This window comes from Lutra lutra, chromosome 14, assembly GCF_902655055.1.
Source record: "Lutra lutra chromosome 14, mLutLut1.2, whole genome shotgun sequence".
Lineage (NCBI taxonomy): Eukaryota > Metazoa > Chordata > Mammalia > Carnivora > Mustelidae > Lutra > Lutra lutra.
In genome coordinates this window covers 60372798-60444886 of record NC_062291.1, presented here as the reverse complement: position 1 = coordinate 60444886, position 72089 = coordinate 60372798, and the positions used below count along the sequence as shown (strand labels likewise).

Here is a 72089-nt window from a genome sequence, read left to right as displayed (position 1 = left end):
TTTCTACCTCTCTGCCTCTGCCTACTTGTTTTCTACCTATAACCTTTCTTCTTTCAATCTTTCCTTGTTCTAATCTTCCTTTTCCTAAGTTTAGCTCATAGTGCCTCTTTTATAAAGTGTCCCTTTCCTTCCATGAAGTAAACTCCTTTGGAATCTGCACAATACTTAATAATATTATAGTACATATAGTATTTTGCCTTGTATTTTAGTTCTCTTCATGTTTAATATCTTCTATTTGGCCATTATCCTGTGGAGGGCAAGGATCATAAGTTACTCAATTTGCATATCTGCTACCATCACAATGGACTTAATAATATTTACCACAGTAGTCACTTATTAAATACTTGAGGGACAAAAGGATAAATGTAAGTTGTATTTCCTCTCTCTTTCTTTTGCTCTCTTATTGTTTCATCTTTGGTTGTGGGATTCTATGATTACTTACCTAGTTTGACATAAACCATGTGTAAAAGTATATATCCACCTTAGAATATTCATCCTATGTTTCTGCTGTTGCCATTAGCGGTAGTTGTTGTATTATAAGATCTGCTTAGAATGGGAAGGAGTGGAAGGTCTCAGTTGGGATACTTGTTTTGTAAATCCATGTCAACTTTGACAAGACCCTCCTCTTCCTCTCACCTTTTTCAAACATGAAAATCATTATAAAAGGAAAGTTAATGTTTTACCTTGGTAATAAGCATTTCTAGCAGAAATAATTTTAATCTAATAATATACTGTATATTAATTGAATTTAAAGAAAAAGTAATTTTAATCATTTGCATATACTAGTCAGCCTAACACACTGGAGAAACATAGGTATTAACTTTGTATGACTTATCTAAGAACAGTAGAAGGAAGAGGATTTAAAATCATGTTGTTTTCAAAAGACTTCTCAGGGTTCTGGTTTCTCTCTGCCAAAATGGAGCTTAGGGGGCGCCTGGGTGGCTCAGTGGGTTGAGCCTCTGCCTTCGGCTAAGGTCGTGATCCCAGGGTCCTGGGATCGAGCCCCACATCGGGCTCTCTGCTTGGCAGGGAGATTGCTTCCCTTCCTCTCTCTCTCTGCCTGCCTCTCTGCCTGCCTCTCTGCCTACTTGTGATCTCTCTCTGTCAAATAAATAAATAAAAATCTTTAAAAAAAAAAGACAAAATAGAGCTTAGAAGATCTAATTAACAGGATGTTATATGAAAACACTTAACTCTGTGGTTGGCATTTATTAGGGACTTCATAAATGGGAATATTTCCTTCCAGGTCTACAGTAAGTTTCTGAGAATAAATAAGGGTTGCCTTTTTATTTTTAATTTTTTTAATTTTTAAAAAGTAATTAATTTTTTTAAAGAGGGAGAGAGAATCCCAAGCAGGCTCCATGCTTAGAGTGTAGCCCGAGATGGGGCTTGATCTCACAACCCTGAGATCATGACCTGAGCTGAAATCAGAAGTTGGATGATTAACTGACTGAGCCACCTAAGCACCCCTAAGTGTTGACTTTTAGGATTGGGGTTTTTGTTTCTAGATTTTGTACATCCCTATAATTTTGAAACTTTATTCTTTGGATCTAACATCTGCTATACGAAAGTAAACTCTACTGTTCAGTTTTCAGAATGTCATTTCATAATTATGGAAGGAGATCTCACTTTAGAAAATGATAGAACCATGGGACGCCTGGGTGGCTCAGTTGGTTAAGCAGCTGCCTTCGGCTCAGGTCATGATCCCAGCGTCCTGGGATCGAGTCCCACATCGGGCTCCTTGTTCTGTGGGGAGCCTGCTTCTCCCTCTGCCTCTGCCTGCCACTCTGCCTGCCTGTGCTCGCTCTCTCTCTCTCTCTCTCTCTCTCTGACAAATAAATAAATAAAAAAAAAAATCTTTAAAAAAAAAAAAGAAAATGATAGAACCTTTTTTAGTATAGAGATAATGTATTTTGCTCATATTCCTTTAATATCTAGCAGTGAATCTTTTATGTAATAAATGATCAGTAATCATTTTTTTGGGTGCCTGGGTAGCTCAGTGAGTTAAAGCCTCTGCCTTTGGCTCAGGTCGATCCCAGGGTCTTGGGATCGAGCCCCACATCGGGCTCTCTGCTTGGTGGGAAGCCTGCTTCTTCCTCTCTCTCTGCCTGCCTCTCTGCATACTTGTGATCTCTGTCTGTCAAATAAGTAAAAATCTTTAAAAATAAATCATTTTTTCTCATTTATACAGATAGTACACATCCTAAATATGACTTCTGCAAAGATAATTTCTTTTTTGTTACCACCTGATGAAAGTCTTCATTCACTGCAGTCTCGTATTGAGCGTGAAACTGGAATAAATACTGGTTCTCAAGAGCTTCTTTCAGAGACGGGAATTTCTCTGGATCCTCGGAAACCAGCCTCTCAATGTGTTCTAGATGGAGTCGTAAGAGAATTCTGATATACCTAGAGTATAAGAAATCTGTTAGCATAGAGAGATTGCATGCCCTGCCTTTTTTTGATGCATAGTTGGAATCTCCTTGGGGGGGCGGGTGGGATGTACCTTACAATTCTTATTTTAATTTTATCCTACTCATTACTCTTATCATTGCTTTGCAAAGTGAACAAAATACGTTTTAAACTTTGTATGACTTTCTCTTTGGTGCCAGTTTTCTCCCCCCTTTGTTTCCCTCTTTTGTACTTAAAGCCTAGAACCTTGAAATTAGACCAGCACTCTCATAGATCCTGCCAGAGGATAGATGGATGGTAAAATATTGTGCTCATGACTCTTTTGTTGTTGTTGTTGTTTTACCTTTTTGAGGCAAATTTTATATATCGTGTAATTTACCCATTTCATGTGTACAATTCAGTGGTGCTTTTTTTGTTTAGTAAATTTGCCTAATTGTGCAGCCATTACTATAAATTTGTTTTAAGATTTCCATATCAATAAGATCCTTGATGTCCACTAACTCTTAATCTCCATTCTGTTCACTTCAGGCATCCACTAATTTACTTTCTATCTCAGTAATTTGCCTTTTCCAAATACTTCATATAAGTGGAATCATACAGTCTATAGCCTCTTGTGTCTGACTTCTTTAACTTAGTATTGTGTTTTGAAGGTTCATTTATGTCCTAGCATATATAAGAACTTCATTCCTTTTGATTACTAAATAGTATTCCCATTGTATGGATATATGTTGTTAAGACTTTTTGCTTTTGTCCTTTTGGGTCTTATGATTGTTTTTCAGTTTAGCCCATTCTACAGTTATTTATTTTTCCTAAGTAGTAATCTAGACCTTAAATTTGTAAGATGTATGCTAATAAACATTAATGTTACTCATTTGCATTTCACAATGAATTTCATAGGAAATGTGGTGTTTAAGTACTTAGAGAACCTAGTCTTTTCAAGGATTTTTTTAAATTGTTTCTTTTTCAGAGAGGCTGTGATAGCTATATGGTGTATTTGTTTGATAAAAGTAAGACTGTATATGAAGGACCATTTGCTTCCAGAAGTTTATCTGACTGTGTAAATTATATTGGTAAGTATAGCTCATATACTGACCGAGGTTTAAAGCTGAAGTACTATAATTTTGACTCAGTATGGTTAATAGAAATGGTCTTTTGGTGTTTCTGTTCTATATCTTATACTTTGGGTTCATAAGTGTGGTAAAAAATGAATTTATATAGTTTGGAAGGTGAAATTGTAGATTTCAAGTCACTTCTAGATCCCCTCATTTGGAAGAAGACTTACTTTCCACAGGATAGGGCTCTCATAGAAGAATGAGTCTCCACTATTAATTAAGCCTACTTTCTAGTTGTTCCTTAAGCATGTTCAAGTATTTTGTTTTATCATATGAATACTGCTTAATGTTCAAATGATTTCATTTATCCTGTGAAAATTATTCTTTTCTTTGGAAGAAATGATACATTTCTGTATACCCAAAACTAAAATCAAGCATAATATTAAAAAATCAAGAACAAGACTGGGCATAGGGCTAAAATTATGTAATCTTTCCTCTGTGTTACCTTTTTATTAGTTTTTTTTAACAATAGCTTTAAATTTACAGAAAATTGAGTAATAGTACAAAGTTTTCATGTTATTTGAGTAGATAGTACAAAGTTCTCATGTTATTCCCCTTTCCAACACATATCATTTCCCCAGTTGTTAACATCTTATATTGTATAGTACATTCGTTATGCATAAAGAACCAATAATATATAATTATTAACAAAGGCCCGTACTTTTTTCATTTTTTCCTTAGTTTTTATCTGGTGTCCTTATTCTGTTCCAGGATCTCACCCAGGATACCACATTACATTTAGTGGTCTTATCTCCTTGGGTTTTTCTTGGCCATGACAGTTTCCCAGACTTTTCCTTGTTTTTGATGACCTTGACAGCTTTGAGAAATACTGGTCAAGTATTTTTTAGGATACACCTCTGTTGCAGTTTGTCTGATTTTTTTTTTCCCCCTCATGATTAGAATAGGGTTAGGCTTTTGAGACATCACAGAAATAGTGTCATTTTCATCACATTTTATGAAGAGTATATACTTTGAATGTGATTTATGACTCTTGGTGATGACCTTGGGTCACCTGGCTAACGTAGTGTCTCTCAGATTTTTCCACCTTAAAGTTTATTCTCCCCTCTGACCCCTTCCATACTGTGAAGGAGGTCACTATGTAGAACCCAAGGAATTATGCTTCCCTTCCTTTAAGGATATAATACATAATTTCTTTGGAATTCTTTTGCATATGAGATTTGTCTCTTCTCTCCCATTTATTAATTTATTGTCATTTATTCTATCAATATGGATACATGGATATTTGTCTTATACTTTGGATTATAACCCAAGACTAACTAATTTTGTTCTTCAAATTGCTGCATTTTTGGTCCCTAGGAGCTATTTCATTTGGCTTTCTCTCCCTCTTTCACTTGTGCCATCAATTAGGGTTTTTTGATTTCTTTTTTTTTTTTAAGCACTTTTTTTCTGACACCAAAACAGGTTCCATGTCTGTCTTGTGTATTTCTTGTCCCAGTCCTAGGATCAGCCATTTCTCCAAGGAGCCCTGGTTCCTTTAATTGGAGAATAGTGTTAGAACCCAAAATCTGGACACCAGGAGTGCTTTTTGCTACTGGAGTATCATTTCTTAGACCTTTTTATTTTTTTTAAATATATGATTTGTTTGTGTGGGAGAAAGACTCCCCTCACCTAGACTCTTTTTCTTTAAAGTGTTTGGGTTATTTCGTTTGGTTTGTTTGTTTGTTTGTTTTGTCTGTTGTAGGAAGTCTCAGGATTAAGAATGGGTATATAAGAATAGAAGAAAGGTTATTTGAGACTATTAATTATTAGGGGAGGCAAAGATTTTTTCCAGATATATATAGTTTTATATTTTTTAAGGCTGCTTCAGATATTGTGGTTTTTCAGTATTAACCCAGTGTAGTATCATTTCTCTGAATGTTTTCATTGGAAAAGAATAATGGAGACTATAATTGCCACCTTAAAGTATAGGATGAATCTCTTTCAGCCTTGGAGAATTTCAGAATGTTAAAGTGCAACTTCATTGTACTTAACATATATCTGCCATAGTTTTATTTTTTTAATTAATGAAATAATTAATTTGAAAGTGAGAGGGAGAGAGCATGAGCAGGGGGAGGGGCAGGGGGAGTAGCAGACTCCCTGCTGAGTAGGGAGCTCAGTCTTCGGACTCTCAGATCATGACCTAAGCCAAAGGCAGACACCCAACCGACTGAGTCACGCAGGTGCCCCTGCCATGGTTTTAGAAAGTAGCATTCCCTTTACTAAGGGCAAGAGATAACCATCAATAAATAATTTTATATATCTGACATTGAAGAAGGCATTTTTTTTTTAAAGATTTTATTTATTTATTTAACAGATAGAGATCACAAGTAGGCTGAGAGGCAGGCAGAGAAAGAGAGAGGAGGAAGCAGGCTCCCTGCTGAGCAGAGAGCCCAAAGTGGGGCTCTATCCCAGGACCCTGGGATCATGACCTGAGCTGAAGGCAGAGGCTTATTTTTTTTTTTTTTAAGATTTTATTTATTTAACAGAGAGAGAGGAGGAAGCAGGCTCACTGCCTAGCAGAGAGCCCGAGGTGGGACTCGATCCCAGGATCCTGAGATCATGACCTGAGCTGAAGGCAGAGGCTTAACCCACTGAGCCACCCAGGCGCCTCAGAAGAAGGCATATTTTACTAAACTGCTGGTTACCCTGTATGTTTTCCTGAAGTTGGGTTGGTAGTCCAGGAGATGAAATTTATTATTCAGAGGCAGGAAAGACCATGGAAAGATTGTGGAGGACACGGGACTTCATTTAGAACTTGAAAGAAATAGGGGCACCTGGGTGGCTCAGATGGTTAAGCGTATGCCTTTGGCTCGGGTCACCATCTCAGGGTCCTGAGATCGAGCCCCACATCGGGCTCTCTGCCCAGTGGGGAATCTGCCTCTCCCTGTCCCTCTGCCTCTGCTGCTCCCCTTGCTCCTGCTCTCTCTAGCTCTCCCTCTCAAATGAATAAATAAAATATTAAAAAAAAAACTTGACAGAAATAAAGAATTTCGATTAATGGAGAAAAAAGGGAGTGTTCTCCGTTAAATGCAAGAAAAAAAAAGATATAGGAATAATTGCAAGCTTTGTGATTATGTAGTGATTATTTATTTTTATTTCCCCTCATACCTGGAATGAGGAATGGGTTTGTGTATTGCAGGTCAGTAAATGTATGTTGAACTGAATGAAATGGTAACAATTGATTCTTTCTAGCATCAGTTTCTAGAATCTAGAGGAATGATATTTGTATGGACAGGAAAATCAGAAAGAAAGATGGATAAACTCTAAAATTTTAAAAGTAACTTCCCTTCTCTTTTCCCCCATTTTTTTATATAAAGTACGGGACAGCAAAATACAGCTTCCAATTATACAGCTGCGTAAAGTATGGGCTGAAGCAGTACACTATGTGTCTGGGCTAAAAGAAGACTACAGCAGGCTCTTTCAGGGACAAAGAGCAGCAATGTAAGTGGATTCTGTTATTTATAGCAGTGTCATGTGCATTAATGCTCAATAATTAATCTTGCTGTTTTCATTAAACAGTATTCATGCAATACTGAAATATTGGGCTAATCTGAAGTGTAATTGTAATATTCTGACCAGACTTTTTAAGAATTCTTACTAATAGTCTGAAACCATCCGATTGCAATAGCTTGAGGGTAGTTCTGAAAGGTCCTAGTATAAGAAGATTGTTTTATCTTAGAATATCATAGACAGGGAGTTTTTAGAGACTAGATTCTAGAGATTAACTAATTCTCACGGATTGATAATAGAAATGTAGGCTTTTGACTTACAGCAAGTTAAGCTATTAAATTTTTGTCCACTGTTTCTGAAATACTGATTTTTTTTTTCTGTTATGGTTTAGGTTAAGTCTTCTTAGGTACAATGCTAACTTGACCAAAATGAAGAACACTTTGATCTCAGCATCTCAGCAACTGAAAGCTAAATTGGAGTTTTTCCACAAAAGCATTCAGCTTGACTTGGAAAGATACAGTGAGCAGATGACTTATGGGATATGTAAGTGTTTGGGTAACATGTTTGAAAGAAATGTTGCTATCTGCTGTCTACTATGTTGCCTTCTTGCCTCATAGCCCATTGTTTCACTTACACTCAGGTTAGAACAAGAGACAGGTTGCCTCAAGTCATCATAAACAGTGTTTGTATTAAATAGTAGCTCCTTTTAACCTTTAGATTAGCAACTTTACTTACCCACAATTGGACTGTAGTTGGACTAAAATTGTTTAGCTCCAGAAAAATTCAAAGCAATTTAAGAACTTTTGATTTTCAGGCCTCATTTTTAAAATAGATAAAATGTCTTGGGGTGCCTGGGTGGCATTATTGGTTAAGTGTCCACCTCTTGGTTTTGGCTCAGGTTATGTATGATCTCAGGGTCCTGAGATTGAGCCCCATAGTGAGCTTCGTGCTCAGCATGGAGTCTGCTGAAGACTCTGTCTCCCTCTCCTTCATCCCCTCTCCCCCGTCCCGTGCGTTCTCTTTCTCGCTCTCAAATAAATAAATAAATAAATATTAAAAAAAAATAGATATAAGGTCTGTATTGAGGTGACTCCTTAACCAGGGAAATCTTAAACTACTTATCTTTTTTTTTTTTTAAAGATTTTATTTGTTTATTTGACAGAGATCACAAGTAAGCAGAGAGTCAGGGGGGGGGGGGAAGCAGGCTCCCCACTGAGCAGAGACCCTGATTCAGGGCTCGATCCCAGGACCCTGGGGTCATGACCTGAGCCGAAGGCAGAGGCTTTAACCCACTGAGCCATCCAGGCGCCCCTTTAAACTACTTATCTTTCTGTAAATAATAACACAAATAATTCTAGGGGTTTTTCTTTAAAACTACCTACTGTCAAGTCCCCCCCCCCCCCTTTTTTTTTTAATATAGTACACAGCCTCTAGTTTTTCAATATTTGACTCTAAGCTCTCTCCCTTCATATGTATTAAGGAAATGTAAGATGCTGAAGGGGCCACCACCAATATTTCTGTTTTCTGTCATAAAACATATTCTTTCTTTGGGAAACAAATCCTGTCCATATACTTGTCTTGAGCAAGGTATGTGTAACTCAGAATAAATGATCAGCAGTGTCCAATTGAGTGAATCAGTTTACCCACTAGAGCTGGTTCTATGATTGATGTTTTATTTCTATTTGTGTATAATAAGTATTCTGGTGAGTGACAAAACACTATAATTTTTTCACCAGATTACCTCTGACTAGTCAATTGTGTATCTTATAGAAGGGTTAAAAAAGAATGACATAGACCTGTGTACCAATATTAAAAGATCACTTAGGTCTTTAATGGCAATGATGTTTTAAGTTGGGGGAAAAAAATCAAAGAAAGAAAAGCATGTAGAGATAGTTTCACTTGTGAGGGAAAAGGGTATGTGTCTATGTAACAAAAGATTAATGTAAGATCCTTAGAGTGGAGAGGAGGAAGAGAGACTTTTCTTTGTATATCCTTTTATAGTGTTTGATTTTAAAAAAAAATCATGTTCATGTATTTTTTTTTTTTCATTTTTAAGAGAAAACTATTTATATTGGTTTCTTAGGGGTGCCATAACAAGTTACTATAAATTGGCTGGCATAAAACCACAGAAATTTACTGTCTCACAGTTCCAAAGGCTGAAAATCCAAAATCAAGGTTTTGGCAGGGTCATGAGCCCCTTGAGAGCTATGGGGAAGAATACTTCCTTGCTTCTTCCTAGCTTCTCGTGGTTTGCCAACAGTCCTTGGCTCCTTGGATTACAGCTGTCTCACAGTAATCTCTGCCTCTGTTATCAACGTAGAGCTCTCCCTTCTTATGTCTGGGTCTCTGTATCTCTTCTCTTCTTATAAGGATATTAGTCATACTGGACTAATCAACCCTACTCCAAGGTGACCTCATCTTAATTTAGCTAATTGCATCTGTAGTGACCCTGTTTCCAAATAAACTCACATTCTGAGGTTCTGAATTAGGACTTCAGCATATCTTTTTGGGGGACAGTTCACCTATAATGTCATTTCTGATGTTGATATGGCAAGAAAGTAGATAGGTCAGTAATTAAAGGTATGGCTATTTCTGAGATAATCAATTAAGACTTTTTTTTTAGCCTCAGAAAAAATGTTAAAAGCATGGAAGGAAATGGAAGAAAAAGCTATCCATTATGCTGAGGTAAGATTACTAGTTCATCCTTTTTTTTTTTTTAAGATTTTATTTATTTATTTGACAGAGAGAGATCACAAGTAGACAGAGAGGCAGGCAGAGAGAGGGAGGGAAGCAGGCTCCCTGCTGAGCAGAGAGCCCAATGTGGCACTCGATCTCAGGACCCTGAGATCATGACCTGAGCCGAAGGCAGTGGGTTAACCACTGAGCCATCCAGGCGCCCTCACTAGTTCATTCTATACGCTTATTAATTCCTGAGGTCCCTCTTAGAAATTGTCTTTGGTTTTGGTATGTAGAATATTTTTCATGTTATTCATGAATATCAGACAAAAATCTAGTAGATGCTTTGTGTGTGTAGAGAGAAGTACCATAGTTGATTAAAAAAAAAAAAAAGGGGCTTTGGGCAAATGAGATAAAACTGAAACCTCACTAAACTTCAGTTTCCATATTATATTATGTGGACTTTTTAGTAGGTTTATGCAGATTAAATGGGAGTACATAATAAATGGTAGTTATTGCTGTTACTTTTATGAGTGGTTTATTTTTTTTTTAATTTTAATTTTTTATTACATTATGTCAGTGACCATACAGTACATCATTAGGTTTTGATGTAATGTTCCATGATTCATTGTTTGCATATAACACCCAGTGCTCTGTGCAATATGTGCCCTCCTTAATACTCATCACTGGGCTAACTCATCCCCCTGCCCCCATTCCCTCTAAAATCCTCAGTTTGTTTCCTGAAGTCCATAGTCTGTTATGGTTCATCTCCCCCTCCGATTTCCGCCACTTCATTTTTCCCTTCCTTTTCCTAATGTCCTCCATGCTGTTCCTTATGTTCCAGAAATAAGTGAAACTATATGATAATTGACTTTCTCTGCTTGACTTATTTCACTTAGCATAATTTCCTCTAGTTCCATCCATGTTGATGCAAAAGTTGGGGATTCATCCTTTCTGATGGCTGAGTAATATTCTATTTTATATATGGACCACATCTTTTTTATCCATTCATGTGTTGAAGGGCATTTCAGCTCTTTCCACAGTTTGGCTGTGGTGGACATTGCTGCTATGAACATTGGAGTGCATGTGGCCCTTCTTTTCATTACATCTGTATCTTTGGGGTAAACACCCAGTAGTACAATTGCTAGTCATAGGGTAGCTCTATTTTTAACTTTCTGAGGTACCTCCACACTGGTTTCCAAAGTGGCTATACTACCTTGCATTCCCACCAACAGTTTAATAGGGTTCCCCTTTCTCCACAACCTCTCCAACATTTATTGTTTCTTGCCTTGTCGATTTTTGCCATTCTGACTGCTGTAAGGTGGTATCTTAGTGTGGTTTTGATTTGAATTTCCCTGATGGCTAATGAAGGTGAACATTTTTCATGTGTCTGTTAGCCATTTGTATGTCTTCTTTGGAGAAGTATCTGTTCATGTCTTCTGCCCATTTTTGACTTGATTATTTGTTTTTTGGGTGTTGAATTTGAGAAATTCTTTATAGATCTTGGATATCAGCTTTTTGTCTGTAGTGTCATTTGCAAATATCTTCTCCCATTCCATGGGTTGCCTCTGTGTTGTTGACAGTTTCTTTTGCTGTGCAGAAGCTTTTTATCTTGATGAAGCCCTAAAATTCATTTTCACTTTTGTTTCCCTTGCCTTTGGAGACATGTCTTGAAAGAAGTTGCTGTGGTCAGTGTCGAGGTTACTGCCTATATTCTCCTCTAGGACTTTGATGGATCCCTGTCTCACAATGAGGTCTTTCATCCATTTAGAGTTTATCTTTGTGTATGGTGTAAGCAAATGGTCAAGTTTCATTCTTCTGTATATAGCTGTCCAATTTTCCCAGCACTGTTTATTGAAGAGACTGTTTTTTCTCCATTGGATGTTTTTTCCTGCTTTGTTAAAGATTAACTGACCATAGAGTTGAGGGTCCATATCTGGGTTTTTTATTCTGTTTCACTAATCTATGTGTTTGTTTTTGTGCCAATACCATGTTATCTTGGGGATCACAGCTTTGTAATATAGCTTGAAATCAGGCCCCTAGGTTTGTTTTTCTTTTTCAACAGTTCCTTGGCGATTTGGGATTTTATTGGTTCCATACAATTTTTAGGATTGTTTGTTCCAGTACTTTGAAAAATTCCATTGGTATTTTGATCAAAATGGTGTTGAAAGTATCGATTGCTCTGGGCAGCATAGACATTTTAACAATGTTTATTCTTCCAATCCATGAGCAGGGAATATTTTTCCATCGTTTTGTGTCTTCTTCAATTTCTTTCATAAGTGTTCTGTAGTTTGTGGAGTACAGATCCTTCACCTCTTTGGTTAGGTTTATTCTAAGTATCTTATGGTTTTTGGTGCTATTGTAAATGGAATCAATTCCCTAATTTTTCTTTCTACAGTTATATTGTTAGTGTATAGGAAAGCAGCTGATTTCTGTGCATTGATTTTGTATACTGCCACATTACTGAATTACTGTATGAGTTCTAGTAATTTAGGGGTGGATTCTTTTGGGTTTTCCACAGAAATATCGTATCATCTGTGAAGAGAGAGTCTGATTTCTCCCTCCCCTCACTCCCCACTTTTCCCCCTAACTTTATAAATCTTATTCTTGGATTTCATTTTGGCTGGTTTTCTTGGTGTGGTGGCTTCCAATCACTCCAAATTTTCCAAGGGTGCATCTTGCCTGGAAGGTGGTTGATATTTTCAACTCTGTATATTCCCTCAACCACCCCTCAACAGAATGACTAGGAGGAGGAACTCCCAACAAAGAAAAGAATCAGAGACAGTGGCTTCTCCCATGGACCTAAATGGATATGGATATAAGCAAGATATCAGAAGTAGATTTCAGGGTTACAGTTATGAAGACAATAGCTAGGTTGGGGAAAACCATTAAAGGCAACATAGATTCTTCAAGGGCAGAAATGATAGGTAATCAGGTTGAACTTAAAAATGCTATGAATGAGATGCAATCTAAACTAGATACTCTAACAGCTAGGGTAAATGAGGTAGAAGAAAGAATTAGTGATGTAGAAGACAAACTGATAGAAAGGAAGGAACAGGAGTCCTGGAACAAACACCTTAAAATCCATGAAAAGAGAATTAGAGCGATGCCATGAAATGTTCCAATGTCAGAATTATTGGGATCCCTGAGCGGGGAATGGGGAGAGATATATATTTGAGCAAATTGTAGCTGAGAACTTCCCTAATCTGGGGAATGAACAAGCATTCGTGTCCTAGAGGCAGAGAGGACACCTCCAAGATCAAGAAGAACAGACCAGTGCCCTGGCATGTAATAGTAAAACTCAACAAATCTCAGAATCAAGGAAACCATTTTTTTTTTTTCTTTAATTTGACAGAGATCACAAGTAGGCAGAGAGGCAGGTGGGGGGGGGGGGGCGGAGCAGGCTCCCTGCTGAGCAGAGAGCCTGATGCCGGGCTCGATCCCAGGACCCTGGGATCATGACCCGAGCCAAAGGCAGAGGCTTTAACCCACTGAGCCACCCAGGCACCCCTCAAGGAAACCATCTTAAGGGCAATTAAGGGGTAGAGATTCCTTACATACAGAATAACGTCAGACCTGTCCACAAAGACCTAGCAAGCCAGAAGGGGCTAGCAAGACATACTCAGGGTACTAAATGAGAAGAACATGCAGCCAAGAATACTTTATCTGGCAAGGCTGCCATTCAGAACGGATGAAGAGATACAGAGTGTCCAGGACTGGCAGAAACTGAAAGAATATATGGCCACTAAGCTAACCCTGCAAGAAATACTAAGAGGGGCTCTGTAAAAGGAGAAAGAGCCCTGAAGTGATACAGAACAGAAATTTACAGAGACAATCTATAGAAACAAGGACTTCACAGGCGACATAATGACAATAAAATCATATCTTTCAGTAATCACTCTCAATGTGAACGGCCTAAATGCTCCCATGAAACAGCACAGGGTTGAGGTTGAATAAAAAAGACAGGACCCATCTGTATGCTGTCTACAAGGGACTCAATTTGAGTGGTTTAGATAGGATAGCTATACATCCTGGTTACCTGAAATGGTCCCAGTTTATACCTGCCTTGCCATAATTACTCCCTTTTACTCTAAAAATTATGCTTGTTTGGATAATAAATTCTATATGTGGTCATGCTGGTTATAGTTCATTCTCTAGGAGGCATATTCCTTCCTCAGCTGTTAAATCTGTCCATGGTCCCACTAAATTGTTACTCTCCTAAATGCCAGTACTACCTGAAGGACATGGGTAAGGCAGTTGATATCCTTGGGTAGGAAACCTGTTATCTTTATCTTTCTGCACTCTTATTCAAGGCAGTTGGGCACAAGAGGCAGTGAAGATCATAAAGCTGAGATAACAGCAGTTTTGGCAGTCACTTTTTCTCTGTCTTGTTAGTGACACCTCTGTCTTTCTGCTTCTCAGGAGGAGAAAGCAAATGCTAGTAATTACTGTTGTCAGAAGAGAAACGAGAGAAGCATAGGTATTAAGTCTGTCCTTGTATGAAAGATTTTCAGAATCTGAAAGATAAAAAAGCTTGAACAAAGTCAGTGTTTTCATGTTAAATCATTTAGTTCTCCTGCTGTTGCAGCAAATCATTCTCTGAGTTCTTTCTGTTTGTGTGGTGATGAGCCTGTATTTCTTTTGTGTTTCATCAGATTTTAGGTGGGTGTCATTGGTTACCTGGAGGATCAGATCATGTCTCTACACACTGAAATCATGGAGCTGCAAAAGAGCCCTTATGGAAGACGTCAGGGAGATTTAATGGAATCTCTGTAAGTAAGGAAGTCTTGTGTTGCCGGTATGGATGTCTGTAATTTTTTTGTCTCATGTGGTACTTTCTGCGTGTATCTGGCAGAGTAAGCCTGTATTTTTCCTTTTCCATAGATTTTCTTTCTCCAAATATATTGCCATAATTTTATTTATTTATTTATTTATTTATTTATATTTATTTTAAAGATTTTATTTATTTATTTGACACAGAGAGAGACAGCTGAGAGGAGGAATGCAAGCAGGGGAAGTGGGAGAGGGAGAAGCAGGCTTTCCGCAGAGCAGGGAGCCCAGCGCAGGGCTTGATCCCAGGACTCTAGCTAGTAGCATGACCTGATCTGAAGGCAGACGCTTAATAACTGAGGCCACCCAAGTGCCCCATTGCCATAATATTTTAAAAGGAAGTTTTTCTTAGTCACAGAAATTTTGGAAATAACTTCAGGGATGACCTTTGCTTTTTTTTTTTTTTTTTTTAAAGACTTTATTATTGATTTGATAGAGATCACAAGTAGGCAGAGAGGCAGGCAGAGGCGGGAGGGGGAAGCGGCTCCCCGCTGAGCAGAGAGCCTGATGTGGGGCTCCATCCCAGGACCCTGGGATCATGACCTGAGCCGAAGGCAGAGGCTTTAACTCACTGAGCCACCCAGGTGCCCCGACCTTTGCTTTTTTAATCAAAGCATCGTTTCATGTGAGTGTTCAGAGGTTTTCAAGTATTCTAAGTTACAAACTGTTGCCCTACTTACCATAGTTCTAGCCCAAGTTATTGTCTGTTAAATGCCCTAAATGAGGTTAACTTCCTAAGTGTCTGGATAGAAATTTGAAAATTTTACCCTAATCACAGGCCTTCATTTTTGCCCATTTAAGTGTTTCTGATGCAGAGATGTTGTATATGTGACGGTGGATCAGGGCAAATATGAAGTGTATTAAACTTTGTGTTTTTATTAATTTTTAAAATTTTTATAAAAATATTTTACTTTTAAGTAATTTCTATCCCCCACTGTGGGGCTTGAACTCATGACACCAAGAGCAAGAGCTGCATGCTTTACTGACTGAGCCAGCCAGGTGCACCTGAACTTTGCATTTTTAGATCTTGCTTATTACCCAGTGAAATGCTGTGTAAAATGTTTGTTGGCAATATGTATTGCTTTAAAATAGGTTTATACTCTATTCAAATAATATTGTTCATTTCAAGTTGTTGATTATTAGTCATTGAGTTATCTTCACTTTTGGAAGCATGTTTTCTCTTTCGTAGGGAACAACGTGCCATTGATCTGTATAAGCAGTTAAAGCACAGACCTTCAGGTAAGACACTTAATCACTGTACACAAAGGCATTTTAGGAAACCATCACAAACTTAACAAATCCAGGGGATTGGATTTTTTAAAAAGCTGTAGAATAAATTCCAGTTTTGGTATTGCCATAGAGCTGTTTATGGTAAAACAGCTTTTAAGTTGGTGAGAATTTGAGAGATTAGGAAGGCAAAGTAACAAGAAAATTGAGATAGAAAACTTTCTAAAGGGAAGTGAAAGGAAGGAAATGAAAGAGAAAAAGGAACTCAAAGAAAGGGAAGAGGAAGCAAGAAAATGTGAGGAAAGATGGAAAAAATAAGTGCTGCTTAAGATTAGAGAAGTTGAGGGGTGCCTGGGTGGCTCAGTGGGTTAGGGCCTCTGCCTTCGGCTCAGGTCATGATCTCAGTATCCTGGGATCGAGCCCCGCATTGGGCTCTCTGCTCAGTGGAGAGCCTGCTTCCTCCTCTCTCTCTCTCTCTCTTGCTTGCCTCTCTGCCTACATGTGGTCTCTGTCTGTCAAATAAATAAATAAAAAATCTAAAACAAACAAAAAAAAAATTAGAGAAGTTGAAAAGAAGTTGGTACAGTGAGTTCAGGTGTGGAGTAATTAGAGGGAAGGCCCATGTTCTAGGCCAAGCAGCATACCTTGAAAGTGATGCCTTCATCTGCATCTGGTTACTGCTTATTTCATTTGCAAAACAATTCCTGTCAAACGTGTGCTGAATACAGAACATGGAATAAAGAACGTGGTCTGTTGCCAAGAGCATTGGAGCTTGGATTCTTGACTGGGCAGCTTACTGACCAAGTACCTAATTTTCTTTCTTTCTTTCTTTCTTTTTTTTTTTTAAAGATTATTTATTTTTTTATTTGACAGACAGAGGTCACAAGTAGGCAGAGAGGAAGGAAGCAGGCTCCTTGCTGAGCAGAGAGCCCGATGTGGGGCTCGATCCCAGGACCCTGGCTTCATGACCTGAGCCGAAGGCAGAGGTTTTAACCCACTGAGGCCCCAGGCACCCCTCTAATTTTCTATATCTAATTTTCCTCTTCTGTAAAATGGGGCTGAAACCTCGCTTTCCTAATTCAGTGAGGGTGTGTTGCAATGTATTTGGGAGGTGTTTGTGAAAATGCCTTGAGAAGTTAAAGTATTATGGTATCTGCGAGGATACTATGCTCTGTTAAAATCGATTTGTTTTGATGGGTTATAGAAGAAATAAAAGGCTAAGCCTGTGCCTTAATTTGCTAGTATGTACCTAAATTACCAATAATAAGTAAAATAAAAGACTGTTTATACTTTAAAATTTACAAATGTGCAAATTAATATCCTCCATATGAAATTCTATCTAACAAATAATGTGATCTCCTCTACATTGGTTTTTATTAGAGGGGAATTCATTCAGTTTATTCCTATAGACATTTATGAGGTATAGATAAGATAGGCACCCAGTGCTGCCTGGGGTCAGGGATGGTTAGAGAAGTTTATTGCAGGAGATGACATCTGAGATAAGCCTTAAAGGGTAAGTAGTAGGGAAAGGAGCTGGGTTCTTAGATGTACAAGTATAGTGAGTAAAGACACATATGTGTACACTTAGCATGTTTGAGGAAATGCAGTGACTGGATTGTAGAGTTTCGGGGGAGAGGCTGGATCAGATGTGACTGGATCATAAAGGATCTGGTCTGTTATGGTAAAGAGTTTGGATTTCATCATGATAGCAAAGAGAAACTTTAACATGTTTTAAGCAGGGGAATGGCATGACCAGATGAGCATTTCAGAAGGACGGATTTGGTAACATTGCACATAGTGTGGCTAGACTGAAGACAGGCATTGGTTATGAGGCTGTTGAAATAATCATAACTCAGTATAGAGTGGGCCACGAGCTAAGGCAGAGAGCCTGAACTGTGGAGACTGGGTGAGAGGAAGGTAAAGGCAAGAGAGACATTTAGGAGGTAGAACTGATGGTGTTGGGTGATGGATTGAATATGGATGGCTGAAGCTGGAGTAGGGATGCCTCCCAACATTCTGGCTATGGCAGCTGGGTGCATGGTCAGTAGGACTACTCACCATAAAGGCAAGTATAGAAAGGATGGCAGACCTGATGGAAAAAGAAGATGAATTCATTTTTGTATATGTTGATGTTAGGGAGTCAGTGGGATATTACAGTAGAGATGTCTAATAAACAATATTATATATATATATTATATATTATATATTATATGTTATATGCATATATATATATATGTATATATATGTAGGTACGTATATGTATGTATGTATACATAAGTACACATATACATACATGTACATATGTATATGGAATTAGTAGAAAAGTTGGGGCTAGATATTTAGCCATTTGAGAATGATCAACCATAGGACTAAAGTGACCATCTTGAAAAAGTAAGTTGAGTAAGGAAGCCAAAGATGGAATCCCAAAGAATACCAACATTCAGGAAATGGCTAGAAGCAGAAGAGCTGCCAGAGAAGATTGGGAAATGACCGCAATATATAGAAGGAATGATATGATAGGACAGAGAGAGTTTCAAGAAGAAAGTGATCAGTGGGGTGAAATGCTGCAGAGGTGTGGGTAATAAAAATGTGAGGTAGGGGCGCCTGGGTGGCTCAGTGGGTTAAAGCCTCTGCCTTCGGCTCAGGTCATGATCCCAGGGTCCTGGGATCGAGCCCCGCATCAGGCTCTCTGCTCAGCAGAGAGTCTGCTTCCTCCTATCTCTCTCTGCCTGCTTCTCTGCCTACTTGTGATCTCTGTCAAATAAATAAATAAAATCTTTAAAAAAAAATAAAATAAAAATGTGAGGTAAACATACATTCAACTTAGCAGTTTGGACATCATTGTTGATCTTGGCAAAAATATGGCCTTTTGGGAACAGAACTCAGATTATGGGAGGCTGAGGGAGGAATGAGAAAGGAAGAAATAGAGAAGTCAGTCTAGACCAGCAATTCCCAAATCGTGGTTCATGAACCCCAGAGGATCAATGAGGACAAAACTATCTTCATAACACTAAGACATTTGCCTTTTTCACTATGTTGACATTTTCACTGATGCTGTGAAAAGCATTGGTAGGTAAACAGCTTATACCTCACTTAGCATGGATCATGGCACTAGTACCAAACTATATAAGTAGTCATACTTTTTGCCATTATGCAATCACAGTTTAAAAAAAAAAAGGTTCATTTAAGTATCTACTTGATAAGTAGTAAGAATTCTACTTAAATCTCAACCTTTGGGTACATGTCTTTTCAATATTCTGTGTGATGAAAGGGGAAGCGCCCCTAGAGCACTTCTGCTCCATCCTGAAGTCTGCTGTTTTTCTCAGGAAAGCCACTGTGGCATGTGTCTTCTCAAAAGTTAATGAAGCATGACTGTCATTTTAAGGGAAAAAAGCAACAATGTTAGTTGGCAATGATAAAATTCCATATTTCAAGCAAAAAAATAGAATTTAGGAAAACTTGTATCCATCAACTGAAATTCGTCAGCTTTTCAGTACCTAAACTATTTTTTTTTAAAGATTTTATTTATTTATTTGACAGAGAGAAATCACAAGTAGGCAGAGAGGCAGGCAGAGAGAGAGGAGGAAGCAGGCTCCCCGCTGAGCAGAAAGCCCCATGTGGGGCTTGAACCCAGGACCTGGGATCATGACCTGAGCCGAAGGCAGCGGCTTAACCCACTGAGCCAGGCGCCCCTACCTAAACTATTTTTGATGAGACCAGTGGTGATATAAAAAGACTTGCAAAAAATGTAAAACAGGGCTAGTTTTCTCACTAACAGATTTCGGAAAATAGTTATTTTTAATAAAAATATGTTTCACAGGTAAAGAGTTTTTTTTATTTTTAAGTAAATAAGTAAATATTTTTGAACTTCTCAGTTTAATTCCCAAAAAACACCTTCGGGTTCTTAAGAATTTTTGAGTGTACAGGGGTCCTGAGACCAGTAAGTTTTAGAACTGCTTATCTAGGCTATTCTTTTCAGAAGCTTTGCTGTTAAGGAAAGAAGAGGTGAGGAGCCAAGAGAGATAGATTCCGGGAGGTCAGTCTTCGGAAGGTAGACTTGAGCATATTTAAGTGCTTGGGCCCAAAGGCCTGTGGAAAGGGAGGTCCCTAAACAAGCTTGAGAGGCTGACTCAATTAGGCTTGCTTCCACTGATATTAGAGGGATTTTCAGTGCAGATACTGACACTTCTGTGGGTGTAGGGGTTGGAAGGTCGGGATCTTACTGTCTTGTGGCCACCCATCCTGAAGTAAGAAGTGGAGTTAACTGTTAACAGAAGAGATGATGGGATTAACAGAGGAAGTGATGATTACCTAGATTTAAAGAGTATGCTAAAGATTTTTAAAAGCTGGTGTATGCAGTGGAAGATGTTGCTGATCCAGAACATTTATTAAGAATCCAGAGCAGAGGGGTGCCTGGGTGGCTCAGTTGGTTAAGTGACCACCTTCAGCTCAGGTCATGATCCTGGGAGTGCCAGGATCAAGTCCTGCATCAGGCTCCCTGCTCAGTGGTGAGTCTTGCTTTTCCTCGGTCCCTCTTCCCTCTCATACTCTCTCTCTCTCTCAAGTAAATAAATAAAATCTTAAAAAAAAAAAAAAATCCAGAGCAGAAGTGAAGACCTGTGAATTAGTAGTAATGACAGAGGAAATGGTAGTATAATTTTTTTGTTGGTGGTGGTTAGTGGCTTGCCTGCAGAAACTGATGGAGCAGACGGTTAGACTGATCCAGGCTTAGGATTTGCTCATAGAAGACAAAAAGTTCAAGGTATTGACAGAAAGTGATATAAGTAATAGAAGTTTATGGTTAGAATAAAATAATTGAAACTTAAGATTTCAATAGAGCAAGTCTAATTCTTTTTTCCCTTTAATCAGTAGTACTCCTAGTCTTCTGGCCAGTGAATTGGATAAAGAGATAAAAATTCCATCCATTGGGTCAGTCAAATTAACTTCGTGTAGTCAGTGATAGCATTTGTTTGACTTGTTCTTGTTGTTACTATTGTTGTTATTATTATTAAGGATTTTAAGTAATCTCTACACCCAGTGTGGAGCTCAAATTCATAAAACTGAGATCAGTCGCACACTCCACCGACTGAGCCAGCCAGGCACCCCTGGATTATTCTTATAAAAACTTTGCAGTAGCCCTGTCAGCATACTAGCATATCATAGAGCCTAGAAATAAATTTGCTATCTGGGTAGCTTCTTTGAACTGATCATTATCTTGAGTGACAAATTAGTTGTAACAAGAAGTTTTATCTATGGTTGGAGCTTATGTAATCATACTTGATACATGGTCCTCTGATGTCTTTTCTAGCTTAGAGTTGACTTGAGACTCTTGTTAAGCTAAAAATGGAGAAAAACAACTTTCTTCATTTTGTATGCTGGAGAAGGTGAATGTTCTGAGGTCTCTGACCATCTAAACAAGCTAACTATTTGGGGGAAGCTTTTCTGTCTGTGGGATTTAGGAAGGAGTGCTGTTGGGAGAGGAGCCTGTTTGGAACCTCTGTATTTCAGTGTTAGTAAGGGAGAGACAAAGAGGGGACACATGTAGGGAATAAATTTGGGCTATGAGGAAGAGGTCTGTGCAGTGATAACAAAGGATCCTGAACTTTCTTTTTTTAAAGATTTTATTTATTTATTTGACAGAGATCACAAGTAGGCAGAGAAGCAGGCAGAGAGAGAGGAGGAAGCAGGCTCCTCTGAGCAGAGAGCCCGATGCGGGGCTCGATCCCAGGACTCTGGGACCATGACCCGAGCCGAAGGCAGAGGCTCTAACCCACTGAGCCACCCAGGCGCCCCTAGATCCTGAACTTTCTAAAAACCTTTTGGGATTCCCCTTTCATAATAAAATGTGGGTAATAACAGTAGCATATCACAGGACTCCTCTGAGGGTTAAATGGGAAGTGTTATGTATGTAATAGCAAATAATATTTTTGCATTGAGATTAATTATTGTCCAAGGAATAACCAGCATGATCTATGAACGGTCTTCCAGTTTTAAAAACTTGAATACCACTTTCTGAAATATAACAATGCTTTTTTGTTTTTGTTTGTTGAGAGAGAGGGAGATAGCACAGCCTGGACAAAGGGAAAGGGAGAGAATGAGTGTGAGCCTGACATAGGGCTCAGTGTCATGACCCAGAGATCATGACCTAAGCGAAATCACCGACTGAGCCAACCCAGGCTCCCTGGTTTTTTTGGTGTTATTGTTGTTTTGTTTTGTTTTTAATTGAGTTACGTCTCCTATAAACTGTAGAACTCACACATGGTTTCCACACAGCCAACCTATTTGAGGACATTTGTCATCTTCCAGTTTACATTATCATACTGTCCTCAAACTGAAATTCAGCATCTGCAGGTCCTTTTATTAGTGCATCAGATTTGCCTCACGTCGTCAGTTTTTTTTTCAAAGTTTTCATGGGCTGTAACAGATGGATAAACATAAAATCCAAGCAACGTAGATGGGGGAAGAGCCTCCTTCTTTGAACAGTGAAAGTTTGATGAATTGTCCTATTTTTTTTTGTTCGTTTTTTTAAAAGATTTTATTTATTTGACAGAGAAAGAGAGAGAGAGATAGATCACACACAAGTAGGAGGAGAGGCAGAGAAAGAGGGAGAAGCAGGTTCCTAGCTGAGTAGGGAGCCCAGTGTGGGCTTGATCCCAGGACTCAGAATCATGACCCGAGCTGAAGGCAGATGCTTTATTGACTGAGCCATCCAGTCACCCCTGTCCTGCTATTTTTAAGTAAATGATGTCAGTCATCCAAGGAAATTGATCTTTCAGCCAGAAAGCTGCATATATATCTGGAATTTGGGTTAATATGGGTTAAAGATGGGTAAACATATTCTTCTCAAACAGGCAACTAAGTTCTGTGAAGATAACAGTGATAAATTTAAATATGCATTATACACAGACAAACATGCTTTGTTTTTAGATATGTAATTGTTCATATATTATATAATCTTAAATTTGTAATCCAGTTTTAAATTTAAATGAGATGCTTATTAATTAAAACTAGCTCCAGATTTTTAGGAATTTTTTTATTTGGAGGCTAATGTATTTATTCAGAAGACAGGTTTATACCTACTGACTGAGATCTTTTATAGATCAATACTACAGTGACAGCCGGAAATGGTGAAGATCATTGTGCATACTGTTCAGAGTCAGGACCGGGTTCTCAAGGAGCTGTTTGGTCATCTGAGGTAGAAAGTTGTTTTATTTCATACGGAAAAGCCAGGGTACTTTTATCATTTTCCTTTCAAAGAGTAATATTCCTTTTTGGTAATATATTAGACCTAGGAAGATACCTGGCAATTCTTTGGGTGGTTGACCCCAGTTGTGTCTCATTGTGTACATCACTGTGGAGATCAGTCACTAAATCTGGTGCTGATTGTGGTTCATTTTCCCAGCTGGGTGTGGGAATATGGTGTACAGTCTTGGGGGGGATGTATAACTATCTGATGCTGATTTCATCTCTCCAGCAAGTTATTGGGCTGTAAACAGAAGATTATTGATCTACTGCCCAAGGTGGAAATGGCCCTTAGTAACATCAAAGAAGCTGACAATACTGTCATGTTTATGCAGGGAAAGAGACAGAAAGAAATATGGCATCTCCTTAAAATTGCCTGTGTAAGTAACTTTTAATGAATTATTATTTTTTTCAATTTGTAGATTTTATTTATTTGACAGAGAAAGAGAGCACGAGCAAGGGGAGTGGCAGAGGGAGAGGGAGAAGCAGGCTCCCCACTGAGCAGGGAGCCCCACAAAGCACTTAATCCTAGGACGGGGATCACGACCTGAGCTGAAGGCAGATGCTTAACCGACTGAACCACAGTCGCCCCAACTTTTAATGAATTATTTAATGTGACATTGATTTGCTGGTACTCCCTGGAAAGGGGATTCAGCATGACCTAGGTCCTTTTAAAGATGTGTGCATTTTGTGTTAGGTTGATGCTCATGTTCTTTGCTTGGTGTTTCACTAGCAATTCAGATGCAGGACTTCCTGATCATCCTTCATTATTTCTCTCCTCTCTAGTCTCATGTTTATCCGCTCTTCCAGCCCTAGACCGCTGTGGTATCCCAACCCAATTTGGGGGTAGATGTGCTTGACGAGTTAATGAAACTAACCCCTTGTTCAATGTTTTTTTTTTTTTTCCTTCAACTAAAGTGGAATGTGAAGGGCAGATACATTTTGTTTAGTCAAGAAAGGGGTCCAGGAGAGGACAGTTGTACAGAAATCCTTACATAAAGATGGGGATAGTTTTGTATAGAAATACTTTGGTTGTGTATATGAGAAGTAGTAGAAGTGTAAATCTTGGGAATATTGCAGGAATTTTATGAATCAATGGTGATGCTTGCCTGTAATCTTTTTATTTACTTTTTTCCCCTTTAGACACAGAGTTCTGCCCGGTCCCTTGTAGTATCTAGTCTAGAAGGTGCAGTAACCCCTCAGGCATCAGCATGGCTTTCCCCCAGCTTCAACAGAACGTGAACATCCTCTGTCATGTGTGGTAACTCCTCAGATGGGTGGGTTCACTTTGCAACAATAGATAGTTGTTTTCCAAGAGTAGTGGTAGGAATGAGGTAGAGCGTAGTAGTTAAGACATAGTCTTTGGTGCCTTATAGACCAGGGTTGAATCCTGACTGTCCCTTTGTAATAACCTTGTGCAAATTAACTTGATTCTTTTAATGTTCACATTTCCTCACCTGTTAAATGGGAATGGCTGTGAAAATTCAATTAGATGTTGTAGTGAAGTGCTTGGGAAGTAAATATCAACAAATGTGTTTTTTATTTAGCTAATCACCTAATCCTAGTTCTGAGTTCTTTCTCAAACTATTTCTTCCATAACCATTTATCTCAGAAATTATGCTCTTTTGCATTTATCATTTTGTTGTCCTTTACCATCACCCCTCTAATGAATTATTGAGTTTATTCTACTCATTTTATAACTTAGTATCTCTAAAATCAGACTTTTTTCAATGCCTTAAATCAGTTTTGCAAAGAACTCAAGTTTGAAGCTCTATATTTTCTTTATTAATTCCTACTCTTCTGCTAAAAGCCGAATGACTATCCATTTCTGTTACTTTTCTCAGCATAAGATGTGCTATATCCAGAGCCAGTGGCTCTGTGCTAGTTTGTGTATTGTCGCTTTTTTCACAACTCATAGAGACCTCTGCAGCAGCACCAGCATTACCTAGACGCTCTGCCCATAATTAGTTTTTGCATGTGCAGCATCAGCCATGTACATCACTGCTCAGGAGGTCATGCGGCTGCACATTCTATACTCTAGTTTTATGAGAGAAACGCACATGGCAGGAAGGAAAGCTGATATTAGAGTGTTTGGTTTGTTTTTAAAGAAAGCAAGTTGTAAGGTATATTTTGAGATCATTAGAGATTTGGCCCAATGTAATACACCCACAGATACAGCACAGGCTGTAATTCAATTGACTTGAGGAAATATTCCACTAATCAGAATTGAAGCAAATACAGTTCAATACATTACTAACCTTTTTGCTTTATTAAAGGCATTTAGGTTTGTTAGGGGATGCTAATGGTTGCAAATGTCATCTCTATACAGGTAATTTCTAATTTGAGGTTGTGGTTGTTAGCAAAAGCATGTCATATAGAAATTTTAAATATTTTTCCAGTAGGAATACATTATGAAGTAAAAAATTGATTTCGATGATAATGTACACATAGTACTTAACCACCAAGGATTAGAATCTGTTGGCCTCAATTTTTCCATCTTTTGAATATGAGCTAAATTAGAATTTAGTTCTGAGCTTATAGTGGCTTCCATTCATGGCCTAGTAAGGTAGAGACAGAGGATTGGAAAAAGGTAAAGGATAGAGGCCATAAGGCAGAGGGAAGTGGGGAAGGTGGAAACAAGAATCAGGATTTCCTTCAAATATAACTTCTAGGGATACTTGTTGGTTCTGGGCAGCTCCCCTGTGATGCTATTTTCTTCTGCTGTCCTCAGGAATCAGCTTGCTTGTTTTCTTTTCATGGCTATCATCTATAGTTTCCAACCAGAGTTTTCACTTTCCCTCATCTTTGCAGACCAGATTGTACTTTTTTATCTTTACCCCCTACATTTCTGTCTCTGAAGTAAACATACTGATGGTGCTACTACTTAGAAGGAAGAGAATAGTCCAGAAACAAAGAGATTTTTCATGTCTCTGTGCTACAGTTATCTCCCCCACCTCCCAGCAAGCATTTTCAGTGGGGGAAATGTATGTACGTGCCACTTACATTTCAGAGGAAAGTGAGTTTGTACTTCTAGTGGACTTCTTATCATTTGAGCCTGGGTAGAGGCAATAGTTTGGGGTAACAAGTAGGACTCTGCCTCTGGGTGGGAGGGAAGAGGAAACTTGAAGACCCTAGGAATCAGCTGCACGGGAGTGCTGGCTTGCAGCGCTGTGGGAAGGGCAGTGATCATTCTGTCTCTGAAGACCAGAAGATAGAGTAAATTCATAATCCCCTTTGCTGCATTTGAAAAGGTTTGTTTTTTCATCATACAGGAGACTATAGCACAAATGATAGAAGAAAATTTGAACTGTCTTGGCCATTTAAGCACTATTATTCATGAAGCAAATGAGGAACAGGGCAGTAGAATGATGGTAAGTTTTATATGGTATGGGTGTTTTAGGTTTGTTGGGTACAAAGGTTTTTAACTTTCCATGCTAACCTCATCTGGCATTTGAGATGCATATGGGGAAGAGAAGAACTCAGAAGAAAGCCAAAGAACATTTGGTGATATCCTCGACCTCAAATTCCTATCGTTCTTACTCACGGATATACTGGGATTATGTCATCGATAGTCTTCAACAGTAGCGTATTTGGTCAAATTAAATGAAAGGTGAACTTTTTTTGCAATGTGACCACTGAAATTGAATGGTTTGTACTTTTTTGGTTCAGCAATCAATTTTCTCCAATAAGATGGGACAGGATTTGTACTGTAATTCAAATCTAGTAACTACTGTATGCAAAATGAATGTTAATACAGTTGTAATTAATAGAAGTATTAAGATTGGTTACTGTCAATTACTGATTTGTTAAAACTTGGAGAAACCACAATAAAATGTTTACTGAATTAACTTTACTACAGTTAGTCTCAAGGTCAACCTGTTTGAATTTCCTTTCACTAATTATTTACTTCAAATATTTATGAAAACTCTTTGAAATATTTTATTAATCACCAGGAAAGAAGGTAAAACTAAACTCTCTAATTGTAACTTATACTTTGGATTTTTCAACTTTTGATTATAAAATGTCCAAACACACAGAAAACTTGCAAAAAGTAACACCCCTAAACCTACTGCTTATAGTCAACATCTAACTGTAACTTTTTTATGCCTAATTTTAGAATCTTGATTGGAGTTGGTTAACAGAATGACTTGCTACTTATTCACTGCCCCCAAACATATGGAAGTTGGTGCACGTGTTGGAAATTTGCTTTTCTCCCATGAGATCATTCTTCAGACACCAGCATTGAAGAAATGGCTATGAACAGAAAATATGCATGATTTTACAAGCACAATACTTTGACTTTAGGAAATTCCGAGGTCTGAACAGATAGAATTTTATGTCAGTGACCTTGTTTAAATGATAGCTACTTAAGCACATCATGGCAGTCCATTTGTTTTTAAACGTGATACAACAGCTAACTGACTAAAAACAACTTATCATTTAACTTTTGGCCATAAGACCAAAAGTAATATCTGTACGTGGAAAACAAAACTTCAGCTAATGTATGTGTTCTACGTAAAAGTTGTTTGCCCGTTTCTGTGGAAGAGTCTCCTCTCAAGACTACACTGTACCTCCTTGTGTTGCATTTAGAAGTGCTCTTCCTGGCAACATAAGGAGTTGGTCTAACCCAACTGCACATTTGACAGTATCCCTTTCCTAGAGAAGGAATTATGTATCTGTGCCTTTAATACCAGTTGATTCTCACAAATCTTATTAAATGTGCTATGTGTATATGTATTTAAGATGTACATTTAATAATATCAAGAAGATGCCTATTAATTTATAATGTGTTTAAAGACTGTTATTTTTTCACTTGTAAAAATGGGTCTTGTTTAATGAATTTTTCAAGTCTTGTACAAATTTATAAAGATCTGCACTCCCTTATCTGTAATTCCAAAAATCTAAATAGCTCTGAAAGCAAGGTCTTTCAAAAGCTTGGTAACAAACTCATTTGCTTCCAAATCTACCCTGAATTGACAATCTACTTCTCCCATTTAGTGTGAATATTCATTTTGCTGTGGAAATATTAACATATTTGATTACTGGGGGGTGTGGGGCTGCTACAGACCGTGCTGGGTGTTTATGTAGTACGGTATATGCACTGAATTACCTTTCTAAAATCTGAAAATTTCATAATTCTGAAACATCTTGCCCTAAGGGTTTCAGATAAAGGACTGTGGATCTGTTAAATAATTTAGAAGGTATTACGTGTTTTTTTAAAAAAATGTGAAATGCTTTTATATTCTAGATACTTTTTTCCACTTTGTGTATTAAATGATTTTTAAATTACTTTTGGAATGAATCTCTATTCATTATAATCAGATTATGATAGAATGTTTGAATATGGTTTAGGAAACGGTTCCATGAAATGGAACTGGAACACAGTATAACTTAATGGGCCTTAGGAATTAAATAGGACTTAACAGTATAACTTAATTCCTTAGGAATTAAATAGGACTTAACAGTAAAAACAGCATTGGGCAGCTTATTTTAATATAGCCTTTTCTCTTGAGATGTCCTATCACCACTTTCCATGTCTAAAAACCATGCTCATATCTTGCTCTATAAACTGAGGTCTTAGTCACCCCACCCCCATTTTGCTAGCAGTGTCATTTTCCATCATGGAAATCCAGTTTGAAATCTTGGGGCTGTCTCCTCCTAACTTTTTAGTTATTTGGTACTGTTGTTTCTCTAAATATGGAAATTCTGACTGTCAACTATTGCATTTTTAAAGATTTTATTTATTTGACAGAGACAGCGAGAGAGGGAACACTAGCAGGGGAGTGGGAGTGGGAGAAGCAGGCCTCCTGCTTAGGCAGTCTATCTCTTGCTTCTTTAGTTCTAGAAGGTTCTAATCAACAAAACACATACTGGGTACCTGTTGCTTGGAAGACAGTGAGCTAGATGGCAAGATTAGAAACAGTTAACAAAGGCAGTACAAGAAGAATGCTTATCTGGGAGTCTGAACATGGTAAACCATCCAAACATTGAAATAATTGTTTAAAGAATTTACAGTTTAGATGACTGCATATTTTCTAAATATCACTGTAATAACTGATGAAAGATCTGCTGTAGGGTGTGGCCATTTTATGGTGTGGCTGGGGTGACATGGGCAGGTACTGCGAGTCAGAACAGGTTATAGTGAGAGATCACCTAAGACTTGTTTCTGTACTCATATTTTTATTGGGTCACACCTCTTCAGAGTTGAATGGCAATTGTGAATATACATTTCATTCTGTAATTCCAGCAGTATTTGAAAATGAAGAAAATCCATCCAGAAAATGAGCTGGAATAAGTTGTTTTTTGTTCGTCTTACTTTCTGGAAGTAAAATAGCTAAGTTTTGCTAATATCATTTATCTGGAACAGACAAGGTCTCAGATAATTGTAGGTAATAAAAGTCCTATGAACAATACAGGTAAGTGCATTTATGAAGGGAGAGGGCAGAGTGGTCTGGGAGGGCTTGCTTTAATGAAGATCTGAAATCCTATTTAGGACTTCCCATTTCCACAGTTACTACCTTAGTAACCTTGGGCCTTGGGCATTTCCTAACTACTTGGCTTCTCTGCCTCCAACCTGTTTCCACTCTAAGCTATTTTGCAGACTCACCAGCCCGAAGGTACTGTTTTCCCATACTTCCCTGCTCAAGGTTACAGAGCCCTGCCATGCCCTCCCTTGTCCAGCTGTGGTTCCACTAGCCTTTCAAGGTTTAAAGATTACTGCCCAACCTACTCTAAATACACTGCCTTTATTTCCCTTGTATTTATCCATCTCATTCCCATCTCTGCTCTTTAACTGTCCATTTAGGTCTTGGTAATGTATGCACAAAATCTGTAACTTAACCTTAAGACTCAGGTTAAAAAAGTCTGTTCTCTAGTCATCCAGCTCCCCCTCTCTACGGAAAACAAGCATGCAAGCCTTTTAGAGTCTGGGTCTGGCGTAGCCTATTCGATTCCTTTCCATTACATGGGCTTCAAGGAAGTTGCAATGTTTTTGGAGCCTACCTGGAGGCACTCCGCCCCAACACCCCCCCCCCCCCCCAACTTTTACGTGCTTAACTCATTCTGTTCCTATTTGGGATGACCTTTATGAAGCCCTCTCTGGATCAATATTATGGCACGTTAATCGGTGCTCAGAAAAATACCCGATAACTGAGCGACGTGGTCAAATTGAGTATTTTTCTCTTCTGAACTTCCACAACACTTTTCTTGCAATAGGTCTATTGCTCCTGAATTCGCACAGGATCCGTGCCTGAAGCACGGTATAAACAGCTACCACGCTGAGAGTGCAGAAGTGGGTTTCTGCACAGGAACAAACTGACCAGTCCTTCGTTCCAGGCGCCATCTCCTTTTCTCTACATCCCTGCTTACTCCAGGCGGTCGATTTCCCTTCTCTCCCAGAGCAGGAAAACAGCACTGCGCAGACATAAGCGCGCGTACCTCCAAAGGCGGGCGGCCGGGAGAATTTTGTCCCGCGCGCTCCCCGTCTTCTAGTGGCGCGGTGAGCGCAGCGTCGGCGTGCGTGGCTGCGCAGCCGCAGTGCCGGCGAGTGGGCGGGGCCGCTGCTGGCGGCGGTTGGAGCGGCCCGGGAGGTGGCTGCACGTGCGGGCGGGGGCGATGCGTCACTGATCCTTGAGGCGCGGCCTTAGGGTCGGCCTCCCTGTGGAGTCTGCGGCTGGCCCCTTCCCAGTTAGTGCCCTCCGCCGGGTTTGGGTGGGTGGGAAGGTGGGGGAGCGCCCGTTGAGAGAGGGGGATGTCAGGACGCTCACCTGGTAGGGGCGGCCCACGGCCCGCTTGTGGCTGAGGGGTTCGCTAGGTGTGGGGGGAAGTAGGCTGTTTGAGGAGGGGAGAATGCGAGACAAGGGCCACAGGACTCTCCGGCTCGGCCTGCGGAAGGACGGCAGCTCTCCCGAGGGAGGGTGGAAACTGGAGGGGGTGGGCCTGTCACTCAGGGGGCTGGGGATCCTTTCCGCCCTCATCTAGGAGGAACAAGGATGAATATGACTCAAGCCCGAGTTCTGGTGGCCGCAGTGGTGAGTCTGGTGGTTGTCCTCCTCTACGCCTCCATCCACAAGATTGAGGAAGGACACCTGGCTGTGTACTACAGGTGAGCGGCGTGTGCAGTCAGCTCAGGTCTAAAGTAGGTAGAAAGGAGACTTCCCTTAGACTGAGTCTACGAAGTTGTACTCTCTTGCTGCATCGGGGAACTCTTCCAGTCTTAGGAAGTCGTTTTCGTTCTAGCCCTGGAGGAATATGGGAGCCGAGCACTCTCTAGGTATTGGTTCTGATGCTCTGTGCATTTGTGCAGACGTTAAGACGTCCTCCAGAGAAGTCTTCCTAGTAGACCGAAAACTCAATTACTTGTGGGAAAAACGAAGAAGGAAGAAAGGGCAGTAGTCACTCCACTGTAACTGAAGAGGATAAATCATTGTTACATTCCGTACCGCTGTACAGGCTTTTAGTTTGTAGTTAGAGATGTCATTTAGAAACTCTGGTCCTGTTTGTGGTTGTTCCTTAGACTTTTTTTCCCCTCTAATAGTGGAAGTAGTGACCGGTTTTGGCTTAGGAGGCCACGATGACCATGACAATTGTTATATCCCTGGACCTTGAGAGACAAATATAGCATTGATGGGCCACCCTTCTCCCACCTTACCCTTTCTTTTCAAGTTGAGGAAAGGAATAGTATGGGATTTGTTGCTCTCTAGGTGAGATGGAATAGTTTTTCCTTCAGCATAGTTCCAACCAGTTCCTTTTGATGTAGGCAGAGGACATTTTGGAGAAATTCCGTTTATAATGTATTTGAAAGAGCTTCAACTTACTGCTTGTTTTGTTATCCTCCAAAACTGATATTTCTACTTTCACATCCATCCTGAATCTTAGAAAGGGTCTTCCCTGTGAAGTGTTAGTTTCAAATACAATTTTAGTAATAGGTCTTAGCAGATGGAGATCTAGCATAACAAATGACAGATTAGTCTGTATTTCCACCTAGTTCAGCGTTGTCTTTCTGACAGTAAAACCGAGGACAGAACATTTCAAGGTAAGGCTCTCAAAAGAATTAGGGATGGACCTCAGTTCATCTTTTCTTAGTTATTTGTTATGAATTCTTTGAAACTTATTTATGTTTTCAAGATAAGAAAGTAAGTCCTATAAATTTATTATTCATTGTGTAAAATAGGACTTCTTTTTTATACTTGCCCCCAAAATGCCTCCTTTGTGGAATTTTTAAGATGTACTTTCATATTTCTCACATTCCAGAATCTGGTGAACAAGTCCACAGTTACATACTACTTTTTATAGTCTTATCCCCTAACCCTTCATCTTGCCATGCTAAGTTTTTGTTATTTTTTTTTTAAAGATTATTTATTTATTTATTTATTTGACAGAGAGAGATCACAAGTAGACAGAGAGGCAGGCAGAGAGAGAGAGAGAGAGAGAGGGAAGCAGGCTCCCTGCTGAGCAGAGAGCCCGATGGGGGACTCGATCCCAGGACCCTGAAATCATGACCTGAGCCAAAGGCAGCGGCTTAACCCACTGAGCCACCCAGGTGCCCCAGTTTTTGTTATTTTTAATAGAGACTTTAGTCCTCCACTGTTTTAATATAGGCAGGTAGAGTAAGTCTTGAGCGTCAGAAATTTTCTCATTCTTTGAAACTTTGTGTTATCTTCTTTTTTGAACCTGGTGGCTAAATGTATTCAGTTTTGATTTGGTATGTGTTGTGTACAATTAAATTACAGCAGCTGAGAGCCAGAATTAGAATTTTCTTTTTCACAATTAGTTCTCAGAAGCTTAAAGACCAAGGAGAATCCTTTGTACGTGAGGGCAGTGCTGGAGACCCAGAGGTATCGTTGGAGCTTATGAAACAAGGTGTAACACTGGCAGTTTAATCTTTTTTCCACCTTTGCAGATATTTTAGGGACTGGTAGTTGTTCATTAACTCTTATTAGTAAGGCCTTAGTAGGTCAGTAGCATGAGTAAGAGTTAATGTTTATTATAGCACTTTAGATTTAAAAGAGGATTTCTCTCTTTATAATCTTGTCAAATTGAAACATCTTTTTGCAGGGGAGGAGCTTTACTAACTAGCCCCAGTGGACCAGGCTATCATATCATGTTGCCTTTCATTACTACATTCAGATCTGTGCAGGTGAGTGATTCCTAGGGAAGCCCCCACACTGGATAGACAGGTGTGACAGGAACAGTTAACCGCATTTGTGGGTGGAGTTGGGTTTCTTTATTGCTTACGCAAACGGTGGTATTTGCTTAAATACAGGAGTTACAAAGTTCAGAATACAATTGTCACAGTACAAGTTACAATTTTGAACTACCTCACTCTCTTGAAGTATATTAGAAGCCAGGCAACTTGGAAGGACTAAGGGCTTTCCCCATCTATATAGTGCTACACAGTGGGGTTTTTGTTCCTGCTGTCAAAATAAAAGCAGGACTTTGAAACACAACTAGAAATACAAACCGTTGATTACTTCATTTAAAATTATGTTTGGTTTCCATAGAAGCCAGTTCCTGGACTACTGTTAATATGGAAGATCTAAATTTTTATACACAGCTTTTCTGCCTCACATTTTTGCCTGGGACATTAAGTACAACTTTATGTGGAACCTTAGTGAATATTCTATTTTTTCAGCATCCCAGAGTAATCGACATAAGCATCTGTTCATTGAAAACGGTATCTGGGCCTTGAGAGACACTTCGTAAATACCTTTTGATACAACAAGATGACAAAACAGGATCAGATCCTGACTGCTCTTGCAAGCTTAGTGTGGTCATAAATCTTTGGATTCAGAAGTTTGTGTACTATCTGCTGCTGATTTTTCCAGGACTTGGGAAAATTCAGTGTATTTAATCTCTTGTAATTTAAATCTAGGCTCCGTGCTAGTGAGAGTTTCATTATGAATACTTAAATCCTCCAGATTTCCTTCCAGTTCTCTTTTAGTTGGCTTTGGGCAAGAATTGTGTCTGTCAAAGTGAAATGTAGTTAGACATTTCCCTAGTCATTGATTTCCGTATTGTTTCCCCATGTTTATTTTTTCACTCTTGCCTTGGTTCATGTTGTCACCTCTCCTCTCACTATCTCTCCCTTCATTACTGCTCTCCTGTCGCAATCTTGCCAGCCTTTTAAAGTCTCATTTGCAAATCCCTCTTCTAATCTATAGCTCCTAAAGTCTGTATGGTAAATTTTGGCTCTTGTCATGTTTCCTTTAATAATGTTGTTTGTATTCTCTAGGTTTCTTTGTGTATTTTCTTTCCGCAAAGTCTCCCAACTTCCTGAAGGCAGGGGTTGTAACACATTTATATTTCTGAGCTTTCTGCTTGTGGTGAAAGTTGTTAAATTGAGCTGATTTCTTAGGAAGCAATGAGGTGTAGTGAATGTGAGGCCAGAAACCTGGAGATTTAGGTTCTGGCTCTGGCTCTGCCACTGACTGATTAAATGACTTTGCAGAACATTTAATCATTGTAAACCTAAGTTATTCCTCCATGAAAAGAAGGGGTTTTAATTACATGACCTCACCAATAGCCCAGACAGTTGGTAATGATGTTATGAATGGCATGCTCAAACCCTTAGAGATAAAGAGCTTTTTAAAAATCTTGTTCAAAGCCAGGCAGATCTGTTTCTGCCTTCTTGGAGCTTATTGGGTTATACTAATGCAGAGGTATATAGAAGAGATATAGTCAGTAAACATTAAAACAGATGTAGAAGTTAACAGCATGTGAGAGACCTATCGTGTGTGTGTGTGTAATATATATATATATATATATATATATATAGACGTCATAAGACATGAAACTAGTAAAAAGATTTTAGTGTAACTAATAATACTTCATATCTACAAAATATTAAAGGCTAGAGCTAATGTGGCTAAATAGGAATGTTCTTTCTTTATACATGACACAATGACATTCTAGGAAAGAAATACATTAATAAAACTCTTAAGAAATTGTTCTTATAAGAATGAGACATAAATTTATTTTTAGGAATTTTTGGAACACATGATAACACAATCTGTGCAAACAAATGGCTTAAACTTGGCAGTTGAAAGGAATATATAAGTAGCATCTTGGAAAATGTGAGATCCTGCATATGATATTTTTTAAAAAAACCTATGCTTAGAGAAATACGAAAACTTTCACCCTTTAAAGCCTATATAACATAACCAAAGGCTTACTTTTAAAATAAATGTTTATATTGGGAAGATAATTTGGGGGATGATAGAAAAGAACTATAAAATTACTTGAAGATAGGATATTAAGTAGAGGATTTAACATTTGAACTCTTTGCTAGTTCTTGGCTAAGTGACATTCTCTAGGTTGAATAGGAATATATATTAAATTTACTGATACAGTATATGGAAATTGAATTTGATTAATATTTTGAAGGAAATAAATTGAACTCATCTCTTCATCAACTCCCCTTACTCTGTCTAGAAACTGTCATTAATGTTTACCATCCCCCTAATCTCTCAACCCTAGAGTTATCTTCTTTTCTTTTCCCTCATGGAATGTTATATGTAACTACTTAACTGCATCCTTCCTTTTACTTCTCCTGAACTGACAGCCTTCAATTTCCATGGCCTTTTACTAAATTAATCTAAATAAATTAATACTTTAGCTTCCCAACTGTTTTTCTTGCCTCTAGATAAGATGGATAATGAGAACCGTATCACATGGACGTACAGGAATTAAGGGAAAAAAAATTTTGAAAGGTCCATTTTGTGACACAGTGTAAGATGGACTAGGGAGAGCCCAAGCTCCCCAGCAAACATCCTGGGCCCTCTAATACCACATTCTTTTATCAGAATTTGCCCTCCTCCTTGTTGTCTGTTTTTCTCCAGGCAAGCCAGCTCACTTCCTGTCATCTGTACATGCAGTTTGTCATCAACTTCGTATATTTACTAGGATAGATCCTTTTTTTTTTTTAAGTTTATAAAGCTTTATTAAACATTTCAAACAGTTGTGCAATAAACACACCAAAAAATAAAAGCTGCAGAATAACAGTCCAGATGTTCTACATGTGTGGCCTCATGATGCCATTTCCTAGATGGACTGTCTCCAGTTCTGTCCTCTGCCTGACCTGCCTCCCTTCCTCAGGCAAGGGAAAGATGGATGGTTTAGACTGGAAGGAAAACCAGTTGGTCCCCAGTGGGCAGAGACCAGGAGAAAGTCTCATTTGCCAACACTTGTTGCCAAAGTGCAGAAAAAGGAAAAAGCAGTTGTGGCTCAGTTGGTTAAGCATCTGTCTTTGACTCAGGTCATGATCTCAGGGTTCTGGGATTGAGCCCCATGCCAGCCTCCCTGGAGAATTCTGCTTGTCCCCCCTCTTCCTGCCTCCACTCGTGTTCTCTGTCTGTTTCAAATAAATAAAATACTTGAAAAAAGAAAAAAAACAAGTGACAGTCACAAAGTCTTCCTATGCATTCTTCATAATGTACAGTCTATATGTGTAGGCCTGAAGGAGCTCCTGGCATGAAGGATCATTGAACCTAAGATGTGTCTCTGCCTCATCTTTCTCATTTCTCCCCCTCTAGACCTGGCTTATAAACACTTCACTGCAGAGAGCTTTTCAAACTATTATTTTACGCTTTATCACTTAACCTAACAATTTAGCTCATACTCTGTTATTTTATACTCATTATAGATTGTTTTATGAGGGTTTTATCTCCTATGTTGGATTGTGAGCTTTTTAGAAACAAGGACCATGTTTCCTTTTTTGTTTATATTCCATAAAGTAAGATTTTGCTGTATTCTAATAAGGTTTCAGTGTGTCCAGAATATGCAGTGGAATTAAAGTTCAGAGCATGAGTCCTAATGGTAGTATCCTTGTGGGTAAGCCATGTAGTTTCCATTCTCAGGCTAGCTCTGTGAAAATAAGGGACTCTGAAAGACTGAACATTGAAACTTTCAGATTGAACATTGAAACTTTCCAAGTGTACTTTTTTTTTCTTTGCCTCTGCTCCCACCCCCAATCAACCTCTCCACTCTAGGTTGTGCAAGTGTGTCTTGATTGGAACATTAGTTATAAAATATTTTGTCTTGTTTTTCACGTCTACTAGGATACGAAAAGAAATTACTCTGACAGCTAAAGCTAATCTTTGGGGACTGAAATTGTAATGGAGCTCTTCTGTACTTACCTCTTAGGAGTTCTCTGGAGGTTTTCCTCTGGGACCAGTAGTTCTTTGATGATATGTGTCTTGAGTATTCATTAAGTATTTTTTTTCCCAGACAACACTACAAACTGATGAAGTTAAAAACGTGCCTTGTGGAACAAGGTAAGCTTTCTCCTTGCTTACCAACCTGCCTTTAGTTCAGGATAGAGTTTCTGTTCATAAACTCTTGTTACTTAAACATCTTTCAGATACATAGACATGATAGTAACCAAGGGAGATTTCTTTTCTGAGCATTCTTTGAGTAAGCTCTGTCTCCGTGCTTTCCGTTTAGAAGCTACATGGGTCTTGAGAAAAGTAGTTTCAGAGCTGGCAGACCTAACTTCATGTATCAGCACTGCTATATCTGCTTTATTGACTTTGTTTTTTTATTAGACTTTAGTTTTTAGAGCACTTACAGGTTCATGCTAAGCAAAAGGACAGAGAGTTCCCATATATTCTTTGTCCCCATACATGTGTTTATTGACTTTGTTAAGCTTAGTTTTCCTTGTTTGTAAAAATCAGGTAATCAGACCTGTCTTGAAGAGTTACTGTGAGGATTAAGATTAGTATTCGTAAAGTGCCTAACCCAGCACTTGACTAAGAATAGGTACTCAATAACAAACAGTTTGAATGAAACCATCTCACCTTCTTGTCATCTGTAGTACTAAATGCCATCTGACAAAGATTTTTTTTTTAAAAAGATTTTATTTATTTACTTATTTCAGAGATAGTGAGTGAGCAGGGGGAGGAGCAGAGAGAGAGGGAGAGAGAATCTCAAGCAGACTCCATGCTGAGCGCAGACACCAGTGCAAAGTTCGATCTCACACCCCTGAGATCATGACCTGAGACGAAACCAAGAGTCAGACACTTAACCTACTGAGCCACCCAGACATCTCCTAAATGCCATCTAATTAGAGTTTCTGGTTCAGTAGGTCTGGAATTAAGCTCAAGAATTTGCATTCCTAGGGCACCTGGATGGCTTAGTCAATTAAACCTCTTCCTTTGGCTTAGGTCATGATCTCAGGGTCCTGGATTGAGTCACACGTAGGGCTCCCTGCTCAGTGGGGAGTCTGCTTCTCCCTTTCACTCTCCCTCATTGCTCTCCCCCCCTCTCTTTTTCTCAAATAAATAAGTAAAATCTTAAAAAAAAAAAAATAAGGCAAAAAGAATTTGCATCTCTAGCAGAAGTTTCTAGGTGATGTTCCTGCTGCTCGTCTGAGGACCTTACTTTGAAAGTCTCTGCTATGAAGAGTTTTAGGGGCAGAATGGAAAGCAAAGTCCAAGTTATTTCCAGAATATAATCAGTATGTTGAATTGTGTCAAAAGGAGAATGTAAAATTCAAGGTATTTTTTTAAATGCTCTATTTTAAATGACTAAGATATCAGTATTTACAATTCTGTAAGAGAGGCTTGGATATCTGTGAAAGGACAGAATGGTTTTAAAAAGGGAGAATCTCCCTCTGTTTTAAGTTTACATATTTGATACTAAGTTCTCCTTAGGTATTTCTGTAACTCTCTTCTATGGAATCCCTTTAGAGAAGACTCAGAATTGGCAACTTATGGGACTTGGGGTAAATTTGATCTTCACGCTTCCCGTATTTTCTCAGATTTTTTTCTGTGAGCAGGTTATTAGCCTTTTTTATCAGGAAAAATGTCACCATAACTTGTTAGGAAGACTTAGTTGTTTAGTTTCAAAATCTCTAACCTCATGTATCTTAAATTGAGATTCACATGTGCCTTAGGTCTGTGCTGATAGGCCAGTAAGTATAGGAGCTATTAATTAACAAGACCTTTCTGAAGTGTCAGTTTTACTTGAGGGTTTAGGAGGAAACTCTTTTTTTCATATTAGAGTAAATACAGATTAAAAAGTAGATTAAAACTCTTCATGAATTGCTCAGATAAGTCAGGAAACCAAGAAAAATGTCAGACCATGGCTGTTTTTCATACCTCTTGGGGAACCATTTTACTTCGTTCTTCGACAGAAAAGTTTGAGAAGGGCACTGCTTTAGTTGTTGGCTTCAGTTAATAAAGGCAAAGTGCTAAGTAGCCCTCGGTTATAGGTTTAGTCTTCATGTGAACTGTTTTGATTACAGCATTTACAGAGGTGAGCCCTGTGTGTAGGGACATCTGAGTGATAAGTGAGTTACGTCCTTAGATTTTCCTCTAAATTTATGTCATGTGGGATATGTTTGATGATGTGGGAATCTGGGATTGTAATTTTATTTGGCTCACACTTTTTCCGTTTCATTGTTTTTAGTGGTGGAGTCATGATCTATATTGACCGAATAGAAGTGGTTAATATGTTGGCCCCTTGTGCAGGTATGGTACCCATATATTTCTGTTTTGGTTTTGTTTTTTGTTTTTAAGTAGGCTCCATGCCCAGTCTGGAGCTCAACACGGGGCTTGAACTCATGACTCTGAGATAAAGACCTGAGCTGAGATAAAGACCTGAGCTGAGATAAAGAGCTGGATGCTTAACTGACTGAGCCATCCAGGTGCCCCTATTCTTTTGTTTTTATATTTACAATTAGAGTATTTTAGGGAACCAGAAGCAAAAATGAAATGAAAAGAAAAAAAAAAAGCTTATGGACAGTGAAGGAGATAAATCAATAGAACTAAAAGGCAACTTATGGAATGGGAGAAGATGTTTGCAAATAAAATATCTGATAAAGGGTTAGTGTCCAAAATTTGTAAAAACTTATCAAACTCGGGGCACCTAGGTGGCTCAGTGGGTTAAAGCCTCTGCCTTCAGCTCAGGTCATGGTCTTAGGGTCCTGGGATCGAGCCCCGCATCGGGCTCTCTGCTCAGCGGGGAGCCTGCTTCCCCTCTCTCTCTGCCTGCCTCTCTGCCTATTTGTGATCTCTGTCTGTCAAATAAATAAATAAAATCTTTAAAAAAAAACCCCAAAAAACAAAAAAGAACTTATCAAACTCAACCACCAAAAAAACCAAATAATCCACTTTAATAAATGGGCAGAAGATATGAATAGATATTTTTCCAAAGAAGACATCCAGATGGCTAAAGACAGATAAAAAGATGCTTAACATCATTCATCATTGGGAAATACAAATCAAAACCATGATGAGATATCACCTCACACCTGTCAGAATAGCTAAAATTAACACAAGAAACAACAGATGTTGTCAGGGATGTCGAGAAAGGGGAACCCTCTCACACTATTGGTGGGAATGCAAATGCTATAGCCACTCTGAAGAACAGTGTGGAGTTTCTTTGAAAAGTTAAAAATAGGGGCACCTCGGTGGCTCAGTGGGTTAAGCCTCTGCCTTAGGCTCAGGTCATGAACCCAGGGTCCTGGAATCGAGCGCTGCATTGGGTTCTCTGCTCAGGGGTAGCCTGCTTCCCCCTCTCTCCCTGCCTCTCTGCCTACTTGTGATCTCTCTGTCAAATAAATAAATAAAATTAAATTTAAAAATTTAAAAATAAGTTAAAAATAGAACTACCTTACGATCCAGCAATTGTAATACTCAAAAGTTTACTCAAAAGATAGAAGAATACAGATTCGAAGAGGTACATGTACCCTGATGTTTATAGCAGCATTATCAACAATAGCCAAATTGTGGGGACACCTGGTGGCTCAGTTGGTTAAGCATCTGCCTTCAGCTCAGGTCATGATCCCAGAGTCCTGGGATGGAGTCCCACATCAGGCTTCTTGCTCATAAGGAAGTCTGCTTCTCCCCTTGCTTATATACTCTTTCTCTCTGGCATGTAAATAAATAAAATCTTTTTAAAAAGTAGCCAAACTATGGAGAGAGCCAAAGTATCCATCGACTGATGAATGGATAAAGAGATGGTGTATATGCGTGTGCGCACACACACACACACACACACACACACACACACTGGAATATTACTCAGCCATCAAAAAGAATGCAATCTTGTCATTTGCAGTAACATGGATGGAGCTAGAGCATATTATGCTAAGTAAAATAAGTCAGAGGAAGAGAAATACCATATGATCTCACTGAGATGTGGAATTTAAGAAAGAAAACAGATGAGCATATGGGAAGGGGGAAAAGAAAGAAAGGAGAGAGGAAAACAAGCCATAAGAGGCTCCTAAAAATAAAGAACAGACGGAGGATTGATGGAAGGAGGTGGGTGGGGATAGGCTAGATGGGGGAATGGGTATTAAGGAGGGCACTTTTGATGAGCATTGGGTGTTATGTGTAAATGATGAACCACTGAATTGTACTCTAGAACCAATATTGCATTGTATGTTCACTAACTAAACTTTAAGTTAAAAAAAAAAAAAGTTGGGTGCTTAACTGACTGAGCTACCCAGGAGCCCTTATTCTGTTGTTTTTTTGGTTAGAGTATTTATAACTGAAGAGATTCCTTAAGGAATAAAAAAGTGCTTTTAAAGTTTTATGACTTCATTCATTTCTGATATATATAAAAAATGATCACTGGAATCTTTTATACTTCTGGGGAATAGTGGCAGAAATAGGTCACAAGTCCTGAACAGAGTTGACTTTCTGCAACTGTATATGTTACTCTTCTCATCATAGTTTTTCTAAGAGCGAGATAATCATTGATTATTTCTAGAGTTTGTAGGAAGTAGCATTTCGTGAGAGAGCATTTCCTTTCATGCTAAAAACCTGTAACTCATCAGTTCCTTAGCCAGACTGATTTATGATCATAGAAAACACTATTCTAGTTGAGATTTGCTATAACTTGGAAAGTGATCTGAAAAATCTGTGTGGGGAAAATATTTCCTTGGTAAAAGATGAAAATCCAGAGAGATGGCATGGTTTCCATTCAAATCAAAAACTTATCTAGAACCTGGCGATTCGCAGACTTGTACCCCTGGGGCTAATAATACATTATATGTTAATAAAAAAAAATTATTTAAAAAAAACTTATCTAGAAGTTCTGAAGAAAGAGTTGCTTTTTTTTTTTAATGTTTTATTTCCCCCCTTTTTTTTATTGTGGTAAAATACACATAACTTAAAACTTAACACCTTAAGTATTTTTAAGTATACAGTTCAGCGGTATTAGATACATTCATGGTGTGCCTAACTGACTCAGTTGGTAGAGCATGTGACTCTTGATCTAGAGGTTGTAAATTTGAGCCCCGTATGTAGAGTTTACTTAAAATCTTAAAAAAAAATTGACATTGTTGTACAACCATTACTACCATCCATCTCCATATCTTTTTTTATCTAGCAAGAATGAAACTATTCCCATTAAACATTTAACTCCCCAATTCCCTCTCTCCCCAGCCCCTAGCAACTGCCATTCTATTTTCTGTCTCTGTGATTTTGTCTAAAGTACCTTGTGTAATTGGAATCATAGTATTTATCTTTTTGTGACTGACTTCTTTCACTTAGGGTAATTTCCTCAAGATTCATCCATGTTGTAGCATGTGTTAGAATTTCCTTTTTTTCTATGGCTGAGTAATATTCCGTTGTATAAATATACCACATTTTGTTTGGTCATTTATCCATTGATGGAAGCTTGGGTTGCTTCCACATTTTAGCTATTACGATTAATGCTGCTATGAACATGGGTGTATGTGGATCTGTTTGAGATCCTGCTTTCATTTGAAAAGAGCCGCCATTCTATCCTTACTATTAAAATTGGCATGCTTAATATGTACGAGATACTGTGTTTGGCAAAACCAATTTAAAAAGGTGAAATTAGACCCTTTTCCCTAAGGGGTTTTATATTTTATATCGGAAGACATGATGCCAACCTAAAAAAAAAGGTGTATGTATTTATTGTTAAAATATATATACATGTATGTGTGTGTGTATATACACACACACACACACACACACACACACACATATATATGTATATAGGAATGTAAGTTCATGCTAAATTTCATGGCACTGATACAGGCACAAAAAGCAAAAGGATTTCAGAGTAGAGGGCAAGTTGTATTACTGCCATATGGATTTGGATTATATTTTCCTGTGATTATTTTGTCTTTTTCTCATCTACCTTCCCTGGTTATAAATCAGTGGAATGGATTATGATTGGGAAAATAGACAAAAGGAAGATATTGCTGGTTCTGTGGTCACAGACAAGGAAACTGTTGGATCACCAGTTCACTTGGAAATGACCAGGCAGGTGAGTTAGTCAGCAAGTATTTATTGATGGCCTGACCATCATTTGTGATCTAGAATCCAGTTACATCTGAAATCTTCCATGGGAAAGCCAGTAGAACAAGTCCTTGGGTCTGAAGGAAGAAAACAACATGTTTTAGTAGGTAGAGCAGATTCTGATGTTGTCTAGTATGTGCCCTTAGGAACATTTCTGAAATTCTTGGTTTCTGTTTCCTATTATGCAAAATTAGGAAATATTTTTGTGAAAATTAAGTGATTAATGTATGTAAATTTCCTGATATAAAGCTTGGGCCAGTAAAGGTTCACTTCTTTTCCTTCTAGATTGGTGTCTTTTTATAGCCTTTATTTATTTTAAGATTTTATTTATTTGTCAGAGAGAGAGCACACAAGCAGGGGGGTGGCAGGCAGAGGGAGAAGCAGACTTCCTGCTGAGCAAGGAGCCCCCGAGGAAGGACTCCATCCCAGGACCCTGGGATCATGACCTGAGTGGAAGGCAGATGCTTAACTGACTGAGCCACTCAGGCATCCTTTTTTATAGTCTTTAAAAACTACCTTTTCAAAAATGGTCTTTAGCAGCTCCTTCCTTCTTTTATTTCCAGTGTTCTTTAATTAATTCAGGCCTCTTTACATTCTTGCTAAACTTCTGCTTTGCAGTAATTGCCTTACACTTTCCTGCCTCACAGTTCATCTTCACACTGCTGCCACAGTACAAATGTGATTGTGTCATACCCTTGCTTGAACATTTGACGGTTCCTTATTATCTCCAAGATAATGTATACTCTCCTTAGTATGGAACTCAGAATTTGCCCATTAGAATTGCAAATGCAGTAATATTTGGAAAATTGAGCACAAGGAACGTATCAAGGTTTGTGAGCTGTTTCATTTTTCCACTGTTTTTTTCTCACTTTTCCTCATGTATATTGTAACTTTTACCTTGGCTGAATTAGAGGATACATGAATAAAAATGGATTTTACCTTTCCTTCAGTGTTTGATATTGTGAGGAACTACACTGCAGATTATGACAAGACCTTAATCTTCAATAAAATCCACCATGAACTGAACCAGTTTTGTAGTGCCCACACTCTTCAAGAAGTTTACATTGAATTGTTTGGTGAGTATCTTATTCATTATAAATTAAATATGTGAATAACCAATTGGAAATCTTAGTCAACTCTATGGACTCGATAATATTAGTAAACATTATCCTATTTAAGCATTTCTTCTGAATTTATAATAAAACATTTGTCTTTAAAATATTTCTCTTAAGTTTAAAATTTCTTATGATTAAGTGAATACTTAAAATATCTTTTAAGAATGATAATTTTCTGAAATCTATTATATGTAACTTAATAGAGATTGGAAAAAGATTATTTGCAGGCTATATTCTGTTTTTACTATGATAACTTAATGAAAATTAGCTTTGTTGCTATTTTAATAGAATATTGGGGGAAATTTAGAAGTCTTTTCTTAGTTTCCCAAGACCCATCTCCGTGTTTGATGACTTGCTAGGAAGGCTGACAGGACTCAATATATGTTCTACTCATAGCTAGGATCCAAAAGGATACAAAGTAAAACCTGGAAGAAGCCAGACACAAGTTTCCAAGAATTTTCTCCCATTGGAGGGCATACACGATACACTTACTTCAGTATTAAAGTGTGACAACACATGTGAAATGTTGTCTGCTAGGGAACCTCATTAGAGATTGCCCAGAATTTTTTTATGTGGGAGGGGCAGAGGGAGTAGTAGAGTGAGAATCTTGAGCAGGCTCCCCACCCCATGCAGAGCCTGATACGGGGCTTGAACTTATAACCTTGAGATCACGAACTGAGCTAAGATCAAGAGTCGGACACTTAACCCACTGAACCACCCACAAGCCCTGCTGCCCAGAATTTTTACTGGGGGCTAACATAGAGGCATCTTCTGCCTTTAGCAAATACCAAAATTCCATAGTTCCAGAAGAAAGGCACATGTTGCATAAACCACATTGTTTGTATAACAGGTTAGGTAGAGTGAGTCATTACAAGTTCTGGGAATAGTGGGAATCCTTTCCAGATCCATATTCTGGGTGTCAGCTAACAGCCAACTTGCAAACAGGCCTTTCTGAGGATCATAGCTTCAGGTCTGCTGTGTTAACTCTTTTCTGCACAAATTACTTTTCATTTGTGGTAGTGAAAGCTATGACCTATGATAGAGTTGTTGCTCTTGGTTGCTTACTTCTCCCCCCAGTAACTTAGTGAATTTCTTACAGGCAGGCATAGGGTTGGATGATCCTTTTGGAGATCTACCAGTTGAGTCCTCATTGATGATTGACAACTACTAGGTGTATGAGAAAACTGTCCTCATTTCTCACATCACCAGTCATTTTAATAATGGTGAAAATATATTGAGGTGGATAGAAAATTCATGAGTTACAAGGCCAAGTGAAGTGATAGCTTTATCGTCCATTCTTGTGTACTTCAAAGACCTTTCTGTGAGCCTGCCCCCTTCCTTTTTTTAAATTTTAAGTTTTTTTAAAGAGAGAGTGAGTGTGTACATGAGCGAGGGGTGGGAGGGGCAGAGAGAGAGAGAGGAAAAGAGTCCCAAGCAGGCTCCATGCTCAGCACAGAACCTGCCATAGGGCTGATCTCACAACTCCCAAGATCATGACCTGAGCAGAAATCAAGAGTCAGATGCTCAACTGACTTAGCCACCTAGTCGTACCCTCCACCCACCTCTTAAATCCAAAATACTAGCAGAGATCCATGGAGATGAAATTTAGTTATTTGGAAATTTGGGCTAAAGACTGACTGAGGGGCACACGGCTGTCTCGGTTGGTTAAGCAGCCAACTCTTAATTTCGACTCAATTCATGATCTCAGGGTCCTGGGATCAAGCTCTGGATAGGGCTCCAAATGTGGGGGATCTGCTTGAGGATTCTTTTTCCCTCTCCCCACTGATTTGCTCATGTGCACACGTGTGTGCGCCTTCACTCACTCTCTTTCAAATAAATAAATCTTAGGGGCATCTAGGTGGCTCAGTCAGTTAGGCATCTGCCCTCAGCTTAGATCATGATCTCTGGGCTCTGGGATCGAGCCCTGCATCGGTCTCTATGCTGAGCGGGGAGTCTGCTTCTCCATCCTACTTGTACTCTCTCTCTAGCTCTATCTCAAATACATAAAATCTTAGAAAATGAATAAACCTTTAAAAAAAGACTGAAAATGGGAATTTGGTTTTTATGAGAATCAGGACACATATTCAGTAATCACACTGAATTAAGATATTAGATACCTAGAATCTTCATTTATTGGAAAAACAACCTACTTTTCATCTTTCTTCCTTATATATAGTCTTTGTTTGACAGTTCTTCACACTTTCTCCCATACAGAGGGAAAACTAAATATGCATTTTTAGTGTATATATAATAACTTCTATATTTATAATATATAATTAGTTTTTTATATATATACACATATATATGTATGTATGTATGTATATACATATATGTATGTGTATATATACACATATATATGTGAAGTGGTTTAAGCTCTATAGAGCAGTACCATAGAAACTTTAGGTCTAATAATGATTGGGTTTTTTTCAGTATTAATATAATGAAAAGAAATTTTTTTGAGTATCATAAGAGATGTTGTTCTTGGCCTCAAAAACAGATCAAATAGATGAAAACCTGAAGCAAGCTCTCCAGAAAGATTTAAACATCATGGCCCCAGGCCTCACCATACAGGTAAGCCCTTTTCCTAGGGAAATTCTCTAGGAATTTTGAGAACTTTGAATTGAATTGTTCTTTCATTGGACATTATTTATTCAGCAGTTATTTAATTGAAATGCTATGGGATTTTGTAGAATAGCTTTCTCAATTTGACTTTAGGTCTCTGCCAAAATAAAATACTCTGTAGCTTGCCCTGGATGGCATTTTCTGCTGATAAGCTGAGGCTTTTACAAGGAAATGAAATCCATTCACTGCTAATTGTGAGGCATTATTAAGATACAGTAATGGTTATTAATCAGTGTAAGAGTAAGGCTTTAGACTCAGTAAAATTATGAACAAGGATTTCAAGTATAAGATTTGAACAATAATTCTAGCAAAACAGATGTCACATATGATTAATTGCCAGATGAACTGGTGGGATGATTATTGCTGTAAGTCTTTAGAATTCAAGAACATTTCAAGGGAGTCTGCCTGGAAACAACTATAATGGAGTTGGGATTTTAGGTGGGTCTGGAAGAATTAGCAGGATTTATATGGTGGGGAAGGAATAAGGCAGGTGTTTCAGATGGGTAGAATGGCCTGAATAAAAGGAAGGTGGCAGATAAGTTTGGTGGTGGTGATGGTGGTGGCGGTGGCAGCGGCATTGGGAGATAGAATGGTGAGGGGTTGTAGGCTGGCTTTTTTGGGTCAGTGTTTTTACAGATTGGGTTGAAATCCATGAGTAATTCTAAATCAGTTTTAGTAGAGCATGACAACATTTTAAATAAAATAAAATTGAGTAAGAAAAGAAATCAGAACACATGACATGTATTAAATTTAAGCGTTGTTCTGTAAAACTTGTTTTCTCTAAGTGTGGTGTAGATGTTTATATTGGGTGTCAATATGAAATGCAGATCTTACAGTGGTCATAGTAACATTTAAAAGGTATCTATGGCTATAGGTCTGGATTACCTGAGAAGTGGTAATATGGCTTCTCTAGTACCCTTTCTTAGAGTTTGTAGGAGATCAGCTGTGGTAATGGTTACTGCAGCTAAAGAGAAAAACTTTGGTGTCATGAGTCTTAAGTGTTGCACTGTTGAGAATGTGCATTCGCTGTAAGTGACCACGTGTGATCTCATAACAAGACTGGAGATGGTGAGGGTTTTCCCTGTCCTTACTCATGCCATGCCATCATCTCTGACTGGTGCCTGAGGGGAAGCTGCCAAAGGTAAGGGGTCATTTGAAAAGTCCAGTGCAAATTTTGTAAAATCCACCTGGTTGTCCATTCAGTTGTGGTGGGAGTTGCTTTTCTATGTTAAAGATAATAAGTGTGAATGTCACAGATTTTTAGATTCTGCTCATGTTGTTACTTGGGAGATGTAGCTCATTCTTAACAGCTGCCTGGAATCCTTTGCCTTATTTTACATAATCATTTCTCTGTTGTTTCCAATTTTTTGCTGTTAACAATAGGGTAGGAATTTTTTGGCACATCTCTTTGTATGTACAAATTATCTTTCAAAACTCTGCACAAATCTATAGTTTTATCAGCAATTTATGTGAGTACTGGTTTCTCCATAAACCTCCCCAGCAGTTAACCAGTGAGACATGCTGATTTTTGCCGTATGGAATGATGTTATATCTCTCTTTGATTTGCATTTCTTTGGTTATTAATGGGGTTGAGCATCTTGGGGGTTTTTTTGGTGGGTTTTTTTTTTTTTTTCGGCCATTTTGTACTTTGTCAACTGCCTATTTATATTCTTTCCTCACTTTTCTGTTGTGTTGTTTTGCCTTTTTTTACTGATTTGTAGTAGTATTTTGTATATTCTGAATATTTTTATATACACGTGTGTTCTGTATGTTTTTTTACAAATTAGATATTGGGAAAAAGATGAATAAGAAGATGAAATTCACCCGTAATTGTACCATGCAGAGATAAGAGTTTGTTGTATCTTTCCAGGCTCTTCTTAATCTAGAGGAACATGTGTTTGTTTATAGGTATAAATAATGTTAAATTAAAGTGGGATTGTACCATAGCTGCTTTTTTCACTAACAGTATATATAAGCATCTTTTCAAGTCAAAAATATAGATTCACTACATTATAACTTTTAATGTTTTTTATTTAATCTACAGCTTCCAGTTTTCACTGTTAAGAAACATGTTGCAATGACAAGCTTATATATACATCTTTTTAAATCCTCTCCTTAAAATATATTGTTAAATTTAGGATTGAGGAATCAAAGTGTATGCCCTGTTTGGAGGCTTTTTGGTAAATATTGCCAAATGTGGCCTTTCAGAAAAATTTTAACATCTTTTTCTCTCATCGGCAGTGTTGGTGAGGTATAGTTTCCTACACATTTGATTTTGTGATTCTACCCAGATAATTTATAGATGCGTTCTGACTCTCTTAATCCTTTGAGAGAAATCAATTTGGTATTTTGTATTAATTATTGAAGTTGAATGCCCTAGGATATTTAATGGCCATTTGTATTTCATTTGTGAATTGTTGTGTTTGTTCATTTTTTAATAATTTATCTTTTTCTCATTTAAGTAAGCTGTTTTTAAATAAATAAATAACCTATTTTTAATATGTTAATTATTACAACTCTAAAATGGATGGGAAGTATTTTTTCCTACTTTTTTCTTTACTACTTAATATCTTTTTCCTCCTGGCAATTCTGAAGTTTTAAACTTATGTAGAAATTTTAGTATTTTTTCTTTGTGGTGTTTTGTAGTGTTGGCATGTTTTAAGCTACTTTTTTTTTTTAAGCTACTTTCAAATTACAACATTTTTTCTCTGTTTTATTTATTTTAAAGAGAGAGTGAGAAAGAGCATGTGGGTACGGCGGTGGATGGTGGGGGGAAGGAGAGAAAGAAACTTAAGCAGAGCATGCTGAGAGTGGAGCCCAACTTGGGGCTTGATCTCATGACCCTGAGATCATGACCTGAGCCGAAGCCAAGAGTTGGATGTTAACTGACTGTGCACCAAGGCACCCCTTTATAGTTGTGTTTTTTTAGATTTGAATCTTTAATTCATCTGAAATCCATTTTGATGTCAGTTGTGAGATAGGGCTCTAATTCCCCATTTCCCCAACTTGGTAGTAACAAGAATTATAGAATAATTTATGTCCCCATCTCCCTTATTAGAAATGCCATTTCTAGTGTATGCTAAATCCCATTATATAGTACAGTTTTTTTGGACTTTGTTCATCTGTTTCCTATTCCTTCATTAGTTATTGAGCCCTTAGTCTTTTCCCATCAAATCTTCTCTCTTATTTTTTCCTTCTTGTTAGTAAATGACCCCTCCTTCCCTCTGACAAATCTAGATATATGGGAGGCATCTCTAACAACCCTCTCACCCTTAACATCTAATCAGACCCCATACCCTGCTGATTTTACCACCAAAATCCATGTAAAACTGTGTTCTTCTATCTTTACTGCTATCTTCCTAAGCCAAGCTACCATCTCTTGCCTGGACTTCAAACAGTTGTCTCCTACAACGTTGTCCCTGTTTGACTTTTACCTTTATCCACATCATTTTCTGCATAGCAGTGGGGAGGATCTTTTAATTTAGTTATAATTTTATGTTGTTCTTATAAAAAGAATGACCGAATGAAAAAAGTATCACTTCATGTTTTTAAACTGGTAGATCAAGATCTCCATTGTTTTGCTTGCTTTAGTCTTGCCATAAAAGTTTCTTAGGAACTGGAATGCATTTTTAGAATTTCCAGTCTATTTATCAGCCTTTCTTCTTTAACACATTACTATATGTTCGTGATAATCAACTTTTTATTCATTTTTAAAATCTGGTAATATGTATTATCTTTCTAAAAATAGTGGCCTTTGATATTTCTGCGAGCTTATTCTTCCAGCTGAGTTTTCATTATTGATATTTTCAAGCTCTATCAGGTTCCTAAATTGGCACATAAGTTTAAAATTGGGAACATGTTTATGGCTTTACTTAATCATATCATATTTGTTTCTTTAGAATTTTTGACCAGGTGAGAAATTCATATCTCAAATTAAATTAATACTCATGGATTTACTGAGTTTTAATGCTATTAAATGTAGTGTTTTTTTGTATAATCATTGAGGATTGCAAATGATTCTTGGTAAATTTTATTGTGTAACTACTGGTTTGCTGAGTTTGCGGTTTCTAATAAATTTTTTGGCTAATTTCCTTGGATTTTTTTTTGTTGTTGTTGTATATGTGGTATAAACATTTAACATGAACTCTATCCTCTTAAATTTTTAGGTGCACAATGCATTAATATTGTATAACACTGTAGGTGCAGTGTTATACAATAGATCTTTTAGAGCTAATTTATCTTGCTTTTTGCAACTTTATGAATTTCCTTAGATTTTTTATTTATATAATTATGCCAAAGTAAAAAGTCTTGATTTTTCCCCTCTACAACCATTTCCCAGTATCCAAATCACCTTCTTTAAATTCTTCACCTAACATTCATAACTATCTGAAAGTTTCTTATTCATTATTTGCTTTTTTTTTTTTTTTTAAAGATTTTATTTATTTATTTGACAGACAGAGATCACAGGCAGGCAGAGAGGCAGGCAGAGAGAGGAAGGGAAGCAGGCTCCCTGCTGAGCAGAGAGCCCAATGTGGGGTTTGATCCCAGGACCCTGAGATCATGACCTGAGCCGAAGGCAGAGGCTTTAACCCACTGAGCCACCCAGGCGCCCCTCATTATTTGCTTTTTGTTATCTGTTGTGTTTTCTCCTTTTAAAATTTTCAATTCCATGAGAGCAGTCTTGCCTTGTTCACTGCTGTATCCTTAGTGCCTAGAACAAACAGCGCTTGGCACAGAGGCACCCAATTAATACTTGTTGAATAAACATTCTCTGTGATAATCAGAATTTTAATTTTGCTCTTTGTATTTATACTCCATTTTTCTTGAACAACTACTGTGTCAAATTTGAGTGGTGAAAGTATACATCCTTGATGTTTTTTCCCTATGTTGTTAAAGAGAGTGACTATATGTTGGGTTTCCACTTAAAATATATGTTTATAAGCCAGCAGTCACTTTCAGGTACATTCATTTTCCACTCCTGTGTGTGTGTATTTTGGCCATTGTTTTTGGATATGTTGTCATTTATTTATTTATTTTTTTAAGATTTTATTTATTTGAAAGAGCATGACCAGGGGGCAGAGGGAGAAGCAGGCTCCCTGCTGAGTAGGGAGCCTGATGTGGGGCTCAGTCCCAGGACTCTGAGATCATGACCTGAGCTGAAGGCAGCCGTTTAGCCACCCAGGCACCTTGTCATTTTATTTTTTGAATCTGTTATAATGTAACTTACATTATCTGTTATAGTAGGTGCTTATTTTACACATACTTGGGAATTCCGAGATTCCCAAGATTGGCAAGCATGTAGTATGTTCTTCAGACTCATACAGAAAGATGTCTTCAGAAAACAGTCACGTTTTATGCTTTTTAAAAAATAAGACTAGAGGGGTGCCTGGGTGACTCAGTTGTTAAGCGTCTGCCGTTGGCTCAGGTCATGATCCCAGGGTCCTGGGATCGAGTCCCGCATCAAGCTCCTTGTTCAGTGGGGAGCCTGCTTCTCCCTCTCCCACTCCCCCTGCCTGTGTTCCCTCTCTCGCTGTGTCTCTCTCTGTCAAAAAAATAAAATCTTTAAAAAATAAATAAAAAATAAGACTAGAGGGGTGTATAGCTATTCTCTTAATTAAATGAAAAATTGACAGTGCTTCCTTCTGAATCATATTAATACATATTAGAAATCATCTGCATTTCTGATAGTCACATAGTGAAATCTGGAATCTCTCAAATGCTGGTTATAAATTTTTATTTGTCTTCTAGCTATCTCCATGAGTTGTCCTTATGTCCTCACATGCCTCAATTTCAGCATATAATGAGTTTTTCACTACAGTCCCTAGCTTCTTATTCCATTTCACTACTCCTTGTATTTGGTTATGATAGTTCTCAAATTCTTTACAGATTTTACTCTACTCTTTCATGTAGGGAAGTCTGTGTTGCTTGAAAGTCTTCTTTCAAAAGCCTTTTTAAAAGAAGGTTATGGGCTTGAGAAAGAACATGAGCAGGGAGGGAAAAATAAAGCAAGACGAAACCAGAGATGGAGACAAACCATAAGAAATTCTTAAACAAACTGAGGGTTGCTGAAGAGGAGGGGGCTGGAGGCTGGGGTGATTGCGTGATGTCATGAGCACTGTGTATTATATAAGACTAATGAATTGCTAAACTCTGCCTCTGAAACTAATAATATACTTTATGTTAATTGAATTTAAATAAAAAGAAGGTTATGTGCTTAAAGGCTTTGTTGCTTAAAGGTTTAGCCAATTTTCGAAGAGAAATTAAAACTTTCTTCAGATCAGCAGTATTTGTGTGTGTTTGCAGTATGGGGTGGGGGTGAGTGATGTTTAACTAGTTAATCAGAAACTTAGAGAGTTGCCTGATGTAGAAAACTCAGCCTTTAAAAGGCTGCACTTCCCAAGTAAATAATCTTAATTAATGTCAAAGTACAGGATGATTAGGGAAACACAGTGTCTAGTAAAGGGTATCTACAAAGACAAGTAGACTTTGTTCTAAGTGAGATTGTAGGAAGAAAGAACATAAGCTGTTAACTGGTATTTGTTTTCCTTCAACTTTGGACTCTTTATCTATAGTTGGTACTGAGTGATTGCAGGTTTAGGAAATAGTAAATACATTTATTGTTCACTGTATTAAGTTGCATATACTGACCTGAACTTTGTTTGGTTTTATTTTTGTTTTTACTGTTTCCTCCTTCACAATTTAAATCTTGTAATTTTATCTTCCTTCTGTTTCTTTGGTTTGCAGACTTGAAAAGGAAATGAAAGTATCTAACTGAAGAGCTTTGTAGAGGTCTTTTAAGGGAGAACCTTTTCCCTAAAGGAGTTTGTTTCTGTAGTGGATAGAGTGATATCTCCCCCCACCCCCATAGGCAGGCATCTTTTAAGGAAACAGGAAGCCATGTTATCTTTGATTCTTGGTGTGATGGCCTGAAGAATAGATTTTCTAGTGGAATCTCCACACATGTTAGTAGGCAGTTATGTCTTAATTGTTTTATTAGTTTCATTTGAGGAGCTTTTCTGTAGAAGATGTAGTTTGAAGATTTATTTTTCAAATATACTGTGGCTTTTCACTTTTATTTTTTAGGCTGTGCGTGTTACAAAACCCAAAATCCCAGAAGCCATAAGAAGAAATTTTGAGTTAATGTGAGTAATATGCTTGGGATCCCAAAACATTTATTTAGGGCTGCCTACTATTAATATACCAGTGTAGAGAAAACTTATATGTGAGATATTACACTCTGGGGTGGGGTGTATATCTATTTCCCATACTTTAATTCTGATAATATTATCTATTCTTGTGTCTTAATTCACTAGAGTATTCTTAGTTTTTTCTTTATATATGAACATTTCAGGAGCAGCATTAGTGGCAAAGGATGCAGTTTGCTCTAGAACTATTGTTGAAAGGCTAAGGAGTTATAATTTGGACATGAATATCTTGAATTAAATATGAATTTAGGAAAGAGTCCTAGCTGGTAAGGTTGAAGAGAGTGCCCATGTTGTGTCACTGTGTTAACAATAGTAAGAATAGACACCTTATCATTACAAAGTTTGGTTTTCCATTATATGTGATTGTGTCTCTAAACATACACCTAGATCTTTATAATTTGCTTCTGGAAAGCTTTGCCTAAATTGACTACTGGTAGTCTTTTCTTTTTTGGGTCCAGGACTGAGTGGGAATAAGAAGTTATTTGCTTGATATGAAATTAATTTCTTAGTGTTCTGAATATTCGTGTTAGGGAAATACCTACTGTGGTTGAAATGGCAGTATTATTTTTGTATGACAGGTACTGAAAAGAAGAAACAAAAGTCTTTAGGAAATTTGGCTAGTATTTTAAGAGGAAAAATAATGAAATGCTGGAAAAATAACTTCGCAAAAGTCAGGAATACAACTCTAAGTATAGAGGGTTCAAGAAATAATAATTCTTCTTCCTGGGGTGATTTACTGCTGAGTCCTTACTGTTCCCAAGTCTCTATCTTCTGTTATGTAGAATTTTATTTTCCCTTTTCATTAGTAGAAAAGGAACTCCCTCTTTTAAAGCTATAAAGCACAGACTGCCAGGCTGGATAGATCACGGATCTGATCCATTGGTATAAAAAAAAAAAAATTTTTTTTTTTTTTTTAGATCTTTTACAATTTATTTATTTGACAGAGAGAGAGAGCATGCGAGAGAGAGCAGGCATGGGCAGGGGGAAGGGCAGAGAGAGAGGGAGAAGAAGACCCCTCTTCTGAGCAAAGAGCTCTATGTAGGACTCAACTTGATCCCAGGCAGGACTCGATCCGAGGACCCTGGGATCACTGCCTGAGCCAAAGGCAGACACTTAATGACTGAGCCACCCAGGCGCCCTAAAAATTTTTTTTTGACTGAAGGCTCAGGATGTGTCTTAGGTTTTCAGTATGATAGCTTCTAGTGATGGAAACATGAAGACTATATGTTCTCTGCCCTCAGATAACTCCTAGTATCGAGAATGCCATTTTATGTGTTTATCAGTTTGACAGGAGGAAAAGGGAGCTCTTTGGGGGGAAATGTTTTGGGGTAACTGTTGGAGTTACTTTTCAGATAAATCTGGATCTTTCCTAATTTTATAGACTGTTGCAATCCCACATTTAAAAGGCACCTTGAGGTCTAACCGCCCACATAATAGTAATCTTTTTTTATACTTTTTCTGCTCTGTGGTCACCTGGTCACCACTTGTACATGCTTAATGATGGGCCAGCCATTTCCATTATTAGAAAGCTCAGATTCTTAGAACATTCTTCTTACATTGAGCCCCAGTTCACCACTTAGTAACTAATACCTAATTATAAATAGGGTAGCTGCATAAGCCTAAGGAGGGGCCGAAATCTAGCTCCATTCTGTTTATCAGCCTATGGACCTGAGGGACTGCATCTGCCCAGAGGGTGTTGCGTTTTGCTGATTGGCCCAGAGGTGCTGTATGGGCAAGCTGGAGGCCTAACAACAGAGGAAGCATTTATATACTCTGGGTACTTGCTGATCACAGGCCTTTCCATGATACAATTAGAGGAAGAGGTCAGACGAAAATTCAAATGTATAAATTGATTCCTGTATCTGGGTGACTTCGGGCAAATCATTTAATCTTTCAGCTTCAGATTTATTATAAGTAAAATGGGGCAACACCTCTCTAAGCACCTTAATGGATCAGAAAGTTCATGTTGCAAATGGTTCTTTGATCCACTATAGAGTCAGATTTATTGGCTGTGACTTCACATCATTTCTAATTTTTAATAATATTTTGATTCACAGGGAGGCTGAAAAGACAAAACTTCTTATAGCTGCACAGAAACAAAAGGTTGTGGAGAAAGAAGCTGAGACAGAGAGGAAAAAGGCTGTTATAGGTACTTGATCTTCTTTTCTGAAAATGGATGTCTTAAGTCTGTGTTTTATGAGTTTGTCCTGTCTTTGTCATTCTGACACTGGATATTGATGGGATCAAAATAAGATCGCATCATACATAGTGGAGAATTCTAGAAACTCTTTTGTATATTCAGATACCCCACAGCCCTTTAAACTAGATGGTGTCAGACTTAATGAAGTGCTTTGGCTCTATACCATGTCTTTGGCTGCTACTGCTTTTTCGAGGACAAAGAAAGTGGGTAGGGTTTTTTGGGCAACACTGAGCCTCTGTGGAGTAGAGTTTTTGTTCCTATAGTTTAAAAATAGGAAAGTTTTTTTGGCCAAAGCTCAGATTATATATGCATCCTTGCTGTGACAAGCATTGAGTTTTATGTGGATGGATAGATGTTGTCCTCTTCAACAGAAGGGCAGGATTGCTTACGCTTATTTTTGAATCACAGTTGAAACTTCTCTAAACTCCAGGATACTATTATTAGACTGCCCTCTTGGACTCTCAGTTGTTTGTTCTTTGGGATGCTGGAAGTTTAGAAGTATTTCATAACGATTTCAAGTATGCCGGAATGCACAGAGAATGGTAAAATGAAGGCTTAATATTTGCCACATCCTTTCAGATCATATTTTTTTTTTAAGAATAAATTTATCCATTTGAAGCCTCCTGTGTACCCTTACCTGGTCCTATTTCTTGACTTCCTTCTCTAATTAGGTTTATTTTAAAATTTTATACAGATCTTTCTGTCCATATTTGTATACTGTAAATATATAACAATATCTGTAACTATAAATATATAACAATAAACAACTCATAGAATTGTCTTAAACCATAAAAATATCAAACTCTTTTATTTCACAACTTGCCTTTATTTTACCAACATTGTTTGAGTTTTATTCATATTGATATGTGTAGATGTAGTTAATTTTTAACTGCTGTGCATTCATTCTGAGAGTGAACCTCCGTTCTTCTAATAGATTAAACGTTGAAGAGTTAGGTAGTTTCTAGTTTTTCCTTATTATGAACAGTGCTGCAGTAGCCATATCTTTTCGTGCACACATTCAGAGTTTTCTGTGGTAGTGCTACTCAACATGTAGTGTTGGTCAGTGCCCTGTATCACCAGCTTTTTGTTTCTGATCCATAATGAGGTGGACTTCAGAATTGAGAATGAGTGCTTAGAAGTTCTTAACAGTATGACACTTTTATGTCTGTTGAGTCTAATAATAAAAACTGGAGCCTGTGTTTTTGTTTTTAATAGTTTTCCTAATAATTAATTTTTATTCTAATAAATAAAATACTGCTTCCCAACAGGCCTGAAATACAAATAAGAGGGGAGATTGCTTTTCCCATAGGTAGTTGAGAAGCATTGCTCTGGAATACATGTCTCGAAGTAGAATTGCTGGGTCACAGAGTACATACATCTTCACATTTATAACATTCAGTATTGCCAGATTGCTCTGCAAGTGATTCTACCATTTTACCTTCTTTTCAGCAGGTTTGAATTCCCATTCATTCCTTGTTTGCCTTATTGAATCCCATTTTCTGCATATCTTCCTCAATTATTAGAGTCATTAGACCTTTTAAAATTTATGTCAGTGTGATGGTGGAAAACATGTCATATAATTTCAGTTTGTATTTCTCTGATTACTAGGAAAGTTGAATATTGTTTATTGGTCATTCAGGTTTCTCTTTTTTTGTATGTGAGTTGTCTTGTTAAACTGTTAGCCCATTGTCTGATTAGTTTTTTTGAGCTGATTGGTAGTTCTTTATATCTTCTGGATATTAATCCTTTTCCAGATCTATGCATTGCAAATATCTTCTCTCACTTTGTGGCCTGTCTTTGAACTTTATGATGTCTTTGACATTCTTATATATTTAAATTTCATGTACTCATATTCATCAGACTTTTCCATTCTGATTTGTGCTTTTCCTATCCCATTAAAGAATTCTTCCCCATCCCCAAAGTAATAGTTTTATTCTAAAAGTTTTACAGTTTTGCATTGTATTTAGATATTGAATCCATCTGGAATTTATAAATTTATAGTATAATTTTATAAATTATATTAGGGTTTAGTTTGACACTGGAATTCTGTTTATTTTTTCCAGGTAGCAAGCCAATTATTTTAGACTATTGAAAAGTTCATTATTTCCTCTATTTATTTCTAATGCCACATCTGTCTTATAATAAGATACTGTATATAATTTGTTCTGTTGCTAGGGTCTGTGTTTTAATTTCTTGCTCTGTCCTTCTCCAGAATTACCTTGTTTCACTTACTGTCACTTTTTATGTTAAGTCTTGCTATCTGGGAGAGCAAGTTTCTCCTTAATTATTCCTTTTAACAATTCCTAATTATTCCTAAAATTGTCTTGGACTATCAGAGGCTTTTTATTCCTCCATATAAATTTTAGAATGACCTCAAGTTCTGTAAAATGCTGTGCTGAGGTTTTTGGTTTTTTTTTTAAGATTTTATTTATTTATTTGACAGAGATCACAAGTTGGCAGAGAGGCAGGCAGAGAGAGAGGAGGAAGCAGGCTCCCCGCCGAGCAGAGAGCCCGATGTGGGGCTCGATCCCAGGACCCCGAGATCATGACCTGAGCTGAAGGCAGAGGATTTAACCCACTGAGCCACCCAGGCGCCCCTGTGCTGAGGTTTTGATTAGAATTCCATTACCTGTACATGTCAATATGAGAGGATTACAATATTTATGATACTGAATCTTATAAATCTGTTTATATCTCTCCATTTATGAGGAAGGTCTTTCAAAAAGATGTTATAATTTTCTTCTTAAATTTCTGGCGCTTTCTTAGAGTTTTATTCCTGTTTATTCCTCGAGTTTTTTACTATTATAAATAGGGTTTTTTGTTTTTTGTTTTTTTTTTTAGATTTTACTCATTTATTCCAGAGGAGGATAAAGTGAGAAAGTGTGCATGCGAACGCAGAGCAAGGGGCAGAGAGGGAGGAAGAGGGGCAGAGAGGGAAGAAGAGGGACAGGCAGATCCCCAAACAGGGCTCAATCCCAGGACCCTGAGATCAGGAGATCACAAGATCATGACCTGAGCCAAGCTGAGCCAAAACCAAGAGTGAAATGCTCAACTGACTGAGCTACCCAGGTATACCAAATAGGCTCTTTTTTGAAGGCACATTTTCTAACCGGTTTTTGCTTTTGTGGAGGTACGCTGTTAATTTTTTTATTTGTTTAGCAGTCTCTCTGAAAATCTCTTCAGTTTCCCATGTGAGCAAATTGTCTTCAGGACAGTTCTGATTTTTTCTTTGTAGTGCCACATCTTTGTATTCTTCTTAACTTACTGGTTTAAGCTATGATTTACAGTGCAGTGTTGAAAAGAAGGATGGCAACAAGTAGTCTTGTCCCTAACTTTAAATATTCCCAGTGATGTTTGCTCTAAATAATTTTTATTGGGTTAATGAAGTTTCTTCCTGTTTCTTGCTTGCTGAGAGTTTTTATCATGAATGGCTATTAAAACTTTGAGAAATTTTTCTATATCTGTTGAGAGGACCATATAATTTTTCCTTTTGAAGCCGTTAGTGTGGTGAATTATATTAATATATTCTCTATTACTGAATTATTTTGCCTTTCTGGGACAGACCCACTTGATCATGATGTAGGAGAGTCACCCAATACACTTCTCTTTATGTTTTGCTGATAATGTCTTTAAATTTTTTACTTTTATTTATTTTCATTTTTTACTTGTATTTCATAAATTTCAGCTTACTGTCAGTTTTTTCATGGTTACACTAGCCTCAAAATGAGTTAGAGAGCATTTCTTCTTTTTCTGTGTTCTGGAACATTTTATATAAAATATGTTATCTCTTTGTAGGTTTGGTGGAACTCACTTGTAAAAACCATCTTGGTCTCTTGGGGTTTGTGCTTTTTTTGTATGCTTGTTTGTTTTTTGTTGTAGCATTTAGCCTGCCAATTTAGCCTAGTAATTTCTGTACTAACTATAGATCAGTTTCAGATATTTGTTTCTTTAAGTTTGGGCAGTATATTTTTCTAGCAAATTGTCATCTGAAACTTCAGATTTGGGAGCATAAATTTGCAGAATTTTCTGCTGATTTTTAAAACCCTCTACCAAATAGGAATGCCCCCTTTTCATTCCTAGTATTATTTTGTGCCTTCTCTTTTCCTGGATCAGTTTTGCCAGAGGTCTGTTACACTTCATTCTTCTTTTCACAGAACTGCATTTTTATTTCATTGATTCTATTATCACTTAATTTTTTATTACATTATTTACACTTACTTTATTATTCTCTCCTGTCTTTTTGGAGTTTTCTCATTGGTTCTTTTCTATCTTCTTGAGTTACTTAAATTCTTTAGTTTTCAGTCTTTTCTGATGGAAACATGTAAGATGATAAATTTTCTTCTAAGTTCTGCCTTGGGTACATCTCACAGGTTTTGAAATATAGTTTATTGGTGTTCAGTTTTAGTTTTTAAAAAACATTTCCATTATGATTTCTCCTTTCACTTAGGAAGTTTTAAAAGTATTTTTTCAGGTTTTTATTGGATGGGTTTTCAGGAGGCTACCACTTTACCGTTGATTTCTAATATTGCATGATAGTCAGAAAATATGATCTGTTATATGGATTCTGAAATATTTTTTGAAATTTGCTTTGTAGCCTGTCAATACATGGTACTTTTTTGGTAAATATTCTGTGTGTGCTTGAGAAGATTGAATGTGTTCTCTTTATTTGTTGGATACAGTGTTCTCTATATCTATCCATTAGGGTCAGGCTTATAAATTGTGTTGTTCACATCTTCTGTATTCTAATTTTTGCCTTCTTGAACTGTCAGTTACTGAGGGAGGTGTGTTAAAATTAAAGTCTCCCACTATGACTGTGGATTTGTTGACTTGTAATTTTTTTTCTTTATATATTTTAGGGCTCTATCATTAAGAGATTCAGGATTGTTAACATCTCCCTGGAGAATTGGTCCTATTATGTAATAACCCTCATTATTCCAGACACACTTTTTGGCTTAAGATCTATTTTGTCTAATATTAAAGCTATGCCAGATTTCTCTTGGTTAGTTATTTTCTTGATGTATCTTTTCCCATCCTTTTACTTTCAACTTTTCTGTGTCATTATGTTTTAGGTGTGTCTCTTGTAAACAGCATATAGCTGGATTTTGTTATCTTATCCAATGTGAGACTCTGTCTTTTAACTGGTGAGTTTAGTCTTTTTATATTTATTGTGGTTACTGCTATATTTGGATTTGTTTTGTATCATTTAATTTTGTGCTATTTACCACACATTTTTTTTTCCTCTGCTGCTTTTTTCTCTCTTTTTTGATTGGTATTGAATTGATTGGATTTTCTTTATTCTTTTCTTCCTTTTACTTGATTAGTAGATTTGTATTCTGTTTCTAGAATGTATAACTGGTCATACCTGTAAAATGTTAATAAGCGTACCTGATTTGACTGAGTCTAAAGTTAATCATCCTTTCTGTCCTCTTAAATAAAACTAGAATGCCTTAATTCTTACCACTGTTTCCAGTTTTACATATTGTTGGCTCATATTCTGGTTTTATGTTCTTTTTATTCCCCTGTTAACTATTATCATTATCATCAATTCTTAACAGTAAATATCTATTTTGATTTATAGGTGTTACTTAACTTTTCCCTCTCCATTGTTTTTGGCAGTTCATTCTTTTTTCTGCTAGTTTGTTGTTGTTATTTGTTTTTTTCAGCGAAGGCTAAGGAGTAGTTACTTAATCATTCTTTGGTCTGAAATGGTTTTGTTTCATTCTTAAATGGTAATCTAGCCTGTAGTTCTAAGCCTAATGAAACTTACTTTTCTTTGTTACTGTGGCAGTAGTATTTCATTTTTGTTTGGGTTCCTCTTCTTTTTACTTTTACCATTTTTCTCTGTGCCTTTGGGTGTTTCAATTTCACTGTAATGTGTCTAGGTAGAGAAAGTGTACTTATCACTGGGCTGTTGGGTAGAGTTTTAGCCTCTCTGGAGTTGAAGCCCTCTAGTGGTCTCAATTTTATAAAGGAGCCCCATTTCTAACATCTCAAGGCCTCATCTCCTGACCCTGCATGAGCAATAGTCCAATAGTCCCTATCCCTCACTTGTCTAATAACCACCACCAAGGCCACCACTCTACAGGCTCTCAGCTCTCCCTTTGTTTATGTTTCTTGAGGATCTCTCCTCCTTTCTTGTGATCTTAACCATGCATTTAAAAAAAAAATTGTTATATTTTGTCTAGGACTTAAAAATGTTGTTACCTAAAGGGTTTTCTAAGCCTACTCCACCATTTTTCTAGAACTGTTAAGTCTGCTCATGCTCTTTACTGGTTTATCTCTGCATGTGAGAGCAGTGTTAGATGGGATAACCGCAACAGTTTCTCTGTGTTGAGACACCATTCTCTGGGTCCTAGCTACACCATTCTCTGGGTCCTAGCTGTAGGCTCCAGATGCCTTACCTGTTAATTCAAGTTTTATCTTGAGTTTCTGCTTATAAGTATGTTTCTAGTCCAGTTGAACATTGTAGTCTGTTTGGAGGGTGGTGTGATACAGGTTGATTTTAAGCTAATGAGGAAATAGGGAAGTATGTGCTGGAGTTGTGGCTAAAGGATACTGGATCTTCTGGAAATAGGAAGCCACTTGGAAATTTTTTTCCTGCTATGCACTTCCCCCAAGGGCCAGAGATAAGATGTGTTAAAATACTAACCCTCTGGCTGAAAAGGAGAATTGAGAATTATTCTTCAAGAATTGCAGTGATTGAATTGAAAGTGTATTTAGAATCTTTCCTCCCTGGTCCTGGATCCTTTGGTTAGGCCTCTAGTTTACTTGAGGATGTTTGGTTTTTTCCTGCTGCAGCTAACTTGTTCATCCCCAACACTTATTTTCACAGTGTCAGATGAATTAGCCTGCTTTCTCTTTCATGTTCAGCAGCAGTCAGAATTATACTTCTCTGATATTATTTTCATTTTGTCATTTCCCTGATGGTAACTTAACCATCAATCAAGTTGATCCTGAGTATATTAAAATTCTTTAGCCCATTGCTGAAGATGGGAGTCATCTAGCCTTCTTTCTATTCTAATTATTTGTTGTCTTCCCTTGTCAGCTGCCGCCATAATCACCTTTTCATTGTGACTTTCTTCTTTTCTTTATGCCTTCTGCCATGACCTCCTAGGTCATGTCCATTATTTCCTTTAGGAATTCTTCCAGAAGGCCTTTTCTTGGTTTAACTTACTTTCCTTGTTCTTTCTTTCTTCTGCCATTTTATAAGATTGTTCTGTGTTGCATTGCATTTATGTTGCTCTTTTTTTGTTCTGAGTACTTTCATGAAGTATCATTTTTCCCATTAGCTTGTGGACTGTTGCTGTGTATACCATGAAGGAATGAAACCTTTTGTACTCCCCTTTCCCACAAAACTAGCTCTGTCAACAGAACAGTGAAATAGGAAATAAATTCCCTTTCTTCTGTTGAGTAGTTTGTAGTCTGGGGGGATAAAACTTAATGAAACAGCCCATAAAAATTGTATAAATGTTAAGACAATGTGCTGCTTATTCTAAGTATTTCTGGAAGTAGAGAAATATTTTTGAATGTGTCTTCTTTTGTATATAATTTTAGAAGCAGAGAAGATTGCACAGGTGGCAAAAATTCGGTTTCAGCAGAAGGTGATGGAAAAAGAAACTGAAAAGCGCATTTCTGAAATTGAAGGTACATCAGGGAGAAAAGAGGCTCTGACTATCCCAAACTACTTCTCTGCCTCCGAGATCGGGCTCTTGATTGTGGTAGGCGGGAGGGCCAGAGACAGAATAGTCTGGTCTGGAGGATGTGGCTGCCCTCATACCCTAGACAAATTTTTATAAAAAATTACTAATACATGTTCAGCTCTTGGTTTGGTTTGTGACTCTAGGTAACTCATCCTTTCATTTTCTGTCCTTAAGTTGTGGCTTATTAGCTACCACTTTGTTCTCAGGCAAAGTATGAGAATTACTTATAACCAGTTGTAAAGAACATATAAGATAAGAAACCCCACCACTACCAGTTTCTTTTCTACCCAGCAACAACAACAACAAAAATAACAAAAAAATTAAGGAAAAAATAAGCCCCAATTTTCACAGAGGCTCTCAAACTCCTTGATTTCCTATAGTGAGATGTTGATGTTCTGAGCTCAGTCTTGAAGACCAGACATTCAACCTCTTTTCTTTTTTTTTTTTTTTTTAAGATTTTATTTATTTATTTGACAGAGAGATCACAAGCAGGCAGAGAGGCAGGCAGAGAGAGAGGAGGAAGCAGGCTCCCTGCTGAGCAGAGAGCCCGATGCGGGGCTCGATCCCAGGACTCTGAGATCATGACCTGAGCCGAAGGCAGCAGCTTAACCCACTGAGCCACCCAGGCGCCCCCAACCTCTTTTCTTATATACTACTACTTCCTGTCATTCTGCATTAACTGATTCTGGATCAAATTTGGAGGGGGTGGGGACGGTGCAATAAATAGAGCAGAGCTTTCGTATCTGGACTTCATTATTTTACTTGAAGCCTAGAGCCTGGGTAGGATGTGAGGCTTTTTGAGTGATGAGGGTAGAGGAAAGAAGGAACAAAATGAAGTAGGCTCTGATGAGCTGAGAGTTCTTTGACGTTGACAAGAATATTCCACTTTGAGAAGAGAGTGTCAGGGGAGTGGGATTTGAAAACTGTTGTTGTTGATAAATGCCTTTACATGATCAAGGAGTACCTGGCTGGCTAGTCAGTGGAGCATGTGACTTGATTTTGGGGTTGTAAGTTCGAGCCCCATACTGGGTGTAGAAATTACTTAATAAAATCTTTAAAAAAATAAAGTGATCAAAATATTAGGCAGTAGAGAAAGAGACCCCTATTTAACATAAAATCTGAACTCCAACCCAGCTGAGGAAATGGATTACAACTTTCCTTTGTTTTAAACACCCTAATTCTATTTTGCTTGCTAGATGCTGCATTCCTGGCCCGAGAGAAGGCGAAGGCAGATGCTGAGTATTATGCTGCACACAAATATGCCACCTCAAATAAGGTGACTGGCTCTCTGCCTCTCCTAATAATAGAGTGTTTGGGATTTTGCTTTTCCTTGGGGCTGTGGTTTGGGAGAGGGAAGGCTGTATTGTGATAGAGGTGATCTGTCCAGCGTCAAGGAAAGGTAGTTACCATCACACTCTCTAAAAACAGCCAATCATTTATTAAGACATATTGCACACTCATTGGGGAGAGAACTTTGTATAGTTCCTTGTAAAAGTGGGGAGCTAGGACAAAGACAGGCAGATATGTAAACACAGGTCAAATACCATAAATCATCCATCCATACTGCCGTATCAGGGCTCAGCAACCATGAAAGGTGAGGGTCTTCTCATGGAATTACAGGAGTAACAGGAGAAGAGTGAAGTCCATTTAGAGTTGCTTTCCAGGCAAGGTAGCTTTTTTGTATAAATGCTAAGCTTATTGAGTGTGGTGTTTCTCATCAGCAGCTTCCCTGGCATTTTGAGATGGGATACTTTTTCATTGTTGAAGACTGTGTTAGGTATTATGGGCTATTTTGCATCCCTGACCCTTGCCTGCTAAGCATCAGTAGTACTCCTTGCAACATACGTTTTCAAATGCCCCTGAGTACTGCTTGTTTACTGGATTTAAAAATAATCTAGTTGTGAGGAACTTGATGTGTGATAATTTGAGAAAGGAGCGTGATACAGGTGAACAGTTTTTGTAAAAGGACTTGGGTTAATCTAGGTTTAGAGAATGTAGACCTACTTAGCAGGAATTAGGAAGAGGCAGCTAGAAGCCCTGTGGTATTCTGAGAAGGGAAGAATGTGACCAAAGTTTATAAAGTTTTTAATTGCAAAATAGATCAGAATATTGAAAGAGTTGAGGAGGAGGTCCATTGTGTTTGGTGTGGTTTAAAGGATTAGAGTCAAGATTGAAAGCATAGACAGGTCTTAAATTCTTTCAGTTTAGAAAGGAACAACATACTGTGGTTTCAGATGAAATGATAAGACATGATAGATTTATAGAATGGAAGTTGTCAATACTTTGAAATCTGGTATAAATTTAGAAGTAAATTTAACATATCGGAGGAGAAACAACATTATAGAAACAGAATGGAATTTGGTCAAGATGGAGACAAGGTGAGAAACTTGTATATAAAACTAGCAATTCAGATCTGTCATAGGAGAAGCTGGCTAGGCACACAAGTATCGAGACTTTATCACTGAGATTAGCCTTATGCTGAAAGGGACACAGTTTTATGCCATTTTGAAAAATGCCATCAGATAATGACCTGTAGTAGTAAGGCATTAGAAAGTACTTTGGTTATGCTGTGACCGGATTTGATGAGTATTTCAGCAGAGAGAGTGTAGACCCAGGGATTGGAAGGTGTTGGGGGGTCTATGAAGGGTCTAGAGGATAGGCAGGGGATTTGAGATGTGGAAAGGATTACTAGGAAAGGTTCCCATACGCTTTGGGGAAAGTATATTCCAGGAAATATTAGGAATAAGTTTAGATTAAGTCCAGAGAGATTTTGGTTGGATGTATCATGGCACTATGATTTAAATTTAAAAAACTAAAAACTGTGATAGGGAGAAAGATCTGTTTGATTGACAAACATGTTCATCACAGTCAGTTTTAACAACCAGCTTCTAAGTAGGGGCATGAGGCCAGACCAGGTAATTTCTTGAGGTCTTTTTCCACTTTTAGATTGTGGTCAAAAAAAGCAGAATCATGGATGGTTGATTATAAGGTTCTGAGCCCAGCCCCTTTGAAGCTCTGCCACTCTCATCTGTTGACCTGTTTACCACTTAAGAGAACCTGCAGAGATTCCAGGCTGATTCCAGGTTGAACTCAGCTAGATGAAATAGAAAGTAGATACAAAAACATTTTATAGGCTTTAAGTCACTATAGAAATATTAGTAGTTATCATTGTTCCCCAAACCCACCTCCTCCATCCTTTTTTTTTTTTTTTTTTTTATTAAAAATGAACAGCTTCTTCCTGTATTAGGACAGGAGCTTGTTTAAGGAACTTTAAGTCTAAAATACGGCTGTGAATGTGAGAGCCACACGTTAAAGTTGAGAGAAGGTCACGGGCGATGAGTCAGAGTTGAGTAGTGATGCAGGAGAGCAGTGGGGAAAATGCGTGTAAGGAAAGAGAGAGACGACTATTGGACCAAAGTGTCCTGATTCCTTTGCTCTTGTTTGCCCCCACACAGCACAAATTGACCCCGGAGTATCTGGAGCTCAAAAGGTACCAGGCCATTGCTTCTAACAGTAAGATCTACTTTGGCAGCAACATCCCTAGCATGTTCATGGACTCCTCTTGTGCTTCGAAATATTCAGATGTTAGGACTGGAAGAAAAAGTTCTCTCCTCTCTAAGGAGGCTCTTGAACCCCCTGGAGAGAGCCCCATCCAAAACAAGGAGAGCACAGGTTGATGCAAGGGGTGGAAATGTACTCCCATATCAGAATGTGGCCCAAGGGGTTAAGTGGGAACAATGGTTATACAACACTTCAGATTCACAGAGAACCTGTGCTCCGTCTGTTCTGCCTCTCCTGTGGTAGCCCTGGTTTATCAGCCGATTGCAGGATAGAGCCAGTTGTCTGGCACCTGGATGTCTTTTCAGCCACAATTTTATCAAGTATCCTGTGTGTGTTCCTTTCTGAACTGATACTCATGAATGAGGGAAAGTCTGATGCTAAGATACTGCCTGCACTGGAATGTTAGACATTAAGTATATAACAAGCTGTGTTTTTCTAAGCTGAGATCTATTGAATAATGTTTACATTGGTCCCCGGGGAAACGTGTGCTCAGCCATTCAAGACATAGGAGGCCTGAGAAGATGGCCCGGATGCGGTAAGTGTGAAGAAGACCCATCACACCTGGGGCCCAGGCTCTCTCTGTGGGGTTCAGTCCCAGCGTTCATCCATGTGATTAGCATCTAGTCCGCTGAAGTTCTCCAGGAAATGATCTTCCACTTGAGCAACAATTTACTTGATACTATTTGCACCTTTTTATTTTCCTGTAGTTGAGTTGGCCTGCTGGGATATATGTACCTTGCCATCCAACCAGGGATTCCTAATCACCAGTTATTGCATTAGTAGCCTTGGAGATAGAGCTTGGCTTGAAGTTCTGGGTGAGATGAAACCTTTGCTTTGAACCAAAGCTCTGGAGCCCTGCATTCCCCTCCATTGGATGATGACTGCATTACTGCCCCAGGCCATTCATAACTAAGGTGCCTGGTTTTTAGCCACAGACAACTCCTTATATGTCACCTCTCCGCTCTGGCTGGCCAAGAGCAGGGCAGGGCTTTAACCAGAACTAAGGGCAGCATATAATTCCCAGCTGTTCACTGCACAGTATTGTGTCATAACTGCAGGAAGTTTTCATTTTTAAAACTGGATTTGGGGTACATTTATTTGCCCCATTACCTCTGCCTGAAGGCCATGTCCTAGGGCTGTCATGGTTACTAGCACACTGATTCTCCTCAATATTGTTCTTCTGGAGCCTACATAGTATGGAACAGAGTAACTTAGCATCTTTGGTCATCTTTGTCTTGTTCCCTCCCCGCCCCGAGATGCTGAAATCAAAGTTCTCCAGCTTTCACCCTTCCTAGGAAGTCAGGATTCCACTGATTTACTGGGCAGCCAGGGGATTTAATCTCCCATGAGAGGGTGACAGACTGAGTTGTGAGTAAGCCTATGGCTATGGGAGACCTATCTCATCTGGGCCTTTTTTCCCCTCAGATTAGCTTTCCTGAAACAGTGTGCCCCATAGTTAGGCCTGAATTTGTGCAGCTTATTAAGACCTTTCATGTATACTATGGTTAAGCCAGACAGAAGTCTTGGGACCACTTTCCAGAAATCTTTCCGCTGTCAGTCCTGTCAGTCTCATGACAGCTTGCGGGTTGTGCCAAACACTTTCTATGGGGAAGGAATCCCAAATTTGAGTGGGTCTTTTCCCTGGGCCTTATACTAGAGAGGCATTTGTAATAATGGAGAGAATCCTTTTTTATTTTTGCTTATTATATGCACTCTCTTTATGAATGGATCTTGTGTTCTCTAGCCCTCCTTTAAAGAACCTTTGAACTATAAGAATAAACTCTTCACCTGTATGTATTGTTGCTGCAGATAGATAATGATTGTTGTGGGAAATTTGGGTCATTGACCTTTGTGCTTTCATTCCTAGAGATGTTTCCTATTCCCATGAGCTGAAAGCTGTTGCCCCAAAGTGATGGATGGGGGTTTTCTTACAAGCCCCCTGGTGGCAGAGTTGAGGAACAGAGAACTAGTGTTACAAAGTTGTAAAGAAACTACTTCCACTTAAACTCTCCATGGAGTGTGTTTCCCAGTGCTCGCTCAGGCTCTAAGTTTATCCCTCCTGCAGGGATGTTCCTTTTGGCAAATATACACTGTAATCTTGAAGTCTAAATTTATATGTGAATTGCTACCTTTTTAAAAAAAAAAAAGAAACCAAATAAAATTATTTTACTATCAGTGATTTGTATTTTTTCCTTATGTCTCCCATTATTTTCTGTTGTCTCAAACATATTCCTAAGGCTCTCTTGCCCGTTTTGACTAGGTAGCCAGTTTATTCACTAGTTTCACTCAACTGTAGAGGTGTTTCTTATACTCTTCTCAGAATACTGCTTCCCAGCTATAAGAATTTTGAAAGCAGGGTTTCCACTCTTCCTGACACAGAATTTAACTAGGAATGTTCTGATTCTTGGCGGGATGTGGTCAGCAGCAGAAGAGGAAAGAGGGAGGCTGGAGCATCGTGCCCTTCGGAGCCTGTCTAAGAAGGGAGGAATGGAGGAGGTGGGGCAGTTATACTAAGGCAGAGGAAGGACGAATGGTACAAATTATAACTGGCACTGGTATGATGTAACTACTGTCACCAATTCAAATGTTAGTCCAAGAGCCAGGGCTGGACCTCGTCTACACACCTCTCAACCTTTCCTTTCTGGGAAATAATTCCACAATGATGTTGGGCAGCGGGGCTTGGTAATTGGGAGTTTCGAGGACAGGAGCCCTTTACTTGGGTTCCTGTGGGCTCCAACCCCATAGTATTCTATGTTTGCTGCTGCAGACCAGGGAAATTTAACTCATTCAAACCAATTATCCAGTAGGTCTGGGTGGGTATTAAAATGAAGTGATTTAGAACTAAGTGATTTCTGCCTATTGCCATGGAAGAGGAATTTTGTGAGTTAGAATTTGTGATCTCTGGTTGCTTGGTGATAAGTCCCAGATGTGTGCAATAGAAGGCTGTTTGTGATCTGGCCCCCACAGACCTCTCTAGCCTGAGTCCTTGAATGTACCTTTTCTGTGTCCCTTTAAATATAGTGCTTTGTCAACCTGGCTAATTTTTTTCCCCTTGTAACTCCAACTTTCCTTTGCTAACTCCTGATAAGTCTTCACTTCTTCAGACAGGTCACGCTAAACTGTTGGCTGAGGTCAGCACTTCACATTTCTGCCTTAGAACATTTCACACACGTCACTTTACCTGTTTGATGTCTTTCTTCACAAATGTTCAGCTCTCTAGGGGCAGGGACTGTGATTCTGCTCTTTCTTGGGCTGGTATCTGTTGCTCATGCCTGGCCCATATGAGTTGGTCAGTGTCAGTTTTGTTGCACAAAAGAAAAAAAGGATGAATGTGAAATGCAGGAAAGTGAATAGTGGGGAAAAAAGAAAGACCTAGAAATTAGGGTAGAGTATCTGTGTGAGGACTTAATTTGTAACCATGGGAAGTTACCTAACATCTCTGAACTTGTTTACATCTTCACGGGGCTCTTCAGTGGGTTCAGCAACATATTTTTATGCAGTTTGCATAATGATTTCCGCATGGTGGTTGTTGGGGTGCATTTTTGTCTTCCTAAACTGGGGGAGGCTGATCTAGGGTTCCAAGGCCCCGTCCCACTCTCATAGAGGATGTATAAAGGGGGCAATGATTTCCAGTAAGGAGGATCTCGTGATATCTTTATCATGATGGATTTTAAAAAGGAAGAAGAGATAGAAAATGTGATTGTAGCTCTAAGGTAATCAGTCCAAGCATCAACCTTCTTTAACCCAAATTCTCTTCGAGGACATCACATAGCACAACATTTGGGATATTGGAGCTTCTAACAGTTAATATTCTTAGAGCACTTTGCATTTACCAAAACATCTACATGCGCACTGAAGATGTAGTCAGTTTTTTGTAGTGATTAAGGGGTTGGGTTTTAAATTTAAACAGTTCTAAAGAATAGAAGGGGAGGAAAAGGTGTCAAGCCTGACCAAAATACTACAAAAGAGAAATAGCTACCAATCTTAAAAATATCAGTGCAAAAGTCTACTAACAGTCTAGCATCACATTAAAAATACTATACTACCACCAAATGAAGATAATCAGTAACACAGGAATGGTCTAACACTAGGAAATCTAGTAAAATTAACCATGTAGGGGTGCCTGTGTGGCTCAGTCAGTTAAGTGTTTGAGTCTTTATTTCGGTTCCGGTCATGATCTCAGGATTGTAAGATAGAGCCCACTCTTGGGCTCTGCGCTGGGCATGGAGCCTGCTTAAGATTCTTGTTCTCCCTCTCCCGCTGCCACTCCCTGCCCTTGCTCACACGTGCTCGAGCTCTCTCTCTCCCTCTCTCTCTAAAAAATACAAATAAAAAAGCATCATGTTAATAGAATTTAGGAGCAATCACATGATGTTTGTATAGAAAATGGCTTTGATAATTAACATCCATTTTTTAATTTTTTAAACCCTTAATAAAATGGGAATGGATGAATACCTCCCTAGC

At 38.2% G+C, this 72089-nt stretch overlaps 2 protein-coding genes across 2 annotated transcripts in view; both read left to right on the top strand.

Annotated features, from left to right (window-relative positions):
- The window catches only part of CHUK (component of inhibitor of nuclear factor kappa B kinase complex), a 45458-nt gene extending 17222 nt beyond the window's left edge, over nucleotides 1-28236 (top strand). The window contains 14 exon segments of the mRNA XM_047701564.1: nucleotides 2192-2386; nucleotides 3377-3479; nucleotides 6839-6962; nucleotides 7363-7514; nucleotides 9595-9656; nucleotides 14310-14419; nucleotides 15667-15716; nucleotides 22804-22821; nucleotides 22824-22899; nucleotides 23179-23326; nucleotides 24090-24164; nucleotides 24166-24207; nucleotides 26218-26317; nucleotides 27064-28236. Coding sequence (XP_047557520.1) covers nucleotides 2192-2386; nucleotides 3377-3479; nucleotides 6839-6962; nucleotides 7363-7514; nucleotides 9595-9656; nucleotides 14310-14419; nucleotides 15667-15716; nucleotides 22804-22821; nucleotides 22824-22899; nucleotides 23179-23326; nucleotides 24090-24164; nucleotides 24166-24207; nucleotides 26218-26286 — 1224 coding nt within the window. The 3' untranslated portion in view covers nucleotides 26287-26317; nucleotides 27064-28236.
- Nucleotides 28237-30483: 2247 nt separating this feature from the next.
- ERLIN1 (ER lipid raft associated 1) lies at nucleotides 30484-69800 on the top strand. The gene is made up of 12 exons (XM_047701565.1): nucleotides 30484-30632; nucleotides 30927-31050; nucleotides 33003-33084; nucleotides 37173-37219; nucleotides 39354-39415; nucleotides 44173-44298; nucleotides 46835-46908; nucleotides 54043-54101; nucleotides 56222-56313; nucleotides 63919-64008; nucleotides 65261-65340; nucleotides 67520-69800. The coding sequence occupies exons 2-12, from the start codon at nucleotides 30938-30940 to the stop codon at nucleotides 67739-67741; spliced, it is 1047 nt and encodes a 348-aa protein (XP_047557521.1). The 5' UTR covers nucleotides 30484-30632; nucleotides 30927-30937; the 3' UTR covers nucleotides 67742-69800.
- The last annotated feature ends 2289 nt before the right edge of the window (nucleotides 69801-72089 follow it).

What these genes read in the sequence shown, in the direction of transcription:
- ERLIN1 (XM_047701565.1), top strand. Translation starts at nt 30,938, where the DNA reads ATGAATATGACTCAAGCCCGAGTTCTGGTGGCCGCAGTGGTGAGTCTG. An exon ending in TATGTTGGCCCCTTGTGCAG is followed by an intron (nt 39,416 to 44,172) that starts GTATGGTACCCA and finishes CCTTTCCTTCAG; the next exon opens with TGTTTGATATTGTGAGGAAC. An exon ending in AGTTTACATTGAATTGTTTG is followed by an intron (nt 44,299 to 46,834) that starts GTGAGTATCTTA and finishes CCTCAAAAACAG; the next exon opens with ATCAAATAGATGAAAACCTG.